The sequence below is a fragment of the Hemicordylus capensis genome, chromosome 4, assembly GCF_027244095.1.
Source record: "Hemicordylus capensis ecotype Gifberg chromosome 4, rHemCap1.1.pri, whole genome shotgun sequence".
Taxonomy (NCBI): domain Eukaryota; kingdom Metazoa; phylum Chordata; class Lepidosauria; order Squamata; family Cordylidae; genus Hemicordylus; species Hemicordylus capensis.
Window position 1 is genome coordinate 210,041,095 of NC_069660.1, and position 72,089 is coordinate 210,113,183.

General features: G+C 44.3%; 1 protein-coding gene and 1 long non-coding RNA gene across 2 annotated transcripts; one reads left to right on the top strand and one right to left on the bottom strand.

Moving 5' to 3' along the window:
- Positions 1–10,806: 10,806 nt before the first annotated feature.
- Positions 10,807–25,234, bottom strand: EEF1E1 (eukaryotic translation elongation factor 1 epsilon 1). Its single transcript, XM_053249759.1, has 4 exons — positions 25,035–25,234; positions 16,797–16,997; positions 13,090–13,185; positions 10,807–11,512 (listed from the first exon to the last, which is right to left on the bottom strand). The coding sequence occupies exons 1-4, from the start codon at positions 25,140–25,142 to the stop codon at positions 11,375–11,377; spliced, it is 543 nt and encodes a 180-aa protein (XP_053105734.1). The 5' UTR covers positions 25,143–25,234; the 3' UTR covers positions 10,807–11,374.
- A 75-nt stretch (positions 25,235–25,309) lies between these two features.
- On the top strand, positions 25,310–30,341 carry LOC128324778 (uncharacterized). The gene is made up of 2 exons (XR_008307091.1): positions 25,310–25,614; positions 28,450–30,341. It is a non-coding gene; the product is annotated as an uncharacterized LOC128324778 (long non-coding RNA).
- The last annotated feature ends 41,748 nt before the right edge of the window (positions 30,342–72,089 follow it).

Consider the following 72,089-nt stretch of genomic DNA (forward strand, 5'->3'; position numbering starts at 1 on the left):
CGGTAGGGCTGTCAGGCACATCCAATCCACCACCAAGTGCCTCAGGACTGGAAACCAAGGTCTCCTGGGCCACCACGGGGCTATCAGGATGGCCCTGGCCAAATACACCCTCAGTTTGTGCAGGACCTTCAGAATGAGGGGAAATGGGGGAAATACATACAGAAGAGCATTGTTGCCCCTGCAGCTCAGGGGATATAGAGTCTATCACCCATGTTATTCTTTATTGCCAGTTTTATAGGGATGCTCGCACCAAATCTATTGCTCCTATTTTAGCCATTTATCTTGGTCACACAGACCAATTTTATTTGGAAATTATGCTGGCCAATTTTAAACCTGTAATTTCAAATAATGTGGCAAAGTTCTGTTTTGTGGCATCGAACCTCCGTAAAGACTGTATTGGTAATTTGAACAGTTTGTGATTTTGTAAACTTTTGAAATTCTTGAATTTTCTTATTAATGCTATTAATTGTTATTGTTTGTTAATCTGGTCTGTGACTTCAATAAACATACTAAACATACAGAAGAGGGCCCGTCAAGAAAGGGTGAAGGCATCACCTAGAGAGCCCTCGCCTTTCCCTCCCCTGGAGCAATATAAGGCACATTGAGCATTTTCCTGGAAAGCGAACAGGTCCAGAATTGGGACTCGCTATTTTACAAATATGTCCCTGAGAACACCCCGGACCACTGCCCACTCATGGGAGACCCACTTCATCCTGCTCAAGGTGTCCACTTGGACATTCAGGGTACCTTGTATATTAATCGCCTGTGGTGACACCGCATCTGCCATGCACCAATGCCAAAGGTCCAGAGACAGGCACAGAAGGCTCCTTGAAGACATGCCACCCTGTCGATTGACATAGGCTTTTGCCATTGTATTATCGTATAATACGATGCCATCGTATCATCGAAGCAACCCCTAATCATGGGCAAGAAGCCCTTGAGAGCATTGAAAATGACCAAAAACTCCAAATAATTGATGTGGTGGGTCCTCTTCCTGGGGGACCAATGTCCACTCAGGTGAAACCCTAACAGGTACGCCCCCCAACCGAGCTCTGAAGCGTCTGTGGTGATCACCCATCGGGATCAGGAGCCTGGAAGGGGATAACAATGTTCAGGTGTCAAAACTCAGTCCACCACGCCGCTGTTGCCCGCACCCATCAAGGAGGCATCCGCTCTAGATGGCCTGGACCCCAAAGGGGATTGAACATGTCCAAAAACCACCTTTGAATAATGCACATTTGAAGGCGCGCTTGGGGCAGTACGTAAGTTCACCATATGAACCAATAGGCACTGTACCGAGCGCATAGTCTGTGGGCTGCTGGCTGAGAAATCTATGGCCAGTCTCCTGAGCACAGATATGCGGGCATCCAGAAGGAAGACCTTTTCCAGTGTTGTGTAGAATAACAGCCCTATGAACTGTATCCTGCAGGTCGGTTCCAACTGTGGTTTTTTGAAATTGATTTGGAAACCCAAACCCTTCAGAGTGTCTATTATTTTTATTATTTTTAACATTTATATCCCGCTCTTCCTCCAAGGAGCCCAGAGTGGTGTACTACATACTTGAGTTTCTCTTTCACAACAACCCTGTGAAGTAGGTTAGGCTGAGAGAGAAGTGACTGGCTCAGAGTCACCCAGCTAGTTTCATGGCTGAATGGGGATTTTGAACTCGGGTCTCTCCGGTCCTAGTCCAGCACTCTAACCACTACACCACGCTGGCTCTCTATGACCAACCGTAGGGTGTCAAGGACCGCACGCCTGCTGCTCGCCAGGTTGAGCCAATCGTCTAAATATGGCAGCACTGCAGCCCTCTCTCCTGCAGGAAAGCCACCACTGGGGCCAGAGATTTTGTAGAAACCCTCGGTGTCATCGTGAGACTGAATGGCAGGGCTTTGAATTGATATGGGATCCCCTCAATCTGGAATCGCAGGAAGCGCCAATGTTGGGGGCATATCGGGACATGGTAATATGCATCCTTTAAGTCTAGAGAAACCATCCACGTGTCTTTTTCCAGGATGGTCATAATGGTCGGTACCGATAGCATCCAAAATCTTTTGTACATCAGATGCCTGTTTATGGCCCTGAGGTCCAGTATAGGAAGCCAACTTCCGTCCCGTTTTGGTACAATAAAATACAGGAGTAGAAATCGGGACTGTCCGGATTGGTGATCATATCCTTTAATAGGAGAGCAGCGACCTCCTGATCCAACTCTTGAGTGCACTGAGTAGTCATGACCTTGGACACGGGCAGCATACCACAGAACTCGAGGGCGTAGCCCAAACGTATGATCGTAAGGACCCACTGGTCCATAGTCACTCTGTCCCAGCTCACCATAAATGGGGCCAGGCGAGTCCGGAAGCACCCCGAGTCATTGTTTCTTTTGTAAAGTACTTGGGCGCTGTTTCTGAAAGGACTGCTTACTAGGCTGGAGGTCCGACTTGTATCTCTGCTGGAACATGTTGTCATGAAAGAAACGTTCAGATGGAGATTGCTGTTCAGAGGGGTTCTTTTGTGGTTGATAAGGCAACCACCTGGAAGTTTTCTGGGGCTTGGTATTTGAGGACTAGTATGACATTGAATGCACCGTGCTCAACTTCTGAATCTTCTAAAGTTTATCATCTGTCTGCTCTGCAAACAGGCTAGAGCCCTCAAAGGGTAGGTCCTTGACCCTAGCATGGGCCTTGTAGTTCAGTCCAGATGACTGTAGCCAAGCATGTTGGCTAAGTGCCACAGATGTGGCCATCAACTTGGGTCCACATGCCACTGAGTGCCTGGCCAAATAGAGTTCTTGCTTGGTGACTTGAATAGCCTCTCTGAAGAACACCTTGGCAGGATCTCTCTTGTCCTGTGGCAGAAGATCCAGGAACGGACCCACCATTTCCCACAAAAAGTGGTTATATCGGACATTATATGCCTGATAGTTAACCACCCTTAAGTGGAGGGCTGAGGCCGAGTATAGTCTTCTCCCATAGGAGTCCAATTTTCTGCCCCCTCTTGTCACTCGGCGCCGACTGGCTGTGACCTTTGGTTTGCTGCAGAGACACCTCGACGACGATTGAATTAGGGGTGGGATGATTTTCCAGAAAGGCCGTATCATCCTGCAACTGCACTGTATACAATTTTTCCAGGCACTTATTAGGCTGAGAAAGGGTCACCGGTTTCTTCCAATGACCCTTCATGACCCCCAGTAAAGCTGAATTAAGGGGCAGAGCTGCTGGTACCTTGGCCTGAGAATCAATCAGACTGAACAATGGATCCAGTTCCCCTGTTTGTTAGGTACCGAGGCTGACACCGAGGGCTGAAGCCATGTGTGCCACAAAAGCTGAGTATTGTTTAAGTTCCTCCGACGGGGAGACTGGCTTCGAATTTGATTGTATATCGAGTGGAGATGACCCTCGGGAAGCACATTCCAACTCCTGAGAGCTAGTATCACTCATACTCTGACTCAGGAGGAGCCAGAGAGTCCTGAGCCAAGTGTGTCGAACCCGTAGGGGAAACCGCTTTGCCAACCGGATCGTCCTGTACCGAAGCTGGCATTTCTGCTGGCAGCACATAGATCGGAACAGCAGCCTGCTGTAGCGAAGAAGCCAGAGGGGGCGGTTTGCGTTGCTCAGCTCAATCCTGGGGGGAGTGTTGGGGAGAGCGGGAACGTGGCCTCCCTTCTGAATGTGACGGGGGCTCACACCAGCCCCTTACAATACCAGGCGTCCCATAGAAGGGGCTTTCCATGTAATGAGATCCATATCAAGGTCTACCATAATCAGAATGGTCTGAACAATAGTCCACCTGATATCAACCATACGATCCAGAGTCCCGGCGCCAAGCATTATAGTATGGCTCAACCGCCAACAAGGGAGAACAGTGCTCCGACGCTCGGTATCGATCCGAGTAAGCGGACTCACAACAGTCCCAGGCCCGATCCTGCCTGTACTCTGATGAGTGCTCTTCTGAGTCCTAACGAGCACTGTGGTCCCCAAGAGGGATGCACTCCTGGCGCCTCCGAACTGGTGAATGACACCTAGGGGAATATGCCTCCCTGTCCGATGACGCGTAACCAGGTTCATCTGATGCCATAGAATGTTCTCTACTCGAGTGAACCCGGGCAGGGACCAAGTTCAACAAGTCCTCCTCCACAGGTGAGCAAGGCCTAGCTGAGACCGAAGACTTTGGTATAGGATGATCCGCATCCACATTCGGTTTCTTGGACACAGGGGCCTCCAATATGGGAACCAACGAGGCTGCCTTTTTCTTTGGTATAGGAGAGAGATGTTGACCCGCCAGCAAATCACAATGCACCTTCTACTTTTTCTTCTACCTCTTGGGTACTGAAACTGCAGGGATCAAGGACCATTTTGGTACCACAGGCATGGAACGCTTCAGGGGAGTCTTCTGAGCATGCCAGCTCACTCGAAGTCATCGACGGAAGAACAGTAGCTGGTGTCGATACCAGTATCAAGCCCGGATTTTCAGCCTCTACAGGAGCAGACACTGAATGCTCTGATGTCACCGATTAAGCCATTTTCACGGATCGCTTCAATGATAAGGCTTCCGATGAACGGAGAGCCAGATCCCACAAGGCTGCGTGCAGGCGAGAAGCCCTATTCTTATGAGCCTGCTTCATAAACTTCTGACAGTGAAGACAGGTCTCGACTATGTGGGATTCCCCAGGCACAAGAGACACTCAGTATGAGTATTGGGGGAAGGGATCTTAGATCCACATCCAACACACTTTTTGAAGTTAGTCGTGCCTGGCATAAATGCCGAAGGCTGGCCGGCCACCACACTCCATCCCAGCCGGGACCAGAGCTCTGAAGAAGGGAAAGACCCATAAAAAACCAAAACACCAAGAAAAAAGTGCTACTATGCGAAAAAATAAAATAAAATAGAAAAATAAGAGAAAGGAAAAAGCAGAGAGAAAAACAAGGGGATAGCCAGATCCTACTTGTTGTTGAGCTGCAGACGCCACGATGTTCACTGAAGCACAGACGATGAAAGACTGGGGGGATGAGGAGTGGTGCAGCCACATATAGCGGCTGGGGGCAGGGTTCCCACCTAATGCAGGAGAATTGAGCTTGTTAGGTTCCGACGAGGTCTCTGTGCAGACACATAGCCCATTAGTGTAAAAGACAGAGACCACGCCGAAGAACCAAAAAAATATCCCTACAAACATACATACTTGAAAGCAGGGGGTGGGGGTGGGGGTACTTGAAGGACAGAAAAGCAAATGTTTGTTGAAATGCAAAGCTTATAAAGCACACAGGGAAAGGTGGTCATAACTTTTTAAGAGATCAAGTTGGCTCTGAAGCAGCACAGGAGATGAAGCTAAAGCTAACAACTTTGGCCCTTCCCCTTCTACAGTGACAATTTGGGAAACATATGTATATAGAACCAGTCTGCTGCTTCTGTCAGAAAATTAAGTTTTCTTCAGCAGGGAGGGGGAAAAATGGCAGCTTGGCTGAGATACTAATATTGGCAGGCAGCAGGGACAGGGCCTTCTTGGTGATGGCTCCACAGTTCTGCAATGTCATCCCTGGGGAGATCCAACAGCCTCCCTTTCTGCACACTTCTAGAAGGGCTATGGAAACTTTTTTCCATTTGAGATGTTTTTCTGCTGCTTGTAATTGCTGTTTTACTGCTCTTAGGTTATTTTGCGAAAACTTATTTTTTGTTTTGTAGTAGTCTTTTGGTTGTCTTTTATAATGCTGTCTAATTTCTATAATATTTATGTTTGTAAGGTGCTTTGGGTACATTTTATGTAAAGTGGAATGGCAGTGAAATTAAAAAAATAGTAGCTTTAACGAATAGTAGAGAGCAGTGATATGGGATGGAATGTTTTTCTGAAAAGTTCCATTTATATATTTTTTCCACAGAAGATCTTCCATTTCTAAAAATACATTGTTCCATATAAGTAACATAACAAACTGACAAAATTGCAGTGAAATAAAAAAGCCTCAAAATAATTCACTTTTTTCCAAGATGACTATCCCTAGAAAGCATGCCTGTATAAATGAATATCTTTGGGGGTATGCTAAAATGTTAACAGTTCAGTGCCTTCATTTTGTCCATCCTTAAAATCTAAACATGGTAAAGACATACCAAAATTTGGAGCAGAAAGGCCGGATCGGCGTAAAAGCCACAGTAAGGAAAAAAGGCTGAAAATTTGCAGAAACCCAGCATAAACACTGCATCGGCATAAATGCCGCAGTTAAGAGGGGGACATCATGCATTATTTTTGTTGTTGTGTTGAATGCTTAAACATTTTACCACAGCTTGATCCTGAATTCTAGCGTAAACGCTGCAGGCAGCAATAAACAACTTTTAATAACATACACGCCGCAGCCTTTCTACCCAAAATAAGGGTATATGCTACTGAGTTGTTATGTCTTAATGCTTCTAACTATTCTAACCAAAACTATTTCTTAGTAAAGCATTGAATTTGTTTGAATGTACTATGTGAAACCACACTGTGTGCCTTGATTCCCCCCTTACCCCTTAATTAAACATCAGTTCAAACAAGTTTGTCTATTGGAAAAACTGTTGAGATTTTTATCTAGCATGTAAAGATAACATGACAGATTGGGTTATGGTTAATAAATAAAATAAGTATTCTAAATCTGATCCTAATTGATTTAGGGCACTGGAATTTTTGGATTTTTTTTTTTTAAACCCACATCACTGGTAGGGGATTTACCTTTTCATTCCACAAGCAGATCAATTCAATTCCTTTATTATGATCACAGGCCAGCACAAGCAGATCAGTTTCCTAAAAGATCATTCATATTTTTATCAGTTGCAGCTTCTCTTTGAAAGGCAACTCCTGTTCCTAAGTATGTGATGCTGCATTAGTTATATTTTCCCCATACTCATTATGGCTGCAATCCAGCAGTTTTTGTACACTTAGCTTTAATTACTTCTGACAAGGCCAAATACTAACACAAAAAGGAAATGAATCAAGAACATAAGAACAGCCCTGCTGGATCAGGCGCACGGCCCATCTAGTCCAGCATCCTGTTTCGCACAGTGGCCCACCAGATGCCGCTGGAAGCCACAGGCAGGAGTTGAGGGCATGTCCTCTATCCCGCTTTTACTCCCCTGCAACTGGTACTCAGAGGCACCCTGCCTTTGAGGCTGGAGGTGGCCTGCAGCCCTCCGACTAGTAGCATTGATAGACCTCTCCTCCATGAAGTTAAAGCCATCCAGGTTGCCATCCAGGTTGCTGGCTGTCTTAAAGCCATCCAGGTTGCTGGCTGTCTTAAAGCCATCCAGGTTGCTGGCTGTCACCACATCCTGTGGCAAAGAGTTCCACAAGTGGATCACGCGTTGTGTGAAAAAGTACTTCCGTTTGTTGGTCCTAGACCTCCTGGCAATCAATTTCATGGAGTGACCCCTGGTTCTGCTGTTGTGTGAGAGGGAAAAGAATTTCTCTCTCTCCACTTTCTCCACACCATGCATGATTTTATAGACCTCTATCATGTCTCCCCGCAGTCATCGTTTTTCTAAACTAAATAGCCCCAGGTGTTGTAGTCTTGCCTCATAATAAAGGTGCTCTATGCCCCTAATCATCTTGGTTGCCCTCTTCTGTACCTTTTCCAGTTCTACAATGTCCTTTTTATGATGTGGTGACCAGAATTGTACACAGTACTCCAAGTGTGGTCGCACCATAGTTTTGTATAAGGGCATTATAATATTAGCAGTTCTATTTTCAGTCCCCTTCCTAATGATCCCTAGCATGGAATTGGCCTTTTTCACAGCTGCTGCACATTGAGTTGACACTTTCAACGAGCTTTCAACCCTAACTCTAACCCCAAGATCCCTCTCCTGGTCAGTCACCGACAGCTCAGACCCCATCAGCATATACTTGAAGTTGGGGTTTTTCATCTCAATGTGCATCACCTTACACTTGCTAACATTGAACCACATTTGCCATTTTGTCGCCCACTCCCCCGCTCTGGAGAGATCTTTTTGGAGCTCCTCACACTCCGTTGTGGATTTCACTACCTGGAAGAGTTTGGTGTCATCTGCAAATTTGGCCACATCGCTGCTTACCCCTGCTTCTAGATCATTTATGAATAAATTAAAAAGCACCGGTCCCAGTACAGATCCCTGGGGGACCCCACTTCTTACATCCCTTCATTGTGAAAACTCTCCATTTATACCTACCCTCTGTTTCCTGTCTTTCAACCAGTTAGCAAGCCACACATGTACTTATCCCCTTATCCCATGACCACTAAGTTTCCTCAGGAGTCTTTGATGAGGAACTTTGTCAAAAGCTTTTTGGAAGTCCAGGTATACTATGTCAACTGGATCACCTTGATCCACACACTTGTTGACACTCTCAAAGAAGTCCAAAAGGTTGGTGAGGCAAGATTTACCTTTGCGGAAGCCATGCTGGCTCACTCCCAGTAGGGCCTGTTCTTCTAGGTGCTTTACAATTTTATCCTTGAGGATGCTTTCCATCAATTTGCCTGGAACGGACGTTAGGCTAACTGGCCTGTAATTTCCCGGATTGTCCCTGGACCCCTTTTTGAAAATTGGTGTTACATTTACTACTCTCCATTCCTCTGGTACAGAACCCGATTTCAGGGATAAGTTATATATTTTAGCAAGGAGGTCGGCAATTTCACATTTGAGTTCTTTGAGGACTCTTGGATGGATGCCATCCGGCCCTGCTGATTTGTTAGCTTTCAGTTTTTCCAGATAGTTTAGAACATCATCTCTTGTCACTTCTATTTGACTCAGCTCTCTAGCCTCCATCCCTAAAGAGCCTGGTTCAGGAACAGGTATATACTCAGTATCCTCTGCCGTGAAGACAGACGCAAAGAACTTATTCAGCTTCTCCGCAACCTCCATATCCTCAATAATCGCTTTCACTCCGTCATTGTCTAATGGTCCAACTGCCTCCCTGGCAGGTTTCCTGCTTCTGATGTATTTAAAGAAGTTTTTGTTATTCCCCTTGATACTTTTGGCTAAATGTTCCTCAAACTCTCTTTTTGCCTCCCTTATTGTCACCTTGCATTTATTTTGCCAGAATTTGTGTTCCTTTCTTTTCTCTTCATTTGGACAGGCCTTCTAATTTCGGAAGGAAGTCTTCTTCCCTTTTATGGCTTCCTTGACGGTACCCATAAGCCATGCTGGCATCCACCTGGACTTAGTGGTACCTTTCCTCCTTTTGGGTATACAATCTAACTGGGCTTCTAGTATTGTGGTTTTGAGTAAACTCCATGCACTCTGGAGCGAAGTGACTCTCCTGATTTTCCCTTTCAGCTTTCTTTTCACCATACTCATTTTGGAGAAGTTTCCTCTTCTGAAATTCAAAATGTCCATGTTAGACGTCCTTGGTGATTCTCTCCCCGCATGTATGCTGAATTTGATGGCACTATGGTCACTGTTCCCTAAAGGGTCGATGACACTGACATTACGCACCAGGTCCTGTGTTCCACTCAGAATTTGGTCCAAGGTCACCTTCTCTCTAGTTGGTTCCAAGACCAACTGTTCTAGGGCACAGTCATTTTAATTAATTAAAACAAGATTTGCTAATCCTCTTCCCACTCCTCTCCCCTTAAGACAAGGACACATATCTAGTTTATTACATTATCCCATTACAGAAATTAAAGCAAACTTATAATCTAACTTAATGTGCCGATGTTAGAAACAAAAATACTTTGAGTTAAAACCCACAGGAGTCATCAAGTAAGCCAAAGTTAGGGTTCCATCACCAAACTAAGAACCAAAACTTTAGTGACTTTGAAAAAGGAGTCCCAGAAGCCCATGACAATGGCCCACATCTCTGTCTTCACAGAGCAGCATGAGCCTAGTTGTGTTTAAGCCATGTTACACAGCTCACCATGAACAGAAGGGGAAGATGTTTTTGCTTCTCTCTCCTCCCTGCAAAAGCCCTTTTTGTTGCCAGGAATATGTCCCTGAGGGTTATGCACATAAAAATAGCTTCCCCTTCCCCCTGTGCTGGGCTACAGAGCAAGGCTTCAATACAACTAAACTCCTGCCACTCTATGAGGAGGGAGCCCTTCTTCTACCCTCATTGTACTGCAGAAGATGGTCACTATTTGTACTTTAGTAATGCAAGTTAGGAAGTTGAAGTTTAGTGCTGTAGGACAATCGTGCTAAGCTACTCAAGATGCTTTCTTGGTGATTAGTCGCCCCCCCCAAATACCAGGTTTCTAGGGAGAAAGAAAATAATTTTCTAGTGCTCATATCAACAGAAATAATCCTGAAGTCATGGCTATATTACAATTCATGAACTATTTCTTATTACTGGAAAGATGCATGTCTCACCTATCCTCACAGAACTGAGTGGCATGGAGGTGGTTTCTGGGCAGCTTCCATTCCAGCCAAAGTATTCGTGCCCAGAGAGATGCAAGTGTGCCAAATATCTAGAGACTGTTCTGGAAGCAACCATTTCTAAATGCAATGAACAAAGCAACACATGCAGTTCCTATAAGCACCAGCAGCCCTTACTTAAGCATAGGTTCTGCTTGAAGTACAAGGACATCATCATCTATATTGGCTGCCTTGCACATACATTGTTGCTTGCATGAGTTAGCTGGTATGAGCTAAAGACAATCAAGCAGAAACGTTTATGTAGGAGTCTGAACACATGAGAATAGTAGAGGGAATAAAGGAGTTTCTGTGGCATTAATGTGGAAGTACTGTCAAACCTTTAAGGTGGATCATTAAATGATATTCAAATAGTAAACTAAACTTTTTTCCAAGTAAAATTTCATTCCCACAAGCTAGTGTTCTACTTGGTCAAGTTCTCAAGTGTTTTGTGATCAAAAGAAAAAGGAAAAATTTTCCAGTGTAACATATTTTGATATTTTAATATTTCATGACAATTTGTATTTTGTCCAAGGAAATAAATCATAATCAAAACTAAGACTTTTAATAATTTATCACATAAATATGATTTGCTACCAATACATTTGGCTTCTCTTCAAAATCCTTGGCACAGTAGAATTTTTCATAGTAACTTTTACAAAACTAGTGTAAACATCCATAGGAGAAAAATACAAGGGAGTATTATGCATGATACAATTCAGACCAATAGTACAGCAACAGATATTGCAAATAAGTTGTATATATTTCCTTGCAATAAAGGCTAAGTTCCTATATATCTGGATTATTAAAATGTTATACTGTTCTTTAAGAAGCTTGATTCACATTTCACTTGCTGAATTCGCCAAACAATTGTTCAAATGAAGTCCATATTCCTAAACAGCTACTCAATGTGACTTTATTACTTCAGGCACCAACTGTTCAGATTCACATATGGAAAAAGACATAAATCAATGACTGTATGTTAGTGGTTCCAGAACAGGGTTTTCATATCTCAGGAATTCCAAACACGGCACTTAATGTCTTAATATGTATTATAGAGTCTGTTCTTGATGAAGACTATGCTAGACAGATGTTGCCGAATACCTGGATAATGCTGAATATGATTAAACCAGCGAGACACATTAAGGTATTTTTCCTTCTCCTGCACTGTAAGTCCAGCCTAAACAGAAAAATAAGGAGAAACATTAGACAGCCGTGATACCACTTCCAGCAAAATATTACATATGCCAAAGTGCTAGTTATAACTTACAAAGCCCTAAATGGCTTAGGCCCTGGGTATTTAAGAGAGCGTCTTCTTCAGTACAAGCCCCACCACCCATCGAGGTCATCTGAGGAGGTCCGTCTCCAGTTACCGCCAACTCGTTTGGAGGCTAAACAGAGACGGGCTTTCTCGGTCGCTGCCCCGAGATTGTGGAATGCTCTCCCTGCTGAGATATGATCCTCTCCATCTCCGGCTATTTTCAAAAAACACCTGAAAACCCATCTTTTTTGCCCAAGCTTTCTCAGCTTCCTAATATTTTTGGGTTTTAATTTCTGGTTATTTTAAAATTTTTAAATTGTTTAAGTTTTTGTATATGTTTTAAACTGGTTTTATGTTATTGTAAACCACCCAGAGATGAAAGTTTGGGGCGGTATACAAATTTCATAAATAAATAAATAAATAAATCTGTTAAATGGGGCTCAAAATCCAAAGTCCAGCAGTATTTTTCATGTCTTTGATTTCATTCCCACTTTGATTTCGTTCCCTACAATAGTAACAAAACTGTGAGTCCTTGTTCTATTCTGCCCTTTATTTTTCATGTGTGTGATCCATCATTTATTTATTTACATTTCTAGCCCACCCTATACCCAAAGGTCTCAGAGCAGGTTACAATAAAACCAATATAAAACATAATTAAAACTCGGCATCATAAAATAAAAAATACAGTGCTTGAGAAGTGAAGAACCACTACATCAAAGGCACATCTTCACCATTCTCCTGAATGTATACAATGTTGGAGCTTGGTACACCTCAGAAGTGAGGGCATTCCACAACCTAGGGGCCACCACAGAGAAAGCCCTCTCACATGCCCGTACCCCTTTAACTGCTGACAATGGTGACACTACCAAGAGGGCCTCTCCTATAGATCTTATCTGCAGATCATGCTGTCATTAGTCACAAATCTTGGGTTGGGCCAAGTTTCTCTCCCATCCTAACTTTATCTACTGTATTCTATTAGCATCTACCCTATATTTATTTTTCTGTTTCAGGTCTGCACAACTTTGGTCTTCCTGCAGATGTTGGACCATTATCCCTGACTACTGGCCACTGGCTGGGGAAGATGGGAGCTGTAGTGCCAAAGTTGTGCAGCCTTGTTCTGTTTGCTACACACAATCCTACATAATATGAAAGTTAAAAGCATTTTCAAAAGTAAGAAGTAGATTGCCTCCTAAGTTATTCCCCCACCCCACCCCTAGTATTTGAAATTTAGGGGTGTGCATGGATCTAATCTAAGTTCTTGCTTTCAGGATCTTTTTCCAATTTAAACTGTTCCTTTCCTCCTGCAAATCTGTAAAATACTGTACAAAGATCCTGCTATGCTGCAAAGATACTCAAACATTTTTTCTACTCTGAACTAACACTCAAACAAAAGCCCCTGTAGCTTTCTTCTGAAGTTATCACTGCCAGTTAAGTGGAAATCAGTTTCTCAACAGGAATAAAATATTAAGCTTGTAATGGAACTTTTTTTTACTCACTATTATGTGGTGAAGTCCATAGTACAGTAAAATATCTGCTAAAGTAAAATTATTTCCTGTAACATAGACCTTATCTTCAAGGTATGAATTAAGTTCCTAAAAGAAAACAGATTATCTTACATTCATTTCAAACTGCAGCAAGATTTAATATTTAGAGTATGACCATTCCCTGCATCCCGACACATGTACCCAACTGCGCATGCAGCATACCAAGTAATGGGAGGTTTGTGCACATCTCTCAAATCCGTATCCAGCTCTCTCCCTCAGCACAGTCTCTGTCACTCTCATAACTTGGCCAAGTGAAGGGAAAGAATGGATGGCAATATGCAAGGAGTGCCCAGACCTCCTGTTCCCCAGACTGTAGTTGTGTTGCCTACATTTGCTAAATAAATCTTCAGTGAACTTTCAGTGTTCACAAAGTATTCAGCTTCTATCACGTACTAGCTACAACCCTGGAAACACAGCAGAAGTAGTGACTGGAATTCAGTTTGAAGTGGGAAAAGATGTTTCGTTGGAATCTAGGAAGTCATCTACATCATTATTGTTGGCTCCTCCAAGTCCTTGTTCTTATGGAGGAGAGATTGTGTTAATCGTTTTACAAATGTGAAAAGTTTCTTCCAATATAAAAATCAATGCATTGTATACTTTGTCCATTGAGTATAAATCTGTACACTTGGCTAAAGTTGAGATATATCTATTATAAATAATTTTAAAATGCTTGGCTTTGTGAGATTAACTAATCACATGACAAATGACAGCAGCATCTTGTATGACCATGTTCTTTAAAAATGAACTATTTAAGTAGAAATGTTGCATTACCAAACTACATTTGATGGCACAAACTGAAAAAGAGAAGGGCATTAATATCTTATTTGGTGTTGTGAATTGTGCAGAACTTCTGAACAGTTGTGAATGAAAGCAGTAGTGAAGAATGATCTGCCCAGGAAATCTTTCTAAGGCCTTTAATGTATTAGTTTTCACACCATGATTTAGACTGCCATATGTTTGTTTTTAAGCTAGCTGAAGTCCATTAGTTTACACACAGAGTATAAATATACTGAGAAATAGAAAGAGAGATCTGCAGGCTGTGTTTATAGCTAAATGATAACGAGTTATTCCTCTTTAGTCATGTTCATATAATAATTCTTTATATTCCACTTATCTGCCTCAAACTCAAGTTTATTTTGCCTTTGAATTCCAGGTTCTTTCCCAAGAAATGGGGTATTAAGATACTCTATTCTTCTCCAATTAACTTCTTGCTTCTAGTACATGTGTAAGCATTTATAAAAGTCACCTGTCCCCTGATCATGAAAAAAGTCAAACAAAAATGCTGACTATGTGAAACGAATTTTTTTAAAAACTGCACAGCCAATGATAGACTTAATTATAAAAAATACCCAGCTGTGAAAATCTAGACTACTACTAGAACATCAACTGGAGGCAGCAGATGCAGTTGGCCTTTATTTTTTGTATGTGACAATTTATTCAAGAACATTTTTACTATTAAGAGTTTATTGAAGATTTTATAATGGCCACATTTACCTTTATGCTAGCTTGTGCACAAAACTCAGGTGTTGGTCTTGATACAGTTGTGGATTATTTGCATATGGAATGTAATTGTTGTATACAGATTGCTACCTTTCTTATGTGCAAGGAACTGTTGAAAGAGTTCATTTTCTGGTAGTGGTGAAGTAAAGTAAAGTGTGCTGTCGAGTCAGTGCCGACTCCTGGCGACCACAGAGCCCTGTGGCTGTCTTTGGTAGAATATAGGAGGGGTTTACCATTGCCATCTCCCACACAGTATGGGATGATGCCTTTCAGCATCTTCCTATATCACTGCTGCCCAATATAGGTGTTTCCTATAGTCTGGGAAACATACCAGCAGGGATTCAAACCGGCAACCTCTGACCTGGTAGTCAAGTCAGGCTCCAATTCAGAAATCTGTATGCACAGGAACAGGTTGCAAGCCTATAACTTCTCTTGTGGAAGTCCCCACCATATCCACATTAAGGACAACTAGAGCAACCTGAGCACCCCCTTTCATTTGCTGATTATCTCTTTGGAAACTGGAAGTGAAGTTCTGCATGCATATAGTGCAGCATGTGTCTGGCAATTTACCTATGAGTTACTAGTCTTTCAGAACTAAATTACAAAATAGGACAGACATAAGTGAATAACTGAAAGGCAGAAAGCCTGGGTAAAAGCATATATAAAACCTGGCTATTAAAAATATGGAATGAGTTGCAATCAAAGTACACTTAAATCCCACCAGTTTCAGTGGGATACTTGAATCAAAGTGCTTCACTTTGGATTATGCCCACCAATGTTAAGATTCATATTTACTTTTCATATTCACTGCTTAGTACTCTAGTATCACAAGACTATGTCAGCAATGTCTATATCACAAACAATGGGGCGATTCTCACGATCAACAAAAATCGGGCTAGCAGAGGCTAGCCTGATTTTTGTTGACCGTAAGAACCACTGGGCTCACAGCCAAGCCCGGTGGTTCTTGAGCGGGTCACCCGCTCGAGAACCCCTGCTAAAAGGCAGGTTTGTGGAGCGAGTGCTCCAGCAAACCTGCTTTTTAGGATCGTGAGTAGCCGCAGTGCGCCTTCGCGCTGTGCCTACTCATGAGTAGACCCCCGGCCGGGAGGCAAAAAGCCGCCTCCCGGCTCCAGGGGTCCCTGCAGTATGCCCTGCATGCTCGCGCAGGGCATACTGGGGCTTGCGGGGGCCACATGGCCCCCGCTCCCCCCACCGGCTCCATCATGGAGCCGGCCATTGTGTGGGCGGCCGATCCGGCCGCCCAGGGCTCACTGCCCCAAACCGGGTCTCACTGATTGTGAGACCCGGTCCACTGACTTTCTAAAGATATCCATCAATTCAAAAAACAAAACACAATATGTGCTTTATTGTGCTAACAACAGTCACTTGATCACATTCACTCCTTACAATGTCTCCCTCCCCCACTGCCCGCCCAGTTCTGGTGCTATTGCATGTTTTATTAGTCTTGCTGACTGACATCCAGACTAAATTACTCATGAGTAGACCCACTGAAATTAGCAGAACAAATTAGTCATAAGAACTTGTTCCATTATTTTCAGTGGGACAACTACTGAGTAATCAATAGTTCATAATCTGGATGTCAGCTATTAATTTTAAGTTGTATTTTAAGAATGTTTTTAATTGAGTATACCATTGTGGCCTGTGGAAAAAGCAGTATAACAACTGAATAAAGTAAATGCCCAAACACCACAATAAATTAAGTTTATTTCACTTTTAATATAAGCCATTTTCCTTTCCAAAGTAGTCTAGCCTGTTTTGTTTTGTTTTTTTTAAATATTTTAACATGTTATCAGTGAGGCCAGGACAAAAGGTAAAATAGTTAGATAGTACTTAGCAGATTACCAAGTAGCCATTCTCAACACATTTTCTTGTATAAGTAATGTACTAAACCTTTTGTAGCCAAGCAACCTATTAAGAAAGCAATAAATGTCTTGTTGGAGCAGAGCAAAGATCTGTTTATTCTCCGCCTCTCTACAGCCGCCAGATTTCCCCAGGGACGTTCATAAACTGGGTATGACGGGAGACCGCCTCTATTGTTTATCCCTAGCATCTGATAATTAAAACACACTGTTCAAATGATTAAAATATTTGCCAGATAACTGATTAAAGTATTTAATTTTAGGTTAAATTACGCTTACCTTCAGAATTAGTCTAATATCTTCTTTACTAGATAGTTTATCGATTTGTGTTACTCTGTATTCTAACCACTGCTGAACTATTGCTTTCTCTTCTGCAGTACTCCCAAGAAGCTGCTCCTTCTTTGCTTGTTTGACCAGATGGATGGCTATTGTAGTCAGTCCAGTCAGGCTAGGTCCATTGTTCATCTGTAGTACAGGAGTCTAAAGGGAGGAGATGAAAGAGAACCTATTGATTCCCATTCAGAACATTTGAACTGCTGCTGAAAGACCTCTCTGTAACTTCATCTTATTAAATTTTTTTAAAAAGTGCCCTGTGGGATTAAATCCTGATCCTAAATATATTTCTTGAAAGTAGGTCACATTTACATTAACATAACTAACTTTTTAGTGAACATGTTTCAAATCAAAATGGCAAGAGGTCTTCCTTGGAGGAAATATACACAGATCCCCTCTAAATACCATTAATGTTATTTATTTTGCATGATTTTCAACAAACAAAATGAAACCAAGGAAAATCAGCAATAGCTGTATAGGGACTGAAGAGAGCACTGGGGTCTGCAAGCAGTCCAAAAACCTTGAGCTAAAATCTTGCTTCATATACATCAAATACAAATGGATGCAATAAGATATTTTAAGCATTCAGTGGCTTCACTTGTAATGCCAAATAATGGTTTGTTACTGCAGGAATGTGCCCTGTGCATGCACAATCCTCCCTCCTTCCCTTGGGTGCTCTGCTTCCTGGTTTGATCAAGTTATTGTTTACTGTTACATCCAGTCTAGTTTTTATGCTTAGCATCCAAATCAAGGTTACAGAGCATGCAGCTTATAATGCCTGTTCACACAATCACTTGGGACTGGGCTGGAGGGTGAGGGAGATCCAACCCTAGTAGCAGCACAGAAGCAGAACCTCTGTTTGGGAAAGCAAACCCAGAACACACACAATCAAGATGGGCATTGTTGAAATCTGGAGCTGCAAACATGGATAGTTTTCCAGGCCTTCCCAGCACGCTTTGCACTGCTAGTAGATCGGAAAGCTTCTTAACATCCGCAGCTGCCCTCTGACTGGCCACAAGCAGCAGGAGGCAGACCCAGCTCTGTTGAAGCAACTCAAGCAACAGAATCATAGAGTGTGCTTTGCAGAGTAGCATATCCATAGCCAGCAGCCCCTGTAGCTACAGCTTCCTATCCAGGGTAGAAAAGGTGAATGGGTTCCAGCAACCAGAAAAGCAAGGTAGGGTGGCTCCTTTTCCCTCCTACCTTGGTTAAGGGCAGGGTAGAGAATCTGGGTTACCCTGGTATGAGAAACCTGGGCTGGAGGAATTTTTGGTGAGTTCACACAAGCATTGTGAACTCACAAAATATGGGTAGCCTAGCTTTTATCCTGCTTTTTCTGATTGTGTGAACCAGTCTATAGTTTGATCCAACCAGGAAATAACTAACTGATAGAGTGCATAAAGGGAAGAAGAGGAGAGGATGGCCACAAGAGTATAGGACTTCTTTTCATAGTGCCAAACTATTGTTTGACATTTGAAACGAGCCACAATCTCTCCACAAAATTAGACATAGCAACCACTGATATCCATAAAAGCATTACACAAATTAATCTTCATATGCTGTTAAGTGGTAATTTGAACCGTCAGGAAGAGCAAGACTAATCATTCAGACAATACTTTTTATATTTTCCTTACTGGAGTGGCTTCCTTTGAGGGCCATTTTATACATTCAGCAGAACAGTGCTCTTCTTGAACTGTGAGGGTTTTTGTGTGTGTGCGTATTATCCCATGGTTGGGAGAAGGAAAGGGAGGGGAAATACCTTTCTTCAGGGATGTGCACAAATGGCTTGGGTAGCCACAGTCAGGGGTCGGTTCCTTTAAAAAGCAAGTAAGCAGGAGCTTATCTGCTCCTCCGCTCCCCCACCGCTTTTTTGGGCACGGCGCTCACTGTTCAAAAGGCTGTGCATGGTGTTGGAAGGCACATATCTGCCACACATGCGCCACATGCAGGCTGCTGGGAGTAGCGCTGCAACCACGAATAGCCTTTTGAACAGCAAGCCTCACACCCAGAAAAGTGGTGGAGCAGGTAAGGTCCTGCTTACCAGCTTTTTAAAGGAACCAACCCCTGACTTGCTGAACCAGTTTGAATGTTGGCACCCAAACTGGTTTGATGCTTCCCTAAGAAGGCACCGAACTGGTTTGAGCACATCCCTAACTTTATTGTATTTAGAAAATAATAATACATCAGGAACAATGCAGTGCTGAACTTTTCTCCTGGATATGGAACCCTTCTCTTGGATATTCAAGGCACTGTTCATAGGATTATTATTATTATTATTATTATTACATTTATATCCCGCTCTTCCTCCAAGGAGCCCAGAGCAGTGTATTACATACTTGAGTTTCTCTTTCACAACAATCCTGTGAAGTAGGTTAGGCTGAGAGAGAAGTGACTGGCCCAGAGTCACCCAGCTAGTTTCATGGCTGAATGGAGATTTGAATTCGGGTCTCCCTGGTCCTAGTCCAGCACTCTTAACCACTACACCATGCTGGATTATCAGGTAGTCCCCATCTAAGCACTGCATCATGCACATTCTGACAAATCCCTACCAGTGTGGTTTGTGCAAGCAGCTTTCTTTAGATGAGGGACTATTTCAAAGACTTGCAGCCTGAATGATACTGCCTTCACAGCTAGGAATCAGATTGTGCAACCTGATCTCAAACATATTCACTAAGGTGCAAGTCCACCTCTGTTCATTCAATTCAGCTTACACCCAAGTAAATGTGTATAGGATTTCTGCCTTATAAATAGCAATCTACAGTTTTTACATGGCTAAAATCACTGACAATATAATGGTGATGATATATGCATACTTCCGTACTTCAAACACATTTTAGACCTCTTTAATGCGTAAAATAAAATAAACAGATCTTCCAATATTGAGCAAACACATTTCAATGTCCAAACAACGTTATCAATGCTCTATTTCAAGCAGCTGGCAACACTTAAGAAAAATACAGTAACTATCACTGTATGACTGAAGTAACCACTCCCAGGTGCAAGAAAACGAAGGAGGGGGAATTGAATGGCTCTCAAATATTAATAAAAATAAATAACTCTTTATTTGCCCTTTACTGGCCAATAAACTTCATTGCCTCTCTCATTTCCTCCGTAACATTAATGGATGGATGTAACTGTTCAATCTCTCTCTCTCTCTCACTCTCTAAGGCGTACCCGTGGCTAATCCCGTGTGTGGCAGCTCTAGCAAGAGTTCGCAAGTAGAAGCAGCGTGGTGATTGGGCAGTGGAGATTCCATATGCAGATAGGGAGGAGGAGCCTGTGATGGTTAAGGACAGTTGGAATGCAACTGTTCCTGGTCGGAAGATGATCTTGATTGTAGAGGTGAGGAATATACATATACAGTGAGCAGGAGTCTGCAAAGAGGGGGGTCGTGAGGGAGGAAAGAGCCCCTTCAGGAGAAGGAGGCTGCCGTTGTGTGAATTAGATGAGGAAACAAGATGAACAAAATTGAAGAAAGACAGAGGGGAAGAGCAAGTCGAGGAGAGAGAAAGAGAAAAAGAAGGGAGGGGAAGAGAGACAGAAGGAAGGGTGAGGGATAGGCCTGAACCTGTCAGTGGCTTGAGGGGAATGAGTGGCCATGGCGGTGCCTATTGGCAGCAAGGAAGGGCCTAGTAAACCACTGCTGCTGTTTGGGGCTACCAAGGTCATTGGCAGAGGGAGGGAGGCAGGCAGGCAAGGGACGGGCCCAGACCTGTCAGTGGCCTAAGGGGAACGAACAGCCATGGCGGTGGTGGCAGCAAGGAAGGGCCTGGTCAACTGCTGCTGCTGCTGTTCCTGTGGGGAGGAACAGAGCGGGGCTCAGGGTGGAGAGATCTCTGAGGTGAGGGGGCTGTGGCAGGGCGTGAGGGGAGAAAAGTACTAGTGTGCAGATGATCTGCGCAGGTTAAGCTAGTATACATTGTTTCTTTAATCTTATGTTTCACTCTATTTCCTTCAATAGTCAAAAAGACCTTTTTTTAGGCAACTGTTGCTTCATGTATTTCTTTTATATGTTTTGCCCAGGGTTTCAATCGATTTTTATTATATTGCATGTCTGTTAAAAGTTCTTTATATCTTTTTAACAGGGGTCTCCCTATTTCCCCAATATAAAATTCCTCACATTTCATACATACAATCTTGGACACTATTCCCTTAACCTGGCACCAGATCTCATCCTTCTCACAAATCACACAATCCTTAATTTCACAAATTCTGGACTTAACGCTGTTTTAAAGTCATAGGTGCTGTACAAATCACGTTCGCTTTCAAGTCATGTTTTCTCAGGATCTTGTTAGTCACATAAGGAACTTTAAGTACAGGTCACCCTTCCTCAAATTTATTCTTCCTAGATCCATCCATTGGGAGTTTCTAGCCATTCCTTCTAATTCTTCAGTTTTTTCCCTTGAAGGCTTTATCTGCTCACCCATTGAAGCCCCCAGAGCTCTCTATATAACATTCATCACTAACTATTCTTCAACTGCAGATGTGTTTAACTCTTTCTTTGCTGGTTTCCTATTACCATCTGATCTCAATACCATCCTCTCCAAGCCATATTTCTGTATCAAGGAATGGTAACCATCCCTGACAATTTGGGTGCTCTCTGGTCAGTTTTACACTCCCCCATTCTATTCAGTTATATATATACATGTTCCATATGTTCTACAGTCTCTCTAATGATCAAAATATCATCAACATATTGTTACAGAAACAGCTTGTCTTAGGGCTGCAGACAGCACCCCTTTATGTGATTTGGAGTTGCAGGCTTGCAACTTCCATCTTGGTTACTTGAGCTCACAGTATTACGAAATGTGCACATGCCAATATTTGGCAAATGTGTAGTTTGGTCACTTGGCACAAGCAAACATGGGGCAGCAAGGCCAGGTTAGCAAACGATCACAGGGAGATCCCCATGGCCTCTCTTTTGCAAAAATGGAGGAAGCTGGCATGCAGACTTGGATCAAAGAGACCTTCACAAGAGAAATAGCTCTCTTCGCAATGGGATTAGCTCTGCTAATCGCTTTTACAACTACTCAGATAAGCATGTCACACTCCCAGTCTCCTATCATAACATTAATGAGCTGGCACGGATCTCTCTCTCTCAGGAAAAGATGTCTGGACTCCGAGTTCACCCATATAGTACCATATCCACACCTTTCCATCAGCCATTCCAGCTTTTGTTCCTTGGAGATCACATCCACTTGATCGGTTCGTGTAAACATGAACTTCTTTGTTGCACCAAGTTTCAGCTCTTGCAGTCAAGAACGCTTGACTTATGCATTGCCTCAGGATATGTTTCTTACAAAAACCCCTGGGCTGGCCACATGGCCTCGGGATCAGAACTGGAATCAGACTCCACCTAGATTTTTGCCCTGCTGGTTCTCAAGGGTTCGAGTTGTAGTGCTCTTCTTCCTGCTTTTCTGTTGCCTTCTCCCTGCAAAGAAGTCTTTCTGTGCACCCTAACCTGCAAGGCTATCCAACACATCACTGGATTCGAATTGCTAATACAAACTGCCTGTTATTTTAAATGTCCTTCCTTGCTTCTCTCTCCCCCTTTTAAGCCTACATCTTGGTCCTCTCTCAAGCAAAGCCTTAAGCTGATTCTTTAACAATTAAGCTCAACGCCTCTACATGAAACTCTAGTTAATACAGTTAAGATTATCTTACCTAATCAATATTTTTATTTTCCTGTACCCCTATTATCCCTAGATAAATCTGACTGTGCCACATTTCCATTCCCTCCTCATTTTCCAGACCAAAACACTGCACAAATTTATTCTGTAATGAACAGTTCCCTATAGGTATGCTGATTCCCCACATTAGCCCAAAAGCCTGATTAGAGTGTTAGCCAAAATAGTCTCATTCACACATATCTTATATAATATCTTGTTTAAAATAGCTGAGTTGCTTGCTCTTATTTTAAAGTGTAAGTGAGAAAGAGGAAAGAATATACAGGTGAATGGTGGGTGAAATAACAGAATTTTACACCACAATTTAAACCTATTCAACTGCCATGCCTTCCAACCAAGGAGCAACAGGCTTCTAGAACAAAATTCTGAGGACCATAAAGAGCTACAATTCCCAGATTTCCATTGAGGTCAGGAAAATCAAACTTGTTTGAAGCTGAAGTGAAGGTGATTCTGGCAATCCCAAATGCGCACACATTTCTCTTCAGAAATAATTTTAAAATTGGTGCAGCATACTGGCTAGCATGTAAGCCAAGAAGTCCATACTTTATTACTTTGCTAGAAAACTGAGAAGGCCAGACACAGTCAAGGGACAAGGGTCAGGGTGAGTGTGCATGCGTGCAGGAAGCTATGAACAAGTATCAGGATATACTGTAGCCCTATTCAAAGGTTATGTTCAGTGCATGCACAAGCATTGTATGAATGTACAGATCAGTACTCACCAACAACTATTCATTCATACATTACCCTGAAGGCACATACAGCAGTGCACTTCTTATTTTTACTTACCTCAGGGAGCTTGCACCTCAGTTCATTTTTTAAATGAACATATGTACAATCATCCACACAAAAACATATATGGATGTACAGACACCTGAGTGCATGTACAACATGTCTGAATATGGCTATCCAGCATAGTCGTGGCTATGCGTTTCCTACATAGTACCACTTCAGCCAGCACGTGGGGGATATTTGCAATCCAATCCCCACCTTAAAAAAGAAAATCCACATCTGGGAGAAGAGTTCAGTATAGCCTTCTCAATGACATAGGATTGTTCCTAGGTTGCTCCCATCTGCAGCAAGCATCCACACCCTACCCACCACAACGTGAAGTGGTAGTCTTAGAAAAATGTTACCACTTGATTCATGGGTTTAGCAAAGTTGGAGTGGGCCCTGGGCAGTGTTCTCTCTAATTTTTTTCTTCTATGTGCGGAATGAATTTTGTTCTGGGCGGCAGGATCAAGGCAGTGTGTGCGCATGTGCATTCGGAATGGGGCCTTCCTGATTCAATCTCAGTGGGATCTAAAATTAACTCAGCGGACATCAAAAAACATGTGAGCGCGAACACATCTTAGAGGGAACACTGGTCCTGGGACAAGAAGAAGGTGAGCTCTTGCCCCACCCCCACTTCTCCTCCCTGTGTCTTTGTTGCAGAAGAACTGTAAGAACATGACAAAACACAAAACATTCTCGGCACACTTTCTCTCTCACTCCTATGCAAATAATATCACACGCTTCTCATGCACAAGAACGAAGAGCAACTGGCTGTGCAGCCAGCGAGCCCTCCTCCCTCAGGGGCCCAGGAACATTTGTCCCACCATGTTCAATTAAAGCAACACCCCTGCTTTGGGTCTCCTGAGGACCTCAACTGGACCTTATAGTTTTTGCACCACACTTGGTTCAAAGGAAGCCATCCCAATGAGACACAATCTGTGTAGACACAGTATAAGCTACTTAACCTTTTAAAAAAGCTGAATACATGCTGTCAACACACTGTTTAACGGCTTGAGCTATATGATACATATTGACAAAAAGGTACATCTCCTTGGGGCTGTTGGGACTGGAGAAGAAAGGAAGATATACTGGAAGTCAAGGGTGTCAATAAGCTTGACATAAACCAGGAAAGTGCTTCTAAAATGGTTTTTTTTTTTAAATCATAGTTTGAATTTTTTATTGCATAGTACATATCGATCATTTATAATAGATATACCGCACTAAAGAGAACAGAATAAAAGAGAAGGTGCAAAGTTCGATTACGACAGCAATGAATGCACCACTGAGAGACCTTAAAGGGCAAGTTGATCATCCTGGAAAGAATCTATCTATGTGGTCGCTAAGAGTCGACACCGACTGGACGGCACCTAATCATTCAATCAATCGATTCTGATCGGAAAATCGAAATGCGTTTGGTTTGAATTCTAAGTGCTTCAACAGCGGAGACCGTTATCCCATCAAAACCTTATCCCATGCTTTCATGCAATTGACAAGCAAGTTGCTATAAACCTCTGACACAACCACTAACCAAAAAAACGGGTGGGAAAGAGGAGGAGGAGGAGGGATTCCTGTGTGTCAAATGGAAGGGACCCCATTGGCCAAAGGCGCGTGGGAAAGGCCAGGGGAGCCCTGCTGCCTTCCAGCGGCCCCTTTGCCGGCGTCGCGAGGACTCCCATTCCCTGCCTGCCTGCCTGTCTCTCTCTCTCCCCGTCTCTCATTCCCTCACCTTCCGCTCTCCTTGACCGCTATACTTGTTCCCCTTCTTCAAGCCCAAAGATTTCTCCAACAGACTCAGCTCCTCCGCGCCTAAGCCAGGCCCCACGGCAGCCGCCATCTTCGGCGGAAGAGGGGGAAGGAAAGGAGGACCGGAGCCTCGCACCGCTGCGCAGCTTCTGTCAAGAACCTCTGGTGTGATTGGAGGACGACAGGTGTAAGCCCGCCCCCAAGAAATCTTTCCCCAGCAATCGTCGGCAGAGGAAGATGTGGGGAAAAGGGTGACGCCTGACGTAGGTGCACAGAAGCTCTGCGCCTGCGCTAAGATGAAAACAGGCGTGGAGGAGGCGTAGTATCCTAATGGGAGGGAATGTTGCTGCTTCAAGTTGGCTTATTGAGAGGCTCTTCGTGGGGTTGTCTTGCTGGACTCCCACAGCGTTTCGTGTGACTGCCGGGCCATTTCTGCACCACGCCGCTGTTGGTCCATGGAATTGAATTCTGGAATTCATTCCTCTTTATTGTGGGCTTAAGCAAGCCTAAATCTGAATAAGATCGGGCGCAAAGGTTTCAATCCTATGCAAGTTTATTTAGGAGTAAGTTTTTATTTATGTATTTTACTTATTTAAAAATAGTTATATACTCCTGCTCCTCCAGCACATTGCTGTTGGAAGCGGCTTACAATACCAACAGTAAAATGCAATAAATACTAGCTGATTCTGCACAGAGCATCTGTGCGGCAGTACACTCTCCCACCTTCTGCGCACTTCCCCCTGACCCACTCTGTCCCAGTCTCCACTCCCCCGCCCCCTTCTGCCCCAGTTTCCTCAGCCCCCCCTCCTTCAGGCCCATTTTCCTCTGCTTTCTTGCCGCTGCCATTATTTATAATACTAGCAATAGCAATAGCACTTACATTTATATACCGCTCTATAGCCGGAGCTCTCTAAGCGGTTTACAATGATTTTAGCATATTGCCCCCAACATTCTGGGTACTCATTTTACCAACCTCGGAAGGATGGAAGGCTGAGTCAACCTTGAGCCCCTGGTCGGGATTGAACTTGTAACCTTCTGGTTACAGGGTGGCAGTTTTACCACTGCGCCACCAGGGGCTCTTAATAATGGCTCCATCCATCTTATTTATTTATTATTTCCCTATGTAAACCGCCCTGAGCCATTTTTGGAAGGGCGGTATAGAAATCAATCAATCAATCAATCAAATAAATAAATAAATAGATAAATCTATCTCCCGCTCACGCTGCTCAGTCTCCTCTCTCCCACACCCCCTTCTGCCCCTCTTCTTTCTTGCCTGCCACCACTGCCATTATTTATCTCCTGCCCGCCTGCTTGGCCACCATTATTTCTTGCCTGCCCGCTCCTCTCCCCCTGCCCCCTCCTGCCCCAGTTTCCTCTCTCCCCCACCCCTTGTGCCCCAGTCTCCTCGGCCCCCCGCCTTCTGGCCCAGTCTCTTCTGCTTTCTTGCTGCCACTGCCATTATTTATCTCCTGCCCGCACTGCTCAGTCTCCTCTCCCCCTGCCCCCTCCTGCCCCAGTCTCCTCTGTTTTCTCTCAGCTGCCATTATTGATCTCCCACCCGCCTGCTCGGCCACCATTATTTCTAGCCCACCTGCTCCTCTCCCCCCGTCCCCTTCTGCCCCAATTTCCTTGGCCCCCTGCCTTCTGGCCCAGTCTCCTCTGCTTTCTCTCAGCTGCCATTATTTAACTCCTGCCCACCCGCTCGGCCACCATTATTTCTCACTCGCCCGGTCCTCTCCCCCTGCCCCCTTCTGCCCCAGTCTCCTTGGCTCCAGTCCTTCTGGCCCATTCTCCTCTGCTTTCTTGCCGCTGCCATTATTTATCTCCCACCCGCACCACTCCCAAAGCGACCGTACTTCCCATTGGGCAGCTTGAGGGTGGATGCCTGGTGTCTCGCCGCCTTCGATGCTGTTTCCTCCCAAGGCGATGGGTCCAGTTTCCTCCTTTCGTCCTCCTTTCCCCTGACTCTGCCGATTCCCCTTCAATTCTGCTTCTTCCTCCTCTCTTCCGCCTGCCTCCCTGGCTGCCGTTCCCTCCCAAGGCAGTGTTTGGAACTCTTGCAGGACCTCAGAGAGTTCCAGCAGGCATCCAGATGCATCCCCACATCCCCACGCAGTTCCCTACTCAGTCGGCCATAAGATAATTAAATATATAGATACAGTATTTAAAAACAAAATGGCGACAGGCATAAAAAATCTCATCTTGATTTTTCACAAACAATAGTGCATAAAACATAAAACCTTTAACAGACTACAAAGTTACATGGGATCCTTTCAGATAATATTTGAATCTGGAAATGCAAAGCGTATGATGTAAAAGCTTTTTACTGTTGGGACTAAGATGAAATAGCACCATCCAAACTATCTAATGTGTGCATATTTCTGATATATTCCATGGATTCTTTTCAGAAGATTGTAGGCTGTGCTCTGCTGTGCAAAGATTTGTTTAAACTGATTTCAAGTAACTGGATGCCAAGATGTTCCTCAGTCGTGAAGAAGCTGGAGTTTGCTATCAAGAGGAAAACCAGAAGAACCCTTCTGGATCAGACTGATGGTCTAACATCCTATTTCATACTGTGAGCAGCCTAGCTGATCTGGGAAGAAAAGCAGCATGGCATGCATGGAGGAGTGCTAGCTAATATTTTGGCATTCAAAAGCTCATTGCCTCAGAACATGTAGCTTCCATTTGTCTGACATGGCTGTGATAGATCTAGGCTGTGATAGACCTATCCTCTGTGCATTTGTCTAACTAATTTCTCCCCTGCTAATTGAGCCAAAGAGGCACCTTTTTAAAGAGGTTATTCTCTTTATTTAGCCGGAGGAGAGCAACTGGCCCTATCCATCCCTAGCACAGCATCCCTCCAGTGGCTGTTGTTGGTGTCTGTCTTATGTTTCTTTTTTAGATTGTGAGCCCTTTGGGGACAGGGAGCCATTTTATTTATTTATTTAATATAGATGTAAACCGCTTTGGGAACTTTTGATGAAAAGCAGTATATAAATATTTGTCATATTCATAACTTTAAAAAAACCATTTAAGCCAGTGGCTGTGAATTTAACAAGTTCATCTTTTTCTTCTTTCTCTTATATCTTACAGATTCTGAAGAATTACTCCCCCACATTTAACATCTTTCATGTTTGTTTGTTTTAAATAGACGGGGTTTAAATAGCTGTTACAATTAGTTCTTTGTGCCTAAACAGGACTTTATTTATTTATTAAACTTCTTTATTTATTTATTAAACTTCTGGGCGGTTAACATAAAACAATTAAAAACATATAAAAGTTAAAACAATGAAACAATTTAAAATCAGCCATAAAATTAAAACAGACAGTTTTAAAAAGCTGGGAAAGCTTAGGTGAAAAGATGAGTTTTCAGATTTTATTTTTTTTTAAATTGCCAGAAATGAGGAGGATCGTATCTCAGCAGGGAGCGCATTCCACAATCTCGGGGCAGCAACCGAAAAGGCCCATTTCTCTGTAGCCACCAGACGAGTCGGCGGTAACTGGAGACAGACCTCCTCAGATGACCTCAATGAGCGGTGTGACTCATAGTGAAGAAAACACTCCCTTAAATTAAATGCTAGTTTCCCAACAATAGCAGATCCCACACTGCATGGCAAACCACGTTTGAAACTTTGCGGCACATCAAAGGCAGTTTATGATCCGAAAAGGGGCTTTGCTTTGCTTCAGAGCAAAATTACAAAATTACTCAGGGTGTGTATGTATAGAGCAACTCTCTCATTCCCACCAATATGTAGGAGGTGGATCCAATTGGACAAACTGGCCTTGACTGTACTTCGAGACTGTTTGCTCTAGAGCAGTTGCACCTTTATTTTCACCCTGCCTACTGTCATGTCTTGTGGGCTGAGGAAGGCCACTGTCTTCTTACTCTCAGGTACATTTCCAAATTTCTAAGTGTCACTTGGCCACTTATTGAAATTAGTTGGGTATTTTTTTTTAAGTGCTACCTGTGTGTGTTGGTCTTTTGGAAGCCTACCACTGTATTCCAAAGGAGGTCTCATCCTCATCCTCTCGTAATGGAATAAATTGGCTGAAATGACTAAGGACAGCCTGTGGTGAATCAGATTCGGCATGCATCTAGTCCAGCACTCTCTCCAGCAGTGGCCACAAGCAGAGCAAGGTGGAGAAGGCGGCCCCACTTCAGAATACTGGGCAATTAATGGGATACTGTCTTTGTATAATGGAGATTGCATCTAACTGCTAAACTGTTTCAGACTTCATTTTAAAAAATACAAGAGAGTGAGCACCATGCATCCAGAGTTCGCTAATCACTTTGTAAGATTCAATGAGAGATTAGCTAAGCATGAACTTAAAACCAGTAGGAGAGTTTTAGGTTCATGTGTAGCTAACATCTCACTGAAACAAGAATCAATAAAATGTAAAAGTGCTTATCTTTGATTGAATTGATCAAGAAGATTTTATAGGATGTCCATCCTCCTTTGTGTGTGTATAAAGTAGGTCCTGCTGAGTTCAAAGAGATTTCCTCCCAAGTATATGCAGAGGATAGCAACTTAAAATCCACTGAAATCTAAATACCCTATTTTTATACAGGACTGCAACCACTGAGAGTGCATTCCATTGGTCTTGCATGTACTTTCCCTTATGTACTATACATGAAAAATGGCAGTTACTCTCTGGGAGTAATCCAGCCACATGTCTGCATGCATCATCAAGTATACACAGTGTTCCTATGAAGAAATCTCTCCATTTTGATTCAGTCATAACCAAATATTTTAGGTGAAAAAAGAGTCCAAGTACTCTGAAATAAGGCTACATTATACCAATATACAGTGTTATAATGTGTGTTTTAAAATACACTTTTATTTTGTTTAGGGTCTTCTTGTTGAAAGGGTGGGAAAACCTTTATACATGTTTGAAAATGAAGAAATATAAATAACAGGGCTCATCCTGAAGACAGTGACAAATCTTCCAATGGCTTAAATGTAACAAGATCTCTATTCTGCACTTTAAGAATAGGGGGGAAAGATCATTCTAGATTAACTGTCCTGAAAATATTGAGGGCTCAATCCAGAACTAGAGAAGTGAATACGAGATTTGCCTTTTTATTAATTGGGATGTGGATTGCTCTCTGGAATATATATTTCCTGGCTTTCTATTTGTTGATGTTAAATGCATACTTCTTAGTCAGGAGGTAGTTCTGTGGAACGAATAATCCATAAATTTGGTTTTTATGCCTGTCCTTTTTGGTGTGCATTTCTCCTTTGTTCCAGTAGGTGGTGCTTTATGATTAAAGCATGAGTACAGCAACTTGCCTCCGAGTATGAAGCAATTCAATCAGGATGGGCATGGCAAGGGAGGTCGATGGTGCAGTTGTACTTTGCTTAGAGGTTTCAGTGTCCTGTGAACATGCTTGATACACTCTCTCTCTCTCTCTCTCTCTCTCCCACCCCCCCCATGTCAAGACCCTCACTCTCAGTGAAAAGAACTTGAAAAATCGATTCCGTCAAACAGAACGCCATTCTAATCTACTGTTATCATAGTCAAGTTTTAACTTGAAAGTACCTTAGGTTATAAATTAAATGTCAGAAACAATTAATTTGGCGCTTGAAACATAAAGCGGACGACTGTCCTTTGGAGAAAGCCTGACAGCTTTATGGATGTCACTTTGGGATCTGTTAAAATGAGCTTTGCATGCCAGTAAATTTGAGTGTGTCATATTGCTGTTAGCAATACCATAATTTTTGTCATTGTAGCTTGGAGTCTTAAAATTGCAGAAGCCTTAGCCAATTAAGGCCAAAGCTAAACAATATAACTAGATATTGTCTGCTTGCTCTTTGGCTTTGTACTGGAGATTGGTGATTCAATTATAAATAGAGAGTAGAAAGTTAGATTGTATACGAAAGAAAAGGCTTGCAGAACAAATACAATAGGGCAGATATTTTCCCTGTGCTAATCTGATCCTTGAACTTTAGCCATCAGGGTGAGCTAAAGCCCTTTTCCATAGTAGAAAATCTCCATTCCCCCCTGTAATGATTATATACTCTGTTCTGCATTGTAGCACTTTTGGTACTCTGTAGAGAGTGCAGTTTACATTCTAGATCAGAAATTTCCCTAAGCATCTTAGGGCACCAGAATTTCGTTGTATGGCAGGTGTGTGAAAAGCTGTGTAGTATAACCAGACTATGGGAAACACCTATATCGGGCAGCAGCGATATAGGAAGAGGCTGAAAGGCATCATCTCATACTACACGGGAGGAGGCAATGGTAAACCCCTCCTGTGTTCTGCCAAAGAACCACAGGATTCTGTGGTCGCCAGGAGTTGAAATCGACTCAGTGGCACACTTTATAACATAGTGAGCAGAGTGTTGAGCAGTACAGGGAAAGCCAGGTTTGAATCTCCACTGCACTACAAAGTTCTTTGCATGACCTTGGGCCAGTCACTTCCTCTTTCAGCCTAGCCCACCTCACAGGATTATTGTGAGGGAAACAATTGAAGGAAAGGAAGGATACACATGTAAGAAATGAATAGCCCATGTTGATTTGCAGTCATTTTGGCCCATGCTAAGACTATCATGTTCATGCACCAGTATGGACTGAATTCAGTCTATATTTGTATTTGAATATTATTATTTAAAATATATACAGCTTTTCAACACAAAGTTTTCAAAAGTGGTTTGCGTAGCAAAAAGTATGAGAAAATGGTTCCTATACCCTCCAGCATTGTGCCAGTGAAAATAGGGACATGCTTGTGAATGTGTAAAGGGTGTGGTGTATAATGTGTAGGAGGTGGAGCCAAGTAACCTGGAGGCATGGCATAGCATTTTGACTACAGGCATGCCACAAATGGAAAGCAGGTAAGGAAGTGCATGCAGAGCACATTATTCTAGATGACCAAATCTGATGAGCTAAGCCAACATCCTCCAACGTTTTGCAGATGAAAAGAGGGAGAAACTCGTAACAACTAATTATTGTATTAAGAATTATTGCCCAAGGCCCCTACCCACCATTCCCATTAGATTCCACCTGTGCAGTAGTGGCTGGTGCAGGTGACGCCGGGGGGTGGGGAGGTGGTGGGAGGCACCTTTAAATCTTCATTACTTAGTGCTTATCACTCCCGCCACACCTGAAAGCTGTGAGCAGCGGCACGCCACCCAGCACCTGCTTTTGGTGGAGGATCAGCTCCGCCACTCAGTCGGCCCACACATGTGTGGAGGCCATTTGCTGGCCACACAAATGGCCTCCGCCAGCTGAGTAGCAGAGCCAATCCTCCGCTGAAGTGCATGCTGGGTGGTGCGCCACGGCTCACAACAGCTTTCAGCTGCAGTGGGAGGAGAGAGAAGCACCTAGTAATTTAGAGTTAGCCACTGCTGCACCTGTGGTATGCTGGGCACCACAGAGTGCCTTAGTGCTGTGCACCCATTTATTTGCAGGTGCACCAGAGACACGATGCAGCCACCTACCCAGCTGGAGATCTTGATTTCTAGACTGGAGACAGAGCTGCATCCTGAAGAATGACAACTCTAGTAAATGTGGGGGGGGAATTGAACAAGACATCCCTAAGAGACAAAAATAGGGACAGTTATTTATCAAGGACCCTGGTAAATAGACTCAGAATCAAACCCCCCGCCGCAATTTTTTTTTTTTTAAACCACACACGAAGGGGATGCTGGCAACAGTCACTAAAGAGACTAAACTGGGATGGTCAAGAACAGTTGTTTTCTCCCTGCTAAATTTGAGAGCCACCACTTCGAAATGTTTCTTTCTGCCCCGTGAGCAGCAGTTATTCCACAATGGCATGCCGAAAATGGAATTCATTCTGGGCTGAAGCAGCTAGAAGGTAGTTAAATGAGCCAGAGTGAACTTTGCCATGAAGCAGGTGAAGTGAGCTGCTTCAGGCAGCAGATTATTGGGCCAATTCTCAGGGGTAGCACAGCAGTCCACTCAGTACTGTACCTGCCCCAAGGATTGCCTGGGTGTTTTCCAGACTAGCTGCTCAACAGCAGCAAAATGCCTCCATTCAGGCAAGTCACATTGAAAACATAAACAGCAGGGGGAGCAGTCTCGCAGCAACTAACAACCCCCCAAAAGAGCAACTTTCTTACGCTGGATATATGATGTCCTAGCGCTATATTGCAGCAAATTCGAGACAAGGCATTGGCAATGTGAACGGCACCCTGCTGTCCGCGTAGGGACGGCGGTGTCACGACGCAGGAAGTGTGGAAGCACACTTCCGAGATACGTCCTGACCTCATTGGAGGGTGTAAACTGGAAAGTGCATAGGCAAAATAGCACCATGTTGCTTTTTCTCTTCCCTTTCTAATAGAAAAGGAAGGGGGAGATGGTTGAGAGAAGGGAAGAACTTGGGGTGTAGTTTTAAGAGGGCAAACAGAAAGGGGACTGAAAGGAAGGTGTGTTCTTTGGTGCTCTGCTATAAGCAGCAAAATGTCATGGGCTGGCACTAAAGTAGTAGGCTTATAGCAATAAGTAGCAGGCTTATAGTAAGCTTATAGCAATCAGGTATATGCAGGCTAAAATCCCCGACTTTGGTCTGAGGACAGCATGATACAGCTGTTCTGCTGAAGCTAAGTAGGCCTTGCTCTGTTAAGTTACTAGACAGAAGAAATGAGGGACATAAATGTAATAAAATGGATCAATCAATCCTGAATATGCTTGCCTGAGAGTAAGCCCCATGGAACTCTCCCTTCTGAGAAATGCTTGGGATTGCTCTTGCAGCCTCACTCCTTTTCAGTGATCCCTGGGTGGCTGTGAGACGTACACATTGGGAATCCCTGACCCTCGGCGGAGTGGTTACAGGCTCATTACTAACATGCTATGCAAAATAGTTTACATCCCCTGCTTGTGCCCTCCATCCCTGTCCCCTGTGTTTGTTGTACAACACAATCCTATAGTTTTTACTTCAAGGAAACTCCACTGGGCACAGGAAGTGTACATGGGACTTCAGCTTCTGTGAAATGGTCTTATAACCTTCCTTAGTAATGCAAGTATTGCTGTTCTTTAGTTGCTACGTATTTACTGGGGAAAATAAAACTGTTTTGCTTGAAATTACTGGGTTTACAAAGTCCTACCTTGCTGGAACATCCCTTTGTTTAGTAAGAACCTTGTTCTTTGATTGGACAATAGGCTAGACTGTACATGCAGCCTGAATGTTGCCGGCTGACATTCTTCTCAGATGTTTAACAGGAAGACTTGGGCACTTTATAATACGACTTTCCCTTCTTTCCAAAGATCAATTTTGCCTTTCCTGAAGTCCTTCTGAAAAAGGTATCTTGGATCAATGTATCAGATAAACACAGCTGGCTTGCTAGCAAACAACCCATGCATTCCCCTCCACAGAGGAAACAAGTCCATTCAGCTTTCTAAAGATGCAGTTTTGCCTGTTAGCCCAGGGAGAGAGAGGGAAACATCTGATCAGTAGCAGCCCGATCAGTAGCAGCTGTTGTTGTGAATGAAGCTTGTGTTAGATAAGTGAATGTGTTAAAGAAGTGCTGTCAGCACCTGAGGCAGGCTCTGATGGCATGTCTTCAGCAGTAGGCTCCTGGATTTGCCCCATGGGAGATGATGGCAGCTTGTCGTGAAATTTTTGTAACAGAACATCTTTCCAATATTCTGAGTTTGCCCCAGGAAGAAAGATGACCTCAGCGCTGCCCTTAAAGTAGGGATCTAGTTAGTTTGCCAGAACATACAATGCTAGGGTTTATTCTCCAACACATTGATCCCCCCCCCCGTATTGATTAAGAACCACGGCCCCTAATAATTAAGAAGTCTTTATATAATAGAGTTAATCATGTACAGTGTCTTAGAAATCTCTACAACAATCTTGTAAATTAGACCAGAAGTATTATCCTCAGGGTGGATTCACACATTATGCCAAACTTGAAGAGCCACTGGAGCTCCAGGAACATGTGTGGGCTGAACTTCCAGTGTTGGGAAGGATATGTCAACACTGGTGTGTTGTCCAACAATGTTGGCATATTCTGTCCTATTTACGGTCTGGAACCTGGCATCTGTAACTAAGATCTGAAGTGAGGGACAGATCAGATGTCAGGTTCCAGACCATAAGAAGGGTAGAAATTGCAGACATTGGCAGGTTCGGACAACATGCCCAATTTTGGCATATCCTTCCTGGTTCAGGAAGTTCGGCTTGTGCATGTTCCTGGGGCTCCAGCAGTTCTACTGAAATTCAAGTTCAGCATGGCGTATGAAGCTACCCTCATATTATAGCTGAAGTGGGAGAGAAGCTGAGGGACAATGACTTGCTTAAGGCCATCCAGTGGCTGATCTGAGATTCCTACATAGACTTCCTGCTCAGAGCTCATGCTTTTCACCACTACACTACTTTCTTCTTGTGTAGGTTTCATGTGCATGGGTCCACTACAGAGAAGTCTGCCTGACTTTTACTCCAAACAGCCTTTCAGTATATCAGCAATCTGATCAGGCTTTGCCTCAAGTCAAACTCTACTTAGCTTCATTTGCACTGGTGATTAATTTGCTTTAAAATCTATTTACGTCACTCTGTACAGCTATGATTTATAGGGGGCCAGATACATTATTTCAGTACATATGATCCATGCACACAGCATCTGGATCTTCAGCCTGTGCTGAAGACCTTGCTTCACGCAGATGATTGGAGCCATTGCAGCAGCAACTTATATATAGCCTGGATTAGGTAGCACAGCTGTCTTTGTGCTTCAAAGACACACAGATATGTGTGTGTGTGTGTGTGTGTGTGTGTGTGTGTGTCCATCCCATGATTTTAAAAAGTGCCTTTTAAAAATTTATTTAACTATTTATAGCCTGCAATAGACAACTAGCAATAAAAATTATTTTAAAACAAGTTATTAAAAATAGTTTAAGATGTATCTCGCCAAATAATTGGTTCCACAGGGTAGGGGACACCAGAGAAGACACTGCTCTGATTCCCTACCAGCCTTATCTCTAATATTAATGGACTCTTCTCCACCAGCCTTAAAAGAATAGCTGGGCTCATATGGAGAGAGTCCTCAAGGGACCTTTCCCATATTGTACTCTGGGACACTCACCTGGAAGTATGGGACAGTGCCATGTGGCACAGTGCTGTGTATTCCATACAGGGGATGTCATGCTTATATTACCTGTGGCATTACTTATCCACAGGGCATAGCTGGGAACTGATGTTAACAACTCGCTACAGATGTCACAAATACTTCAGTTCTTCAGGTGTGGAACTATGATTACTACTGCTATGAATATATATGCTGTATACCGCTCTTCAACCAAAGTTCTCAAAGTGGTTTACATAGAAAAATAAATAAGATTGAGAAGTATATCTTTGTCTGAGACTATCCAGCAGTGAATCCGTGGATGACTCTGTTATGGGGAACTATCTCACTCTTTGTGATTGGTATTTGCACAGTAACAACAGAATAGTTTATGATTTCCTAGCTAAAACGTAATGTGGGCAACCAAGCCACAAAACAATTTCATTTCTCCCATTTTGTCACAGGATCGTTGTTATATAACCTCCCAGCAGAGCAATGTTCTTAAACCTAAAAACATCATAGTGGACATAATCACTAAGTGCAAATATAGATCTGAGCTATCAGTTTGCATAAAGGCATCTGGATTTGTGTCTCTCTCTATGAGTTAAAGCCTGTGTTTGCTTGTCAGAGCTTTTCTTCAGAGTTGACATTAACCCCAGCTAAGGAAAAAACATCTCTATTGACATCAGCATATGCATACCGTACGATGCATCTCTGGGACAGAATGTGATACCCTTGGAGAACTGAAAAGAACCACAGTAAGGCTAAGAAAATCCTGCATTTCTTGAGGCCATTGAATAAACACTACTCCCATATAATTTTGTTTTGAGATTCAATTCTGCAGCAATTAAAATAAAGAACATAGGAGATAACCTTCTGTATTTTCTTCCATTAATGCCTTTTCTTTCTTGCCGTAAAATAGTGCCCCAACAGCTTGTGAAAGGAATGGCTTATGAAAAAGAATGGAGGGCGTCCACAGAGACTGTAAATTCAGAGTTTAAGGCTGGCTGTTCCGCTGTCAACTAAATTGTATAGAATGGGCTCACTTTCACAACTGCATGTTCATGGTAGAACTTACTGTTTTCCTTTCATTCTTATGTGCTGCTTTGCACATCTTTTGATTGGAAAGTGGTATACAGTATGTACTTTAAATGCTGAATAGCATTCTGAATGTTCACATCAATTTTCATTCTGAGATCTCAGCCATGCAAAAGGATTTCACATAACATTGTGTTTTACATTTGTCCTGATCTCGTTAAAAGAGGTGTGAAGTGGAGCTGAGACTTGTGCTTGACACATAGAAAATGTCCTTACAGAAATGTACATATATTCATTCTGATGCCTCATTGTTCAAGGGTGATAGCATTCTGTGTTACTATTTAGGAATGAAAGTGGGGTCAAGCTGGTATTTGAACATGAAATGTGGGATTTTGCCCTTAGGAACATGGGAAGCTGCATTATATCAAGACAGATCATTGGTCCATCTAGCTCAGTATTGTCTACTGATTGGCAACGGGTCTCCAAGGTTTGAGGCAGAAGCCTTTCCCAGTTATACCTGGAGGTGCCAGGGATTGAACCTAGGACCTTCTGCATGCAAAGCATATGTTCTGTTGCTGAGCTACGGCCTCATCCACTGTGTGCCATATTTCAGTCTGATATCAAAATGCTCCATGGAGCGATCACACTACTAACAATCTTATTTATGTATTTGTTTTTCTGTGTAGACTGCTTTGAGAGCTTTGGCTGAGGAGCGGCATATAAATATCAGTAGTAGAAGTAGTAGTAGTAACAAACTTGTGAACAAATAGAATGCTGAGCAAAACAATTAAGAAAAAAAAACACAAAAGGGAAACAGAGAGAGCCTGGCAGGCTGGGCACATGGCAGGCTGGGCACCAGACAGAAGTCAACACATCAGCCTACAAAATCATGAAGTGCAAAGGTACAGCAGCAGCAAAGGTACAGCTTGGGGCTGCAAAAGAAAAACAAAATCATCACAACACCCCAGTTATTAAAGGCAATGGGGGGTGGCGAGGAGGAGGAGGAAGAAGAAGAAGAAGAAATAAAAAAGCAGCACCCAGTTAATGTCACTGGGGCTGCTGGTACATTTTATTTATAAAATTAGGAGGGGTTATCAGCACAGCACCACAGTTATTAAAACCACTGGGGTCTGGCTACCAGCAAGAAGAAGAAAACCAAATTAAGAAAAAAAATCCAAAGCAGCAGCACCCAGTTAAAGCAACTGGGGCTGCTGGTAGAGTACAATTAAAAAGAAAAAAGAAATAAAATAATCAGTTGGGCTGGAAAGAAAAAACAGATAAGCCACAGACCACCACCAGTGCTGAGTTGCTGTAGTCTCTCTCCGAGCAGTCCCCTTAAATACATTTTTAAAATCCTTCCTCTGGCTCCCCCTCCCTCCTGACCCCCCAGCCAATGGGGGCACAGTTGCCCAAGATTACACTTGATTTGTATGATAACAAGCCAACTAAGAATCAAGGAGATATCTCAGTGCCAGAAAGCCAATCAGCAAAGGAAAAACATGAAGACAAAATGGTGCTCAAATAACTTGAATTGATTCGAGCTCAAATCAGGGCTAATTTGCATCGAACTTGAATCAAGCCCTTTAGTCTAGGGGTGATTCGATTTGAATCACTCAAAATGGCCCAATTTGATCTTGAATCAATTCAGCTTGAATTGATTTGCACATCTTTGACTCCCTGTCCCTTTGAATACATTTTGAAATTCCTTCTTTTTGTGTTCCAGCCTCCTGCCCCCACCAGCTAATGGGTGCACAGTTGCCCATGACAACACTAGACTGGTATGATAACAAGCCAACCAAAAAGCAAAGAGATTGCAAGCCAATCGGAAGCAAGTGCTAGAAAACCAATCAGCAATGGAAAAACAGGCCTCCAAAATGGTGCTCAAAATTCAAGTTTCAGTCGAAATGGGGTTGTTTTGTTCCGAGCTCAAAACAGGCCGTTTTAAAAGAGGGCATTTTGTTTCAAGCTCGAAACACTTGAAACACTGTTTCAAGTCAAAACATTCTGCACATCCCTAATTTGCATCCTGCCTTTCCACTAAAAGAAAGTAGTATAAATGCAGGTGATTCCATTTGATCACAACAATGTTAGGGCACAAATGTGTGACTGGCACAAGATTACTCAATGAGCTTTATGATTTAATAGGGATTTGAACCCAGATCTCCCTGGTCCAACTACATTCCGTAAACCATACTGGTGCAATGTAGTACTGTAGTAATATAATGCTGTATACTGGTACTACATATAACCTTGACACAGCAGTGCATTGTCTACCCACCCTTGTAGATGATGTGTGCCTTTTAAATCAAATTTTCTTCCTTCTCTTAACTTTCTTCATGTATCACAAGGTGGATTTGTCAGAAATATATATTTTAATCTCCATTTTCTGCACTGCTTTTAAAGCAACATTGTCATCTATAGCAGAAAGATAAGAAGTAAAACAAAAACCAAAAATGATTCCAGAGTGGAGCCCTGCGTTTCATGCTTTTATGTATTCACTCGTAAATAAAATCCCATTGAACTCAATGGGAAATACTCCCTAGTCAGTGTACAGTATATAGAATTGCAGCCTTAATATAATGTATGTTGTTTTAAATAATACTGAAATATTCCATCTCATGCACCAGAGCCAGAAGGTATCAGACTAGAGTCTGTAAGGGAAAACCAAATCAAAGTAGTTTGAGATTCAAATTGGTTTCTCTTTTTAAATTGTATGAGTGTATAGAAAATGAGCATGTCTTCAAATCCTTTTCATGCAAGTCCATTTTCTGCCAGCAAAGGGAATTTAATCCACCAAATCATTGAGAGTACAGTACATTTATTCATTAAAGTAATCAATCAGTGGAAATAGGATTTTCCCCTGTATATATATTAAATGGCAGAAATGATGAGTTCATAAAAATGTCAAGAAATTTTCATCTCTGTTATCTCTTTCTTCGGTCAGCTGTCTCCAAATAGATTATCTCATTTGTGGGAGACCGCCTTATTCTATTTTTCTCATGGAAAGTAGAATATCTAAAGTACTACATAGACATTAAAATTAAGCAGAAATGATTGGAATTGTCAAACGCAGCAAGAGCCACGATAACTGCTCTTTTAAATGAGCAGTCTAGTGTTAGAGTTGTTCATGTCTGAAAAGGATGTCTCATCTGTTCGCTTAAAGTTTCAGCCACTGTCGGTATTTGCTGTTATGGAGCACAATCCCATAAAAATTAAGCGCCATTAAGTCTGATTGATTTTACTTTGAAAAAGTTAAGCATGTGCTTAACTCTCCCACTGATACCAATGGAACTTAAACATGAATTTGTTTCACTGGGCTGCATGATCCCCTGGGCTGCATGATCACTGGGTTGCATGATCCACAGATTTCAGACTAAACTGGCAGTCTGAAATTTACTCAAAGAATTCTGAGCTGACGTTGTGAACAGACCTAATGTACATTTATTTATTTGAAGAAGTCCCATTTAATTTCAGTGGGATTTCCTTGAGTAAATTTAGTTAGCATGTCAGCCCCCCCCCTTTTTTTAACTGCAGGGAAAAAAATGTTAACTATACCTGTGGTTTTACACAAGTATTTTTTAACTTACATATTATTATTGGCCAGGGAGTTATTCGCACATGGATTCATGCTTCGGGGTAAATGTTGTGCGGAGCCACTTTGAATTACACTCTCAGCATTGAGGGAAGCAGCCCCTCCCCTCTGCTCTCGGATTTTGTTTTGAAACAAGTTCACATGGCATGCTCTGTGTTTTCCTTCTAGCCAAGGTGGTGGGGAGAGAGCTTCCTAAAGAGCGATATCTCCATTTCTAAAGAGAACATCCCTCTTATCATGCTAATGATTCTACATCAGTGCCTCTTCCTATTTGCGCTGACTTTTTTCAGAAAAAGTAGCTTAAAACCAGCATTTTAAAAATCTGGAAATATCGAGATAAGCTAGAATTCGCATCACAAAGCCCAATTTGTATGTGGAGTGGGTCCAAGAATCTCTAAGGAACTTTGGGGTAAGTCTGTCTGGTGTGTGAACACACACAGTCTCCTCTGAAGTAGATTCAGGGTGGAAGCCCTGTGTGTAAAGCCTCCTGGATTTTTAGTGTTTTGTTTTGTTTTTAAACTCTCCACTATTTGATTAGATCCATTTGGCTGGATCTAGTTTTAGCTCTTTAAAAATGTTCAGGAAAATAAAGTATTTTTAAACTGAATCCTTAAAAACAAAAAGCTTTCATAAAGTCTAAACAAATCAATGTACATTACGCCTGTGCAAAGCTTTTGTTCAAAACAGTTGATGTCGCATCCTTTGCACTGCCCTTCTGGCACCATGAGCGAGAAGGTGACGGTCCCCACGAATCACCTCCATGCAGTGGGACTCCTTTAGGAAAATGGCATCCTGCAGAGTCCTGTCTGGGAAGCTGCAGGGGGAGTGCTGGGAAGTGGAGTCCTTTGCAGTGCTTTCCGTAGACTGCACTTGATCTTAGGCGAAATGCCGAGAAGTGATGTGCTCTCTGTATAAACAGCGGTGTTTTCTTAAAGGCGCACCAACAGTGCTGAGTAATGCACAGCACTGCATAGAGGTGATCGACGGAAACAAATGCTTTGGTGCAATGCCAGGAGGGCAGTGCAAAGTATCCAGCTTTGGGTATTTGCAACTGAAGCTTTACATAGGCCTAAAGTACACACATTTGTGCAATTCGTCTGACAGGAAGTCTCTCATTGTTTACCCCCCTGCTTACTGTCCAGCCCCTCTTTCAAGATCAGTGGAGCTTCTTTAGCTTTTAAAAATTGTGTAATTTCACTATTCCATCATACACCCATTTGCCCCTTACTGCTTTTAATTATGTTTGCTAATTCTTTTGTAGCACAAGCAAAAACTGGTTTTGATACTGGACCTTGCTACTTCATGATCTCATATTAAGATTTCTCACTCCTTGCTTTCTGCAAACTACATGAAATTTGTGCGTCGGGGACGCATGGATGGGCCAGTGTGGTTGTTCAAATTCAGAACTGATTAACTGCTGTATTCTGTCTAGTAATCTTTTGCGTTTTGTTGTTTGGAAGTTTGCCACAGTGGGGATCTTGTAGAGAGTGTGGGGTTTGGAGTCAGAAAGAAAAGGGAGGGAAAGGAGGAGGAGAAAATGGAGCTGTTTCTGGAATAAAGGCTTAGTTAAATCCACATAAGGTTTTTTTGGGTTTACAAGGGAAGCAGTTATAAAATGAAGGAACACAAATGACAGTATCCTTTATATTTTGTTGTTTAGGAGTTTGTCCCAGTGGGGATCTGGAGTGTGTGGGGGGTGGAGTTAGAAAGGAAAAGGGAGGGAAAGGAATTGTTTCTGAAATAGCTCTTAGTTAAATCTATGTAAGATTACTTTGTGTATTGTGTTTGTGAGGGAAGTGGCTATAAAACACCAAACCAGCCCAAACCAGCAATTCTGGGAGGAGGACACACATATGCATGAGAAACTTGCACGGAATACTAGCGCAGTGCAGAACAAAACTGCACTCAAATCTAATGAGAAAACATGTGTTGGCTTGATGCATCCTGATGCCATGTGTACAACTAAACCAACAGATAAGGCTATTCTGTGCAGCACTTGGCACATTACTGGCAATACATAAACAACTGTTAAAATAGCATTGCTAACAGTAGCTAGTACATGATACAGAAATCCAGCTCTCATATGCGTCAATGGAAACTTTGGTATTAATCATAATGTAAAGAAGATTATGCTTCATGGACATGCTTCAGATACTATTAATGTACATGACAACTCTCTTATAAATATTATACAACCCTAAAAAATACACAACGTGCACCTTTATTTATTTATTTACTTACTTACTTATTTTTTTATTTCATTTATAAACCTCCCCATCCAACGGCTCTGGGCAGTGTACAACAAATTTAAAAAGACATTAAAACACACCATTTAAAACACAGTACTAAAAACAATATAAAAACAATTCAAAAACCATTTAAAACTAATTAAAATACTTTAAAAACAATTTACAAACCTTGGAAGGCCAGACCAAACAAGTAAGTTTTTAGGGCTCTTAAAGGCCGACAGCAAGCCTAAACTGCGGATATCTGCTGGGAGTGCATTCCATAGGCCAGGAGTAGCTACAGAAAAGGCACAGTTACGAGTCATCACTAGTCGTACCGGTAGCAACTGGAAACAGACCTTTCCAGATGACCTCGATGAGTGATGGGGATCATACCGAAGAAGGCACTCTCTAAGGAGCCGAGATCCAAGCCGTTCAGAGCTTTAAAGGTAATAACTAGCTCTTTGTATTTTGCCCAGAAACATACTGGCAGCCAGTGCAACTGTTTTAAGACTGGCATAATATGGTCTCTCCAGGTCACCCAGAGACCAGTCTGGCTGCTGCATTTTGAACTAACTGAAGTTTCTGAACTACGTACAAAGGCAGCCCCACGTAGAGCACATTGCAGTAGTCCAGCCTGGAGGTTACCAGCTGATGCACCACTGTTTTGAGATTGTTCTCTTCAAGGAATGGACGCAACTGTTGAATCAACCAAAGTTGATAGAAGGCGCTCCTGGTGATAGCCTCCACCTGAGAGACCAAGGTGAGGTCAGGATCCAAGAGCACTCCCAATCTTTGTACCTTCCTTCTGGGGGAGTGTAACCCCTTCCAGCACACGAAGATCTAACTTATCCCCTCACTTCCAATCCCCCACAATGAGCACCTCCGTCTTACTTGGATTCAGTTTCAGTATGTTATCCCCCATCCAGCCCATTACTGCCCATAGGCAAGCGTTTAGGGAGTGAATACCATTTCCTGATGATGATGATGATGATGATGATGATGATGATGATGATGATGAAAAGGAGAAATAGATTTGGGTGTCATCAGCATACTGATAACACCTTGCACCAAATCTCCTGATGACCTCCCCCAGTGGTTTCATGTAAATGTTAAAAAGCATTGGTGACAGAATAGAGCCCTGAGGGACTCCATATAATAGCTCCCGTTTTAAAGAGGAACTGTCACCAAGCTCCACCATCTGGAATTTGCCTGAGAGATAGGAGTGGAAACACTGCAAAGCAGTGCCTCCTATCCCCAGTTCCCCCAGGTGATCCAGGAGGATACCATACTCGATGGTATCAAACGCCGCTGAGAGATCCAAAAGAACCAACAGAGTCACACTCTCTCTGTCGAATCCCTGGTAAAGGTCATCCATCAGTCTGACCAAGGCAGACTCAACCCCATAGCCCACTCTCAAGCCAGTTTGAAATGGGTCTAGATAAGCGGTTTCCTCCAAAACTGCCTGGAGCTGCTTAGCCACCACTCTCTTAATCACCTTGCCCAACCATGGGAGACTGGAGACCAGTCTATAACTATCCATCACTGAGGGATCTAGGGAAGGCTTCTTAAGAAGTGGTCTAATCATTGCCTCCTTCAAACAAGGAGGCATCCTTCCCTCCCTCAGCAATGAGTTAATGATATTAACTAGGCTATCTCCAACAATTTCCCTGCTAGATAGAAGCAGCCAAGTCAGGCAAGAGACTTGATCCAGATAACAAGTGGTAGGCCTCACCGCCCCAAGCAGCTTCAGGCATCACAGATTGAAACTGATCCAGTTTAATACTGCAAGAGGGATTGCTGGACAACACCTTAATAGACTCTGCAGAAACAGTGGAGTCCAAGTCGGCCAGAATACAAGAGATTTTGTCCTCAAAGAACCCATTAAAAGCATTGCAGCAGAACAAAGTCCCCGGGGATTGGTTCGAATTCGAAGGAGCCTGAATCAGACTCCTCACAACCCGGGATAGCTCTGCTGCACGTGAACCTGCAGAAGCAATTTGTGCAGACCAGAATTGGTTTTTTTGCTGCACGCACCACCTCCACATTAACCTCCAAATGGGCTCTATGCTGTATCCTGTCACATTCAAGCCGAGTTCTCTTCCACTTGTGCTCCAGTTGCCTACCTTGCTGCTTCAGACCCTGGAACTCCTCTATATACCATGGGACCATTTTTAAAGCAGGTCGGAAGGGACACTTAGGAGCGATCGTGTCTACTGCCCTGGTGAGTTCCCTATTCCAGGTTCCCACCAGGTCACCGACAGAATCACCGGCAGGACCAATGTTAAAACCCTCCAAGGCTTTTTGGAATCCTACTGGGTCCAGCAGCCTTTTTGGGCGGACCATCTTAATAGGTCATCCACTCCTGCAGGGCTGGTCTGTGGCTGTGAAACCAACCCGGTTGTCCATCCATGATAATCGGGAAACCACAGGATCCCCTACCCACAGAACACCCCCCTGATCCGAACAAAAGACCAAATCGAGTGTGTGGCCGGCAACATGAAACTACTGTACAACATTGGTCCTGAAACTAGTTGTTTCAACATGAAACTACATTCTACCAATGTACAACATTGGTCCTGAAACTAGTTGGGATAGGCCCATAGTTGTCATGGCTGCTATGAACTCCTGAGCCACACCAGACAAGTCAGCCTCACAATGGATATTGAAGTCCCCCAGAACTAAAAGTCTGGGTAACTCCAACACAAACTCCAAGACCAGCTCCATCAGCTCAGTTAGGGAGTCAGTTGGGCAGCGTGGTGGACGGTACACCAACAGAATCCCCAACCTACATTATCCCTACTTGTCAGCCTCAGAAAGACACACTCATTATAAGTCAACTGTCACACAGGGGCCCTGGTAAGGGAAATGGTATCCTTATGGACCACAGCCACTCCACACCCCTGCCCACTTCCCCTAGCCTGCTCCACAACAGAGTAGCCTAGTGGAAGAAGCTGGGCCCAAACTGGGCCACTAGCCTCCCCAATCCATGTCTCAGTTATACAAGCCAGGTCGGCTCCCTCATCCATGATCAAGTCATGGATAATTTTGGTCTTATTCTGAACTGACTTGGCATTGCAAAGGAGCAAGGCTAGGTTCTGTGGGAAGTTGGATCTGCTCCCCGAGGCCAGAGAGCTGACAGGGCAGCCGGAAGGGGAAACTAGGGATGTGCATGGTCCGGAGCAATCCGGACCGGCACCGAAGGGGGGCTTTCCTTTTAGGGCGGGGAGGGCTTGCTTACCCCTCCCACCTCTTTGCCCCCTCCAGCGCTCGTATTCTATTGTATAATTGGGGCGCTGGAAACCAGCCGCCCCAGCCGCCTCCGCCGCCCCCCAACGAGCGGATTAGGGGCAAAGGAAAGCTACTGCCGCCCTCCCACCCTCCCTCCCACCCGCCGCCCCCCCGAGTGCTCACCACATTGTTTGCCAAAAAAAGAGAGGAGTTCGCGAACAGAGCTCCTCTCTTGCCAAAGTCTCAGGCCCAACTGGGGCCTTGGGCGCGCGCGCACACGCGATAGGACTCCGGATCTAATGGAACTTTCACCGGAGGCCCGGGAGGGCGGCAGTAGCTTTCCTTTGCCCCTAATCCGCTCGCGGGGGGAGGGGCGGCGGAGGCGGCTGGTTTCCAGCGCCCCAATTATACAATAGAATACGGGCGCTGGAGGGGGCAAAGAGGCGGGAGGGGTAAGCAAGCCCTCCCGCCCTTAAAGGAAGACCCCCCACCCGGACCCGGACCGGCCAAGTCCGAACTGGTCTGGAAGTTCGGAGGCCTTTAGAATGGCCTCCAGACCGGTTCGGACACACCCCTAGGGGAAACAGTTTCTAAATTCCTAGTTCCCCTTCCCTTGTAAGGGCCAGCTGCTCTTCTGCATTCTGAAGTTGTTGGGAGCTGTAGCTTAAAGTGTAAAGTTCCTTTTTGGTAACATATAGCCCTTTTTGCTGCATTCCAGCCCTTCTGACTTGGTGCTGAGACCTTCCTGCATAAGATCCCAGTTGCTGCTACAATGTCAGGCCATGGGACAGTGGCAATGTATGACAGTTTCCCAATTGGTTCTCTATATAGTTGTTTGTTTGTTGACAACATACTGAAGTCTTTCACATGACCTCGCTGGGGAGGGTGGGTGGGCGCCTGCCTTCCCCAGCAGACAAGTAGCCACCATCCTCCCCCCACCACACACCACTGTGTGTCATGGCAAAGGAAAACACTGGGAGTGGGAGGATTTCCCCCTCCTGCATCCCAGGGTGCCCTGGGGCATGCGTGTGGTGGCTACTTCCATTAGAGCAGCCACTGTGCTTGGCACCAATGCTCCTTCCCCTCGGCTTGCTGCCAGAAATGGTGACAGGCCAGAGGGAAGCCATTTAACCCAGCAGTGATTGGTGGCCGAGCTGAAGCAAACCACACGTTCACATAACCTCAGCTAAACACCAAGTTAAAAAGTGGGGCTTGGCATGGGGGCAGTGCTGGGAGCGACCTCATACCTGACGTTTCATACATGCAGCCTAACCCAGGCTTGGCTGCCCTACACTGTTCTTTGCTGTCCTTCAAGTAACTGGTTTTCATGGAAGTACTTATTGCCTTTGCATTTTTCATCCCCAAGTTCTGTTATTTCTTCTATTTTGCAGCTTTGACTTTGAGGAGGTAGCTCCCATCATCTTCGTTTCTATCTGTATTCCCAAGTAATGTGTTATGTTTCCCTGAACTCTCATTTCAAATGGTTGATTTAATGCTTTCATTATTCCACTGTCATCCCTTTCTTGTTGAAAACATATCAGTAGATCATGCACATAGACCAGAAGAAAGATCCATCGGTTGTCCGCTTTCTCTGAATATAGGCAAGGATCTGCTTTAATTCTGGTGAAGTTTTCATTTATGAGCACTTCAATTATTTCTGCATTCCAAGCCCTGGCAGCCTGTTTGTCCATATATACTCTTGCACAACATACATACAAAGTCAGGTCTTTCTGTATATTTGAAACCTGGTGGCTATTTCATATAGATCTCTTCTGATTGTCCAGTTACATCCTATAGGCTTTCTGTCTGGTGGTAATGGAGTAGGCATCCAGGTATTATTGCTGTATAGAGACTTCATTTCTTCTTCTGCTGCTGCTTTGGCCCATTTGTTGGCTTCCTCTTTTGGCCTTTGCAGGATGTCTTCCCAGGATGCTGGTTCAAGTAACCTATTGATACTAGCTTTGTATGACAGGTGGAGAGATGGTTTATGTATGTCTGTCCTAGATGATCATCTGAGCTCAACGTCTATTGATTCTGCTTGCCTTTGCACTTCTGCTGCTTGTATATTGACTTCAACCATTTGTTCAGAAAGTTCTTTTTTCCAGGTGGTTCCTTTCGTGTCTTTGAGTAGTGGTTCTCCGGATTCTTGTAAAGTCATGACTCATGACATCAGGCGTGGAGCCTGACCGCCAGCGGTTTGTGTGCGGCTGTGGCAGCAGCCCCGCTTACCCCCCCGACATCTGACATCAGGCCCGGGGGCATGCCGCCGTGTCTGACGTCAGGCGTGAGGGGTGTGGTCTGGCTTCTGAATGGAGGCGCGCGGCTCCGTTCGCAGCGCCGGCCATTTAACTCCCAAAGGGGCCGTGCGGGAGCTAGACTGGGGCTGGGGTTGTGTTCGCAGCACAGCCAGGAGTGGCTCTTTCCTGCCTTAATGCAGGGAGGAGCTGCTCCGGGCAGCACCATGAATGCAGCACCAGCCATTTAGCTCCTGAAGGGGCAGCGGGTCCCCTTTGGGAGCTAGACTTGGGCTGGCACTGCGTTCGCAGCTCTTCCCTACCTTAAAGGCAGGGAAGAGCCGCTCCTTAACTCCTGAACGAGGGCCACACGGCTCCCACTCGGGAGCTAAACCAGCACCCCTGTGTCTGACATCAGATGTGTGGGGGGCATGTCAGGGCCATCAGGTGCGGCCCCTGATTGGGCACGGCCCGGGTTCTTTGAACCCGTTCGCCCAATGGTGGCTCCGCTCCTGCATGACATCATTAGCTGAGCTTTGCTCAGATGTCATGCTCTTACTAATAGTTACTTTATCTGTATGAGGATGTGGAATTCTGTATCCTTTGGAGCATTTGCTGTATCTGAGAATTCCTTCCATTGCCCTGTTTTGCAACTTGGTACATTTCTCTTTTGGAATGTATACAAACAATTTGCGTCCAAATAATATAATAATATGAAATGAACTGCCCTTCAGGAAAAGGGGCCAGATCGAATCAGAAGTCCAAGATCAAATCAAATCGAACCCAGTTTGAAGGAAACTGGTTCGATGGTTCGAGCCAGGCTCGATTGAGGTGGTTAGAGGGGTGAGGCTGGCAGGGAGCAGCAAGAGACATCTTTAAAAGTAAATGGAGGTCCTTACCAGCAGTACTGAGGCTGTCTGGAGCAGTGGTGCTCCCCCCAGCAGCCTGTGTGGGTGTCCATAACCTGTTGCAGAGTGTGTTCTGCCTTTGTGGAGTACAGAGCAAACATGGTTTTTAAGATAACTTTACTTGGGAGACCAAAGAGGTCAGTACAGAGCCTGCTGACTCATACACAAAGGAATAGGAAGGAGAAAAGAAACTCCTAGCTAGCCCAACCAATACAGAGGAAGGTACAGTGCCCCCTCTGGCTTTACAGTAGATTGCATGCAAACTATACAGCAAGCTAAGCTGCAGCTGTTGCATATCCCAATGCATAGGACCTGGGTGTGAGGTAGGAGGATTGTGCATGTCCTCCTACCTCACTTTTAGCCCTGGTACAGAAGCAGGGCTATCTGGTGGGGTGGAGCATTGGGATTGGGAGTGATCCCAGCCTTTCACACCTCCAGCCCTACCTGGGTAGCCTTGTTCTACCCCTGTAGGGATGGCTGTATGTACAACCCCATAGTGTGTGAACTTATGTCATTTGTCACCTGCTTGGTTTTTATTTAAAAACCTAATGGATATTTAAAAGTGGAGTTATGATCCAATCTGCCCTTCCTGAGTAGATATGAGAAAGAGAGAGGGGTGGGGATGGGGGGAGATTGCATAGCCTGCATTCATATGGAGGATAAGACCCTTTGAAAAGGCCAGAACTAGTTTAACAACTCTAGATGGTCAAACCTTTCGTACCTTGTCAGGCAATATTTTTGACATGGGCTCTTGGACTATCGATGCAGGGGTGGAGAAAGAGTATAACATAGATCACGCCAATTTGTGTTTTGTTGTTGTTGTTGTTGTTTTTAAGTATATATCCAGGAAAGCCTGGAGCCAAACATGGTAACCCTGGTACCCCATCAGGCTTATGACCAGGCTTTGCCTCCAACTTGGTTGGAATGTAAGCCTTAGGACGGAACATAAGCACAGCAATTAGATGGGTGACTAAAGATAGCACCAGCAAACCGTTTTATCCAAAAGAACTTGATTGCTCTGAAGGAAACTTAAATGGAGTAATTCCAGAATATTCTGAGGCTGTATTCATTCATGATTGAGTGGCATGATTGCTGCTTCCCCACTGCTAGATCCTATGCTGCTCTGGTAATGGTTGGAAGATAGAATTTCATGGAATGGAATAATCATATAAGAACATAAGAACAGCCCTGCTGGATCAGGCCCACGGCCCATCTAGTCCAGCATCCTGTTTCACACAGTGGCCCACCAGATGCTGCTGGAAGCCACAGACAGGAGTTGAGGGCATGCCCTCTCTCCTGCCATTACTCCCCTGCAACTGGTACTCAGAGGCACCCTGCCCTTGAGGCTGGAGGTGGCCCACAGCCCTCTGACTAGTAGCCATTGATAGACCTCTCCTCCATGAAGTCATCCAAACCCCTCTTAAAGCCATCCAGGTTGTTGGCTGTCACCACATCCTGTGGCAAAGAGTTCCACAAGTGGATCACGTGTTGTGTGAAAAAGTACTTCCGTTTGTTGGTCCTAGACCTCCTGGCAATCAATTTCATGGAGTGACCCCTGGTTCTAGTGTTGTGTGAGAGGGAAAATAATCTCTCTCTCTCTCCACTTTCTCCATGCCATGCATGATTTTATAGACCTCTATCATGTCTCCCCGCAGACGTCTTTTTTCTAAACTAAAAAGCCCCAGGTGTTGTAGTCTTGTCTCATAAGAAAGGTGCTCTAGGCCCTTAATCATCTTGGTTGCCCTCTTCTGTACCTTCTCCATTTCAACAATGTCCTTTTTAAGATGTGGTGACCAGAATTGTACGCAGTACTCCAAGTGTGGTCGCACCATAGTTTTGTATAAGGGCATTATAATGTTAGCCGTTCTATTTTCAATCCCCTTTCTAATGATCCCTAGCATGGACTTTGCCTTTTTCACAGCTGCTGCACATTGAGTTGACACTTTCAACGAGCTGTCAACCACAACCCCAAGATCCCTCTCCTGGTCCGTCACCAACAGCTCAGATCCCATCAGCGTATACTTTGGGACAAAAAACCCCAACTTCAAGTATGCCACTCAATGTGCATCACTTTACACTTGCTAACATTGAACCGCATTTGCCATTTTGTCACCCACTCCCCCAGTTTGGAGAGATCCTTTTGGAGCTGCTCACAATCCATTTTGGATTTCACTACCCGGAAGAGTTTGGTATCATCTGCAAATTTGGCCACATCGCTGCTTACCCCTGCTTCTAGATCATTTATGAATAAATTAAAAAGCCAGTACATCTGTCCCAGTACAGATCCCTGGGGGACCCCACTTCTTACTTCCCTCCATTGTGAAAACTCTCCATTTATACCTACAGTACCCTCTGAAAACAGGCTGTTTTCTCAAGAGCTGGGAGACTGGATTGGAGTAAGGAAGGATGGCATGCATAGTATCCATGTGATCAGGCTATGCCACCTGATTAGTTTATCCCACATCCTTCAAATGTTATAGGAGAAACAAGGAATCAAACTAGGAGAAAGCAGCAACCATGCTGCTCTTGTAGTGTATGAATTGAGCCTGGCTATGTTGAAAACTTGTGATCAGCAAGTTTTCTGTCCTTGACATGAATGATCTGGCATACCTCCATATCATTGACACTTAGAAAAGACCATGATGACCAGATACATGATGGCTAGATACTTGAATGATCACAGAAAAGAAGAAAAACCATTCTTTGTTCCGTCAGTACTAGACTGTAACTCGAAGAAGTTTCTTCAAGCTGCTGAGGATCTGGCCTGTTTATGAAGCTCTTCTACCTGACAACTCATGTTTTGCTTTGCTGTGTCACTGCTAGCTTAGCGATGCATAGAAAATCTTCATGCGGTTGAAAAATATTGTACACCATCCAGTGTCAGGTATTCTGTACCTCAGAGTGGTAGGGGAAAGTATGTTATTTTCACTTAGCGATGGAAGAACAACATTGTTATTTCTACTGTTTTATTGTCAGCATTTTTTATTTCCACTGCAATGATTTAGACAGGCTTCCCTAACCAATAACCCAAGAGCCAGTCCTCTAGGGGGGGAAAGGGAAGGCGTGGAGGACCTTGGCTAGTCTGAAACATATTACAGTACATGGAATAGACCTCACTCCAGGCTGCAACTAGAATGAAAATGTCTATTTTGCATACAGCAGTGGGTGGGATTTGCCTAAAAATGATTTTTTCTGACACATCAACAATCTCTGGATCCTCTCCAGATGATGCGAGTACAAAAACAAGACTCAGCCTCTAAACGATTAAAACACACACACACAGAGAATCATGCATATGACTTGCTCATTGTACTGTGAAATTAAATACCTCAGAGCTGGACTTGGCAGACAGAGAATATATGGATACGTGGAGTCAGATGCTGCAAAGCTGGTATAAGGAAATGAAAGTTACAATTGTGCATGCCATTCTTGCCACTGAGTTCCAAAAACAATTCACCCTGAAGGACTGTAAACAGAAGCCCCAACCATCAGGAGTAGTTTTACGATACAGAGGAATTCAATGGGCACAGTTGTTGAATGGGCTGGTCTAACAATTAGGGGGGTTAAGAACCCTGTAAAGAAACTCAGCAGAGGTGTCCTATGCTGAGCAACATTTAAGTGCCCCCAACCCCTCTTGCCCTACACACTCTCCTCCACTTGACCTCACACAAGGCCTGTCCAGAAAGGCTCGACAGGAAATTGAGGAAGAGAACTGGTCTCTTTGGGAAGAGAGCTGGTCTTGTGGTAGCAAGCATGACTTTCCCCCTTAAGCTAAGCAGGATCTGCCCTGGTTGCATATGAAAGGGAGACTAGAAGTATGAGCACTGTAAGATATTCCCCTTAGGGGATGGAGCTGCTCTGGGAAGAGTATCTAGGCTCCAAGTTCCTTCCCTGGCATCTCCAAGATAGGGCTGAGAGAGATTCCTGCCTGCAACCTTGGAGAAGCTGCTGCCAGTCTGTGTAGACAATACTGAGAGAGATGGACCTATAGTCTGACTCAGTATATGACAGCTTCCTATGTTCCTATGTAAATGGCAGGATGTTACTGGTATTTGGGTTGCCAGCAGTGACTAAAGCTATTCCTGGAGATTTTTCTCTGCAATATTTATTCTAATTTTTTTATACAGTACCAAGCCATTAACATGTTCAGGCTTAGTTTCGATGATCACCTGTGGATTGATGCTGATTCCTGGAGAATCCGGGCCCATCCTGGAGGCTCGCCAACCCTAGCTAATATTGATGCATGGGCATCTTAATGCCCCACCTTTGCTTTTTATAAACTTCCTCCTCCCTGGTAAGATGCAGCCAAGCAGAGAGATCACACAGGTGAGCCTTGGCTGCCTAACCTTTATGAGCGGACACAATCCAGTTAGAAAGGAGGCAACTTACCAGAGCAAGTTCTCCCCAGCCATAGAGGAACAGTGATGAACAGAACTCTGGGCTCCTAGGGACTGATTGGCACTCTGGGACTGAGGCAGCCAGAGGGGCCCAAGGGGATATCTAGGGGTGCAGATGGAGGGAAAACTTGAGGAGCACATCCTCACCTAATTTTTTTTTGCGGGGGGAAGAAACATGGGGGGAGATATGAGATGTTACATTTGGCAGGGCATCCAGTAAAATGAGGAGGGCCCTCCTCAAATGCTTAGGGGAAATCTTCACCTCTGGGGGATGTTCCCCATAGGGAGTTCCCTACAGGTAGATTTCTCCATGAATGCAAGCTTCACCCCTTAAGTGAAAGCCTTACTTTACAACACAGTTAGCAAAAGGGAGGATCCTGTATAGGCAATTAGTTAATCTTGTATTCCCCCTCTTGCCATAGCCACCAGTCCCCAGAATGCAGCATGATTGCTCCTAAGCATCTTCTCTGGCCCACTTCAAAATTGGCCCCTTAGTATATGGAACAACTATGGGAGGTGAAGCAGCAAGGTAGATGACCTGAGCCCAAGTGGAGAAAGTCTTGACTCGAATCTGACAGATTACAGCATAGAGCACATTTGAAGATTTATACTCAGGTGATACACGTGGCAAAGAAGTGATTCTTTTCTGCCCGTATTGCATCTGCAAGCTCACGTCCAGCGGAGTTGTTCAGGATTGTGAGAGGGCCAGTATGTGCCCCTCCTCCCTTGAATCAGAATTTGGAACCATCAGTTACCCATTGTGAAGTTTTAATGATAAAATCTCTCATATTTGGGCTGACTTAGACCCTGACCCTACAATTACTGCAGTGTCTGATGTGGAGGTGTCCTGCCATTCCTCTTATGTGATTAGGCTGGATTAATTTCAGTTAGTGGCTCCTGAGGATATGGACAGGCTGCTTGGAAAGATGCGGCCTGTCACCTGTTCTTTTGACACTTGTTTGACATGGTTTATACTATCTGGCAGAGGGGTTGTAGTAGAAGGCCTGGTAGATATTATAAATGTTTCTCTGAGGGAGGGCAGGATGCCTCCTTGCCTTAACGAGGCAATCATTAGACCTCTTCTGAAGAAGCCTGCATTAGATCCCTCAGAGTGAAACAACTATAGGCCTGTTTCCAACCTCCCATGGCTGGGCAAGGTAATTGAGAGGGTGGTGGCCTACCAGCTCCAGGCAATCTTGGAGGAAACTGATTATCTAGACCCATTTCAAACTGGCTTTCAGGTGGGCTATGGGATGGAGACTTCCTTGGCTGGCCTGATGGATGATCTCCAATTAGGAATTGGCAGAAGGAGTGTGACTCTGTTGGTCCTTTTGGATCCCTTGGTGGTTTTTGATATTGTCAACCATAATATCCTTCTGGAAGGTCTAAGAGCATTGCAGATGGAAGGCACTGCACGCTCCTTTGGGGCAGATTCTAGATAGTGTCACTTGGAGACTGTTGCTCTTCCAAACACGAGCTTTTGTATGGTGTCCCCCAGGGCTCCATACTGTCTCCAATGCTTTTTAACATCTACATGAAACTTCTGGGAGAGATTATCAGGGTGCTATCAGTATACTGATGACACTCAAATCTATTTCTCCATGTCAACATCATTAGGAGAAGGCACAACCTCCCTAAATTCCTGCCTGGAGGCAGTAAGGGGCTGGAGGAGAGATAATAAACTGAGACCAAATCCAGATAAGATGGAGGTGCAAGGTCAGAACTCCAGAGATGATTTTGATCTGCCAGTTCTGGATGGGGTCACACACCCAGAAGGATCAGGTATGCAGTCTGGGAGTGCTTCTGGATCTACACCTCTCCCTGGTGTCTCAAGTTGAGGCAGCAGCCAGAGGTGCTTTCTATCAGCTTCGGCTGATATGCCAGCTGCATCCATTTATTGAGATGAACGACCTCAGAACAGTGGTACATATGCTGGTAACCTCCAGACTTGACTTCTGCAATGTACTCTATGTGGAGTTACCTTTGTACGCAGTCCGGAAACTGCAGTTGGTACAAAATGTGGTAGCCAAGTTGGTCTTTGGGGTCATTTCAAAGATACCATATTACTCCTATATTAAAAGAGCTACACTGGCTGCGGATGAGTTTCTGGGCAAAATACAAGGTGCTGGTTATAACCTATATAGCCCTGAATAGCTTAGGCACAGGGTATTTAAGAGAATGTCTTCTTCACTATGATCCCCATTGCCCATTGAGATCATCTGGAGAGGTTCATCTGCAGTTGCCACTGGCTCATCTGGTGGCCACGCTGGGATGGGCCTTCTCTGTTGCTGCCCCAAGACTCTGGAATATGCTCTCTGCTAAAATAAGAGCCTCCCTATCTTGGACAACTTTTTAAAAGTACCTATAGACTTATCTCTTCACCCAAGCTTTTTAATTTGACTGTGATTTTAAATTGTTTTAAAATCAATTTATTTGATTTTAATTCAATTTATTTGATTTTAATTCAATTTATTTGATTTTAATTCAATTTATTTGATTTTAATTCAATTTATTTGATTTTAATTCAATTTATTTTAATTCAATTTATTTTAAATCAATCAATTTAAATCAATAAAATCAATTTATCAAGGAAAAGGCAGTATTCAACAATATATTCAGAAAAAGTTCCATATCACTCCTGGTCATGCCCTAGAGAAATATACATTACAGAAATTTTTACTGAAGCTTGGTCCTTACAATCAGCAGAATGAGATGGTAGAACTGGACTCTTCCCTTGGACTGGACTCTTCACTTCAAGTTGCAGGTAGGGGTGTGTGTGCTGTTTGAATGCACCCCTACATAAAAACTCCTTGCAAATAAATAATAATAATACATGAGGGAGAAAGGTTCGAGCCCAGCCCACTTCCAGCTGTGCTGCTTTTCTGTTTACAAGGGACTGTTATAAAGAGAAGCATTCATAAATGTGATTCCCCACACCTGTAGTCTGAAGTGGTTCAGTCAATTCTCCACCTTAAGATTCTTGTCGCCTCATTTGCTCTTTGTGTTATGCTGCATGTAAAGACGAGGAGTGATATGGAACTTTTTCTGAATATATTGTTGAATATTGCCTTATCCTTTTGTCTTGTTGTTGGCTCTTCATTTGGCCAGCTGAGGTCACTGTAGGACCATATCTCAGAAAAATATCCTATTCTTTTTTAGATAAGCAAGCAAGCACCTTGCTGGTGGAGGAAAGAGCAACAGCAACGTAATCTTTACCTCAGTTTATAAAAAACGAGGACTAACTGACGGTTGTAATTTTGATGGAGATTTACCTGTAGGCAATGCAGCAATCAAACTCATGCTGTTAAAGGAAGGCTGACTGAGTTAATGAATACAATATAATTGTCTGGCACTACAAACTGAGTGTGAATTCGCATATACGCTTGTTGGAAAAAAATCTGAATTAGGAGAATATAAATCAGGAATTTTGCAAATGAATAAAATTAGGCAAATTCTTCCCATCCCACAGTATTGTTTCACTTCTATGTTCCACACATAGGTGGATACTTTAATCCATACTGAGTGAAAGCTGCTGCTTGAGGCAGTCTGTTCACACATACAACAAACAACACTGCCAACAAAACTGTTGTGAAATTAGCCAGTCTCTGTGGCAAAGAGCGATGCATGCATGTTTTCCAATATTTTATTTATTTATTTATTTATTTATCTATCTATCTATTTATTTATTTATTTATTTATTTATTTGATTTTTATACCACCCTTCCGGAATGGCTCAGGGCGGTTTACAATTAAAAATAGAAACCATTAAAACCAATAACAAAAGATAGATATAAATATTAACACCAATCAAAACAACTTAAAAAACAATTAAACTATCATAACAATTAAAACCCAGAAAACCAGGTTAGCATTGAAACGATTAAAACTAATTAAAAACCCTGAAAGGCCAGGCCAAACAGGTGGGTTTTAAGGGCTCTCTTGAAGGTCAGTAAGGACCTTTTCCTTTCAGGACCTTTTCCTGAAGGAACCCAGGAAACAAGGTTGTTGGAACGAGGAAGTGTGAGAAAGACAAATGGTAGCTGGGAATAACTCTCAGTGGTGGCTTTCCCACAAAGTGGGAGAAAACCAGCCACGGCCGTGACTTTCAGCTGCTATAGCTCTTCCTGCTCCTCAGCCTGTGTCTGCATTTGCCAGGGCTGCCACTATATTTGTACAGAAAAGAGTGAGTGCTCCCACCTCCCTTCCACAATTCAGTTAACATCTTTTGGGTGTTAGGCAAATGTCTGATTGTACAGAAGCTCAATTTGTTTAATTCTTCCTCCACAAAAAAGAGAGCACCAACTCCCTAACCTAATGGTGGGGAAGCAGGGAAATGACTTGATTATAAAGCCAGAGGTTGCCGGTTTGAATCCCCACTGTAGGAGGCAGTGATATAGGAAGATGCTGAAAGACATCATCCCATACTGCGTGGGAGGAGGCAATGGTAAACCCCTCCTGTATTCTACCAAAGATAACCACTGGGCTATGTGGTCGCCAGGAGTCGAAACTGACTCAATGGCACACTTTACCTTTACCTTTAACTCTGAGCAGCTATTGAACTTTATAAGGAATGTCCAGATCACAGGAGATGTTATTTTGCATGATGGAGAGGGTCAGGGGGATAGAGAGCTTGTGAGTAAAGCAAGATTTTGATCTGCCTCAGGCCCACAGTGCATGATATAGGTTAGCATCTTCCTGTCCACATTTTCAGCATTTGCTGTCTTTAGCCTTTTCCTGTTCAGGGATCCAGTATATTCTATGTACAATCATATGTTGAATTAATTGTAGCTTTAGGTCATATATACAGTTAGATCTGCCCTAGACCACAGAGGCATAGTCGCTCTGCAAATGGGGTCCTTCTATAACGGCCTTCTAGCACCGCAGAAGGGAGGCCATGACAGCGAGCCAAAGTGAACGCCCTTCTGTGCTTTGGAACCTCCAGTTGGGTGAGGTATGCTGCTGGAGAGGCAGATTATCTAAGCTCTTCACTGATGAAATTTTGGGACCCTGCTGAGATCAGTTTGGCGCTCAATGTCTACAATGCGCTGCTTGATAGTTGCTTTTGCCTGATCGTAGTTCATGCTGAGCAAGGTCAAGGGGGAAAGTCCCAGAGTAGCTATTTTTGTCTCAACTCTCTGATTCCAGCTAGATTGATAATTATCGTGTAGGGTTAGGGTGGCAAGACCAATTGGGAAAAAGGATAATCTGAGCCAATAACAGAGAATGACCATCCACACCCTAGCCTCCAGCTTGATCAGGCCTGTCTCCAGGTGCAGAGTGGCACTGGAACACTAGAACCAGGAGTCATCCCATGAAATTGATTGCCAGGAAATTTAGGACCAGCAAACAGAGGTAGTTTTTCACACAACACATAATCAACTTGTGGAATTCTCTGCCATGAGATGTGGTGACAGCCAACAACCTGGATGGCTTTAAGAGGGGTTTGGATAACTTCATGGAGGAGAAGTCTATTAACGGCTACTACCCGGAGGTCTATAGGCCACTTCCAGCCTCAACGGCAGGATGCCTCTGAATACCAGTTGCAGGGGAGTCAGCAGGAGGCTTCTCAGAGGCATCTGGTGGGCCACTGTGTGAAACTGGATGCTGGACTAGATGGGCCTTGGGCCTGATCCAGTAGGGCTGTTCTTATGTTCTTAAGACTATAGTCATAGCAACATAAGTGTTAAAATGCTTGCAAACTGCAAGGCATTTTACTATAGTACACACACACACCCCTCAGAAAAATGTTACTGTATACTTTCAGACCCTAAGAGAAATGCTTCTTCTTAGGGCTCTAATCTGCTGCCTGGATTAGAAGCCTTGTAGTGCTGTTTAGGCCTCAAAAGGTTGGGAGTCTCAGGAGTCAGTATGGGAAAATATACCTTTTTTTCTCCTCTGCTATCTTCTACAGAAGATTAGGTCTGTGGCTAAATACCAGCTCTATAGCACTGGTGGTAGAGAGTGAGTGAGGGAATATATGGCCTCCCCACCCTTTCCTTTCCCCTGGAACATCTCTGTATAGTGAAAGGAGAAGAGTTTTATAGCCTTACTAGCAATTTTCAGCCCGTTAGATTAATGGGCGCTAGTAGACCGCCCCTGCCCCCCCGAGTGCGGCCACCAGCAGGCCCAGTCCTTCCCAGTTCTCCCTCCCGCGGCCACCGCCACCTCTTGCTGAGGCCGCGGCTCCGCTGCCGCCATCGGGACCAGTCATCCCACCACGGCCGCCGCCTCACCCGCACTCTCGCCGCGGCGGCGGCCACCGCCATCGGGGCCAGTCGCCCCGCCGCGGCCACCGCCACCTCTGGCTGAGGCGGCGGCTCTGCCGCCGCCTCGGCCACACTCTCCTCCAGCCCGAGTCCTCCGCATTCTCCTCCGTTGTCGGCGGCCGCTTCTCCTTGGCCACCGCTTCTCCTCCTCCAACATGGCCGCCCGTGTCCCTGCGGCCGTATCTTTCTTGGACGTTCTGGGCATGCGCTCTGTTCATGCTCAGAACAGCCGAGAAAGACACGGGCCAAAGAAAGACACGGGATCACGCTTTAGCTCTTTATTATAGATGATAGTGGGCATTCCCTTAACCCTAATTGTCACCTCCAGGATTCTTACTGTAAGATTTCAGGCTTGTGCAGGCCAATTCTTGTTCTCTCCTTCTCTCCCTCTGTTTCAATTCCAAAATGACAGGAAAAGTTACTAATACTAATATTTACTAATAGCAAACTCATATGATACAATGCAACATGATATCTGTATGTGTGTGTCTGTTTTTCCTGTAACATTGCTATGTGTGTTGTCAGCCTTCTCAATTGGTTAAGCCAGATAATCCCATGATATAAATGTTAGTATAAGAATTACTCAAGTCAGTAATAAAGAGGTGATTAAAAATAATAATGCGATGTGGGTCTGTGACAAAGCTAGAAAATTGATACTCATGCTCAGTCAGAGGTGGAGACGGTATATACTTCTAGGCACTCTCTGATTCTTGTGGTCACAGTGGGTGGTGCCATTTAACTTATACAGAACTGCTGGACAAGCCTCAAGCATGCAGTGCAATCTCCTGGAACTTAACAAAAATAAGTCAAAATTGCAGCTTAAGCAAATACATAAATATAAAAGAAGAAGAGTCAATGTGGGGGATGGATAAATCAAAAAGAAATCTCTCAAATTTTGAATGAGCTGCAAACGAAACATGAGAATTGAATCAAACACAAATTTGCCCTGGTTTAGCTAATTAATTCCAGAGAAGAATGAACTCTCTTCATTACTCCAGTTGTTACTGAAGATAAATGTTGGAAGCTCTGCTAATCTGGGTCACATCATTTAATCAGTATACAAGCCTTAAGCAGGCATTCTTTGATTCTCTCATGCCTCACTGTTGCTCACTTGTCATAGTGCTTCACTTGAACTTCGTCTCAACAGAGCTCAGCACAGGAACCTCACCTCAGTCAAAGTTCAGCTCCTGAATGTGAGAAGTGGGATGTTAGGGGGCTTTCACTGATCTCTGTGACACTGATTGGAGCAGTGGTCATGATTTGTTTAAACTAGAAACAGGGACATAGCAAGGTTGGAGTGGGCCCAGAGCCAAGGTTTCAAAATGCGCCCCCCCCCCGCAACTAAAGCTCAGCTCATGAAGTAAAGAAATCTTAAATGAGGCTGAATAGTGGTAACAAAAAGCATAGTAAAATTTATATATAATATAAAATCTATATATATATTTCTCCTAGGTGTGCCAGGGAAAATGTGTCCCGGCAGCCCAGCTGATTGGCTGGGCTGCGGATGCACCTGATTGGCTGGCACAGTGCACCCAGGAGAATCGGGCTAGCGGCGGGCCAGGCTGTGGGCGGTGATGGTGGCCGCAGGCCCGGCCCGGCCATGGAGGCGAGGCAGCGGGGCCAGGCGAGGCAGCAGCGGGCCTGGCCGCAGCAGCAGGACTCAGCCCGGCAGCCTGGGCAAGAAGGTGGGGGTGGGGGAGAGGTAGCCGGTCTCAAAGAGGCTGGCTGAGGAGGCTAGCAAGCAGCGGCAATGGGCCTGGCAGGCCAGGCTACGGAGGTGCTGGGCCCGGCCTCCAAGGCGGCTCATGGCCAGGTGGAACCGGCCACTGAGGGCAAGAGAGTGGGGTGGGGGAGGGGATGGCAAGAGGGAGGGGGAGGGTAAGAGACTAGGGGGAGGGGGAGAGGGGGAGGGCAGGAGAGAGGAGCAGGGGAGGGGGAGGGAGGGCAAGAGAGAGTGGGGCAGGGGGAGAGGGGAGGGCAGGAGAGAGGAGCAGGGGGAGAGGAAGGCAGGAGAGACTGGGGCAGGAGAGTGAAAGAGAGGGGTGGGAGGGGGAGGGAGGGCAAGATAGAGTAGGAGGGGAGGGGGCAAGAGAGAGTGGGGAGGGAGGGGATGGAGCAAGAGAGTGGGGCGGGAGGGAGGGGAAGAGGGGCAAGAGTGTGGGGCAGAAGGGAGGGAGGGGGATACAGTCGGCCCCAAAGAGAGCACAGATGCTCTGTGCGGGTTGGCTAGTATAAAAAATTATACAAAATATAAAAATTTTACTATGCATATATATATAAACACCTATGTGCTGCAAAAGAACATCATCCTAAATTATTTTTAAAAGGTTTTGTAAATTGTGGACAACGCAAGTCATTTAATGGTACTAGAGAAAGACATGCTGTTCTGGTAGCTCCAGGTCTTAACATTCACATCAATTTCGGAGGATGAATACAACTGAAGGAAGCCCAGGCAAGTGCACAGCTGGGGGAGTCAGTCATGTGACTTGCCTCTGGGGGCCCCCCAAGGCAGAGGGCCCCCAGACAACTGTCTCCCCTTGCCCTATTATAGTTATGCCCCTGACTAGAAATCTACTTTGCAAATTTTGATGTGCTTTACCCCAGATATTTTCTGAATTCTCAGGAAATTTGATGTTTGTATTTAACACCTTGGGATATTTGATGTCTGTGTTTGGTATGATGTTTGACAGTATGTGATAGTTGATTTGACATGCAGTGATATTTAGTATTCAAATATACAATGGTATATCACAGTAGTTCTAAAATGTTCTGCTTTCAAGGATCCCTTTCCACATTGTCAAAGAATCCACACATGTCTGCTACAGTACTCCTGTGAACAGCAGAGGATTCTAGGACATGTTCTAGGGTGCACATTTAGATCACTGTTCACCACATCTCTACCATTCTGTGTAGAGTGTAGGTAGAGTTGCCCTAACATCTGAATTCTTGCTCAGCATTCTCTTGTAGATGATGTGCATTGCAGAGGAATTTTTATCTGACAGAATGTGACAGATAACATGCTGTGGTCGTTAGTATGACATTTGAAGGCAAACAATTCAGAGCTGCCAACAAGTTGAAAGCATTCAGATTGAAATTTTGAGGTAAACATGTCACATTCAAAGTGAGAATTTAAATTTTAATTGATTTAAAATTTATTTGATTGAAAATTCAGTGACAAAGTCTTGAAGTTTTTTAGGTGGTCTCCTGTCATGCACACTTCCCCTAAGTCTTGGATGCTCTGGAACAGGAGCTGTTAGTGAGGGTTTTTATGGTAAAGAGGATTGTCCATCACTTTCATCAGCCTCCTCTGTGAGGCCAAAACTGGAGACAAGATCAAATTGCTCTCCAGTTACAGTCTTGATCAGGGGCATAACGATAGGGGGGGCAGGCAGGGCACGTGCCCTTGGCGCCACCCCAGCGGGCCACGTGGGGGGTGCCAAAATGTGGCTTCCCCCCCACCCCCTGGATCACCTGCCACCATGGCGGGTGGCGGTGGCAGGTCGCCCGCAGCCAGCCGAGTACGGCGGTGGCTGGTGGCTGGTGTGGCGGCGATGGGTTGTAGCGCGGCCCGAGTGGCGGCGGCGGATCACCCACCGCACCGAGGAGTGCAGGAAGAGCGACGCCGAGCCTGCCTCCTGGCCCGGCGTCGCTTCCCAACTGTGTAGGCGCGCCTGCGCAGTTCACAGAATGAACCGCCACTGCTGCCTGCCATATCGCCGCCGCATGCCCGCCGCACTCGGCAGGCGACCCACCGCCGAATCTGCCAACTGGGGGGCACCGCCGTGCCCTCACAGGTATATGGGGGCCGGGGGGGCCGGGGGCGCCATTTCAGGGCCAGAGCTTGCCCTGGGCGCCGTTTCCCCCCGATACGCCACTGCTCTTGATATCAGACTCCCTTCCCTCTTGTCTCACTGTATGCATGCTGGAAAGTCTTGAACTGTTCCATTTTTTTCCATCATCCAATAGGACTGAATCTCCACAAATTTTGATTATTTGTTTGGTCCAGAATATCGGGAACATCCCTTCATAAAGCAGCTGTACTCTAACAAAGTCCCCCACCTCAAATGTTTGCTGTTTTGCACCCCATTTCCCATTCCCATAACTTTTTTTTTTGCTTCTCCCTCACTTGATCACAAATCTCTGCATCCTCAGAGTGAAATGGCATGGAAAGCTGTATCAGTTGTTGCCATTGGGTAAGTTTGGTGGCAGCTTTAATCCTCTCAGCAGTCCAAAAGGTGATTTTCCTGTTGTAGAATGAGTAGTTCAATAAGCAAATAGAGTTTCACTGATTGCCTCTTTCCAGGTTTGTTGTTGGGTAGTGGCCAGTAGTAAACTTACTTTCATTAATCTTTTCATTCTTTCCACTAAGCCATTCCCTCAAGGATGGTACAAGGAAAGAGCCTTTGATTTATCCCATGGTTATGCAGATATTGCTCCATTTCAAATGAGGAAAGCTGTGTCCCATTGTCAGTCACCAGTTCTTTAGGAAGACCTTCACTCACAAAAACTGCAGTCATGAACTGGATCACCGTGTTTGCAGTAATGTTGTCAGCAAATGCAGCTTCTGGCTACCTGGAATAGTAATCCACCATCACTATAACAAATCTTTGATTTGTGGGTTGGTTATCAAAAGGCCCCATTATATCCAGAGCAAGTTTTCCCAGTGTCCATTGGGATATTCAACTGGAGTCAAGGGGGTGGTAGAAGTCTTCTGAGATTTGTCACATACAGTACAAGCCATACAGTACCTGATTACATTTTCAATATGTTTTTCCATATTTGGCCACCAAAAACTCTCTCTGATTCACCTTTTAGTCAAGCTCACAAGAAGGTGACCTTCATGGGCAATTTTGATTGCTTTTGCTTGTGATCTAAATGACCACTAAATGATCAGTCCTCAGCACCAGCTCACTGAGAAGAGACAGCTCACTTGCTCATGCATGTATGGTTGAAGATGTTCAGGTACCTTGTTTTTGCATGGCTATCTATTAGTTATGTAAGGTTTAAGTTCAGTAAGCACTTGATCAGCACTGAGGGCTACTTTCCACTCAGAAGATGTGATCACTCCATTTTTTTAAAATTTATTAGAAACATTTACTATACCGCCCACTCCGAAGTTTTTGGCGGTGCACAAAAACATGCAAACAAGGCAACATTAAAAATTACATTCTAAATTAAAAACAAAAGTGACTAACAAAAAACAAATAGGTAAACTACACGGTGAAAAAGAAAAGTCTTCAATAGAGATTTGAAGATCAATAAGGAAGGGGCTAAATGAATCTAGAGGGGAAGAGAGTTCCAAAGAAGTGGGGCAGCAACCAAAAAGGCCCTTTCATGAGTGGATGAAGCTATTTGTGCAATTACTACTCCTTCATCCTCATCTTTTGGAATCTCCTCTTGGCCTGGAAGTGGAAGTAGCAGGGGCATATCTATAGGGGGGCAGGGGGGGCACGTGCCCCGGGCGCCACTTGAAGGGGGGCGCAATTTCTTAAAATTAAATAATTTTTTTAAAATGGCCACCAAAAACAAAATGGCCACTGGGCATGCTCAAATGGCTTCTGTGAGGCCCTAGGGCATGCCACGCCTTGCAGAGGCCATTTGAGCATGCACAGTGGCCATTTTGTTTTCAGCGGCCATTTTTTTAAAAAAAAATTAAAAAATGACCACCGCACATGCTCAAATGGTGCCTGTGAGGCCTTAGAGGCCAGTGGGAGGAGGGGGAAACTTTGCAGACCCCCCACAGCCTTTAAGATGTCCCCCAAAGGGGCTACAGGTAATTTTTTTTTAGTTAATATAATATGTCACTGTACACATATTCAGAATGGCACTATGTACAGAGAATAAGGGCTTGTGAATACTGAGCTGAAGTTTATGAGCTAAGATTGTATCCATTTGCTCTTACTTTGCTTCTTGTGATAAGTGAGTTAAATGTGATGTCTTAATAATATGGCTATTAATGGTCAGTGAATCAATGTGAAATCCTTAGTATTAAGGCCCACTGGGAGTTTCTTGCTCTTTCTCTCATTTTTACTGTCTTTCTGAAATACTAGAATATATTCCAAGCAGTGACACAGTTTACTCTGCATATCATTTAATTATTTTCAGAGTATCTGGGAAAAGTCAAATTCTCCATTTATTTTTAAAGCGTATGTAATCGTGATGCTACAATGCATAGCAGAGAATTAGACAGGCACTTCTTTTAGTTTTTCCAAGTACAACTCCGCATAATATTTGGGGATATCATGAGCCCCAGCATACTGAAATTTGTAGTTTTCCAGCATTTTAACCTGAGCTTTCCAAACAAATTAATGATAGCCCCACAATTTGGATAGTTTTAAAAAATAAATCTGAAGTGGTAGATAGGAGCTTGACCACATGTATGATATTGGTAATTTTTGTATTTTTTTAAATTTTTAAAATAAAAGTTTTCTGAAACATGTGTGTCAGTCAGATGTATGTTGGGGGGGTGGCGGGGTGTGTGCGGCGGGGGGGGGGGGGGCGGCGCAATTTCACTGCTTGCCCTGGGCGCCGTTTTCCCTAGTTACGCCACTGGGAAGTAGAGATAAACAATCTGCAGTTGTATTCCGAATACCTGGAAGATATTTCACTTGGAAATCAAAATCCCTAATTCTGGTGATCCATTTGGCTATTCTTGGGGTTGCTCGACTCAATCCCTGAGTAGTAAATAAAGTAGATAGGGGTTTATGGTTGGACTGAAAAATGAATCTTGTATCCCATAAGCGAGTCCTGAAGTGCCTTACTGCCCAGAAACATGCTAGAGCTTCTATTTTTCAGTGACAGAACACATCTTCGCTGAAGCAGTAAGCATTCTGGAAGCAAAGGCAACTGTACCATCCCTGTCCCCTTTTTGCTGGATCAAGAGAGCACCCAGACCATATTAAGAAGCATTGGTGGTTAGGGATGTGTGGACCGGCTTGAGGTCGAGCCGGTTTGCCATCGAACCAGGCCAACTTGAGGGTTTGCCCTTGAGCCAAACCCCCAGGCTGGCTCGGATCAGGACCAGGGTTCAAAATGTAAAAAAAAATTATACACACACAAACACACACACACACACACACAGCCAGGGTTCAAAATGTGATTTTTTTAAATACACACACACACACACTGCCAGGCCCAGGGTCATTTTGCTGCCTCCGGGGGGTGCTGCCATGGCCACAGGGGTTGTCTCTTAAGCTTCCCCCTTCCCGGACAGCCACCCCTGGTGGGCATGCAAATAGCCCGTGTGCATGTGCGGCAGCCTTTAAAATGGCCGCTGTGAGCTGGGAAAGGATGGAAAGGCCTGGAAATGGGCCAAACTGGCCCAGAAAACACTGGGGGGAGGCTGGCGGAGGAAGGGAAGCTTCAGAGACCCCACGTGGCTGTGGCAACACCCCCCCCCGACGAGGTGGCACAATGACCCAGCAGTAAGTTTTTTAAAAATTTTTTTTAACATTTCGAATCCTGGACCAGCTTGAATTTGAGCCAAACTGGGTGTGTGTGTGTTTTAGGGGTGCACAAAACTGAACATGCCCACTTCGGTTTGAGTCTGTTCTGTACTCAAACTGAACCAGGGAAACCGGTTTTGTGCACATTCCTATCAGTGGCTACAATAGGGTGCCTGTTGATGACAAAAGAAGTGAGAGCAGGGCTTTCAGCAATGGCCGATTTGATAAGTCTGAAAACTAGCCTTCCAGGATACATCCCAGTTAAATGCTACACTCTTCTTTAAAAGACGCAATGGAGAAACGTATGAGGCAGATTGTCTAACAAATTTAGAGTAATGCTCACAGAGTCCTAACAATTATTGAAGTGTATCCTTGTTGTGTTGCTCTGGTGTTCCCCAATAGCTTTCACCAAGTCTGTTTTGGGATGTACACCACTCTGAGATATCGTGCATTCCAAGTACGCCACCGAGTGTGAGCAAAACTGACACCCTGAAAGTAAGTGATGCCATCTGTAGTCCCAAAAATTGCATGCATCATTTGTTGAAATACCAAGGCTGCAGAGGCTAATCCAGAGGGCAGTCTTTTGTACTGAAAAAGACTCTGGGGTAATGAAGGCTGTGTATTTGTAAGAAATTTGATGATATGCCAAAGACATGTCCAAAGCTGTGAACACCGAGGCCTCTTTCAGAGTAAGCAGCATTTCATTGATATTGGGTAATGGATGACAAACCACTACCATGTTGGTCCACATCTCTTAAATCTATGCACATTTGAATTGTACCATTTGATTTCTGCACAAGAACAATGGGAGAGAGCCATTCTGTTGAATCAACAGGTTCTATGATGTCAGCATGCTGTAGTCTTGAAAGCTCTTCTTAAGTGCTTGGTGCAATGCTATGGGTACGTTCCTCACTTTGTGTTGTACAGGTACTGCATTTGTCTTCATCGGAATTTTATGCTTGAAATGTATTGGCAGTGCCAGGAGTATCAGCAAAAGCATCCGAGAAATCAGCAATCATATTATTATGCTTCATCATCTGTAATACAGGTTCCATGCTATTTGGGTCTAACACTATCCATAGAGCTTTCTGATGTTTGCAGCCCAATATTGAAACTCCTTTTTGTGACACGTACATCCTTTGTATTCCAGAACATCAGTGAAGTATCAATTTATGGCAATAGGGGAACCTCCATATCCCCTTGGTGGATGTCTGAAGGCTGCAAGTGAAGTGCAATTTTACTAGGAGTTTCTTGTAAAATAGATGGGAAATGATACTGCATGGAGAACCAGAATCAACCAGCATCCACACTTAATGGCCATTAAGTGCCCCTAATTGCCCCTAAGTGGCCTCTCAAGATTCATGGATCCCAGCTTCCTTGGTTTACTCAGGAGCTTAGGGAGATGAAGCACCTTAAGAGATGCCTGGAGTGGTGCTGGAGGAAATCTAATGCCGAAGCCAACCGAGCCAGTGGCTCTCTCTTCTTTGGGAGTATTCCGTGGTGATAAGGGCAGCAAAGTCTGCTCACTTCTCCACTCTTATTGCATCAGCTGACTCTCATCCAGCGGCCTTATTCTGGATCATCCATTCCCTGCTTGGGGCTGTGGATCCAATGGAGGTTCCATCTGGCTACTGTGACGCGTTTGCTAGATTCTTCAGTGATAAAGTGGCTCGCCTTCGGCAGGAGTTAGATTTCAATGCACAGGGTCCGATGAGATGACTGAGTCCGCATCTTGTGATGTCATCTGGGATACTTTTGAGCCTGTTGAAGCTGAGGATGTGGACTCTCTGGTATGGATGCTGCAACCTGAAGCCTGGACCCTTGCCCCTCCTGGCTTATTAGAGTAGCCAGCGGGAATGTAAGATCCTGGCTTCAGGAGTTGCTGAATTCTTCTCTCCATGAGGGGTCTGTGCCAGCAGCCTTAAAAGAGGCTGTGGTGTGCCCTCTTCTCTTGATCCTGAGGTCCTTGATAACTATAGACCGATCTCCAACCTCTCTTTTCTTGTGAAGGTTTTGGAGAAGGTTGTATGTACCCAGCTTGAGAAAGTTCTGGATGAAGCTGATATTCTAGATCATTGTCAGTCGGGTTTCAGGCTATGGCTTAGAATGGAAATGGTATTTGTCGCTCTGGTTGATGACTTGTATTGTGACCTTGATGAGGGTAGCTCCCCTTTCTTGGTCCTTTTAGATCTCTCAGCAGCTTTTGATGCCATCAACCATGGTATCATTTTGGAGCGCCTGTACGGGTTGGGTATTGGGGGCACTGTTTTGCAGTGGTTCCATTCCTTCCTTAGTGGGCACTTTCAGTCGGTGTGTATTGGTGGTGAGTGCTCTGCCCTGTGGCCAGTCCTTTGTGGGGTGCCTCAGGGCTTGGTTCTCGCATACATTCTTTTTTAATCATCTACATTAAACCGCTGGGGCAGGTCATCCCTCGGTTTGGGATGAGATTCCATCAATATGCTGATGATACTCAGCTGTACATTGCTACCCTAGGCCACTCTGGAGATGCCATTTCTGTGCTTGACCAGTGTCTGGAAGCTGTCAGGGTCTAGATGGGTCCAAACAAGCTCAGACTTAATCCCTCCAAGACTGAGTTGCTTTTGCTTACTCCTTGATTTGGCCAGTTGCCAAGTCTGAGTCTCGCCCTAGACAGGTTTGCGCTGCGCCTGAAGGAGGTGGTCTGTGACTTGGGGGTCCTCTTGGACTCGTGGCTCCTGCTTGAACAGCAGGTGGAGGCTGTGGCCAGAGGTGCCTTTGCCCAGCTTTGACTGGTCCGCCAGTTACGGCCCTTTCTCGACCAGCAGGCCCTGGCAATGGTAACTCATGCCCTTGTCATCTCTCATTTGGATTACTGTAATGCGCTCTACCTGGGGTTGCCTTTGAAGACAACCCGGAAGTTTCAGTTAGTTCAGAATGTGGTGGCCTGCCTGCTTATGGGTGCTAGGAGATATGATAGTGTGACACCTCTTTTGCGGGTGCTGCACTGGTTATCTATTTGCTTCTGGGTCCAGTTCAAAGTGCTGGTTCTCACCTTACAAACCCTTCAGGGCTTAGCACCTGTTTACCTTCAGGACCACCTCTCCCAGCCAGTCCTGTCCTGCCCTGTGAGATCTTCTCAGATTGCCTTTCTTTTGGTCCCTGGTCTCAGAGAGGTCCATAGCACTAGGGCCCATGGAAGGGCTTTCTCTGTTGCTGCCCTTTCACTTTGGAATTCTCTTCCACCCCCCCTCCCCACCGATTTGGTCTGCCTCCTCCCTTTCAGCCTTTAAAACCTTATTGAATACATTTCTTTTCCACCAGCTGTTTGCCCTTTAAAAAAAAAAATCTTGGACGCTGTTCTTGTTTAGTACACGGCCCTGAGTCTGTGGATTGGGCGTTATATTAAATATTTAAACAAACAGACAAACAAACAAGTTTAACTTGACAATGTGGAGAAGCAGGCTCTGATTCTGTCACACTTAAAATGCTGTCAGGAAGCGATTCATCTGCCTCATTCTTATCATATGGTGAATCTGTAATGGAGTGGACAGCAGACCTGCAAACCTTAGCATAGTGTAATCTTTTTTGCACCTGTTGCGAGTGACCTTCTGTGTAGGACAGTGAGAAAAATTGGCTTTGTGGGCAGAGTCTCCACATCGGTAGCATTGATAGCTCCTCCTTTCTTGTGCTACCACTTTCTAGGGCAGTGCCACATGGAAAGATTGTGATTCAAAGGATTTAGCCTGAACAACCTGGAATTCAGAAGGTTGTGTTTGGGTTACCAAAGATAGAAATTGGCACAGTAAAGAGCATTTCCCACCCTCCTAGGCATCTCTATTTTATCCAAGGTACGTTTGCGTTCCAATAGCAGTTTTTCATGCAGTTTGTAGCAGTTTGTTTTCATAACACTCTGATCCCTGACCATTAACCCCTGCTAACTTGGCAAAGAGGCACCTTTTAATGTGGTGATTCTCTTTATTTAGCAGAGGGAGAGTAACTGGCCCTATCCACCCCCAGCACAGTACTTCCAGTGACTGTTGCTGGTGTCTATCTTATGTTTCTTTTTAGATTGTGAGCCCTCTGGGGACAGGGTTCCATCTTATTTATTTATTTATTATTCCTCTGTGTAAACCACCTGAGCCATTTTTGGAAGGGCGGTATAGAAATCAATCAATCAATCAATCAATCAATCATTTCAGCAGTAAAGCTGGCAAACTCACTGGTTACACTTCAGGCATGCAATGCTGTGACATACTGATCAACAGATTTGCCAGGCAGTTGCAATCTAGAATAGAACTTGTAACATTCAGCAATCACATTCAAAGTTGATTGAAATGATCATCTAAGGCTTGAAGAGCAACTTCATAAGGGTTGGCATCCCTTTCCAAGTTGGAGGAAAGGGCAAATGATTATATATTATTTGGCCTTCAGGGCCCAGGCAGTGAAGCAATATAGCCTTCTGCTTTGCTGGAGTAAAATCAGGGATCTGTATGATGATGAGGTAATTGCAGAAATAGGACCTCCATTATTTCCAGGGAAGAGCAAGTTCTCCTGGGATGGACAAGTTGGTGGTGGGATCTGAGCTAATGCTGCAGTGGGCATCCAGTGAACGTGCAGTGGGCATCCAGGATTTATAAGGAAAAAGTACCTTCAGTGGTTGTGCAGGTAAGGAAGCTGGAGAAACAATCAGCTACAGCAATAGTAG

Coding starts and splice junctions, on each gene's coding strand:
- EEF1E1 (XM_053249759.1), bottom strand. CDS start 25,142: ATGGCGGCTGCCGTGGGGCCTGGCTTAGGCGCGGAGGAGCTGAGTCTG. Junction 16,998..25,034: donor GCGGTCAAGGAGAGCGGAAG/GTGAGGGAATGA, acceptor TCCTCCCTTTAG/ACTCCTGTACTACAGATGAA. Junction 13,186..16,796: donor ATATTAGACTAATTCTGAAG/GTAAGCGTAATT, acceptor GTTTTCTTTTAG/GAACTTAATTCATACCTTGA.